The sequence below is a fragment of the Schistocerca gregaria genome, chromosome 7 (genome assembly GCF_023897955.1).
Source record: "Schistocerca gregaria isolate iqSchGreg1 chromosome 7, iqSchGreg1.2, whole genome shotgun sequence".
NCBI classification, from domain to species: Eukaryota; Metazoa; Arthropoda; class Insecta; order Orthoptera; family Acrididae; genus Schistocerca; species Schistocerca gregaria.
In genome coordinates this window covers 96,246,390-96,318,478 of record NC_064926.1, presented here as the reverse complement: position 1 = coordinate 96,318,478, position 72,089 = coordinate 96,246,390, and the positions used below count along the sequence as shown (strand labels likewise).

The 72,089-nt window shown below is 42.4% G+C and overlaps 1 protein-coding gene across 1 annotated transcript; it reads left to right on the top strand.

Moving 5' to 3' along the window:
• The first annotated feature begins 12,784 nt into the window (after window positions 1-12,784).
• On the top strand, window positions 12,785-56,726 carry LOC126281563 (leucine-rich repeat-containing protein 55-like). The gene is made up of 3 exons (XM_049980637.1): window positions 12,785-12,933; window positions 25,787-26,072; window positions 48,450-56,726. The coding sequence occupies exons 1-3, from the start codon at window positions 12,866-12,868 to the stop codon at window positions 49,152-49,154; spliced, it is 1,059 nt and encodes a 352-aa protein (XP_049836594.1). The 5' UTR covers window positions 12,785-12,865; the 3' UTR covers window positions 49,155-56,726.
• Window positions 56,727-72,089: the final 15,363 nt, after the last annotated feature.

Below are 72,089 nucleotides of genomic sequence, written 5' to 3'. Positions count from 1 at the left end.
TGGTGGAAGATACTTTGTACACCACTGCTGTTTCCCCCTTTTGCTGTACCAGTCACGCTAAGAACAATTGCTGATAGGTCTCCATGAGGGCTAGAATCTCTAATCTTTTACCTTCATGGTCTATTCGTGAGATATACGTAGGAGAAAGCTATCAGGTAGAGAAACGGAAATAAACCTTAAATTTTCTACGTGTCTGTGTTGTAATCTCTTGCAAATGTGTCAGTCGATTCAGAAATTTCAATAACACATACACACACAAAACTAAAAAAAAAATATTTAAATAAAAAACTTTTTAATGTAACACCTTTTTAAAACCTCCTAGCCACATACAGATTGCTACCACCACGTAGTCCTCAAAATTTGTCCTTGTGAGTTTTTAATACCTGTAAAACGATTTGTGAAATATGAAAAGAAAAACGTGGGGTGCATGCCCCAGATAAACGATGCATGAGTTATTCACTAACAATTTTAATCTCACCATAAAAAAATGTACTGTTGTGTGATTTTTCTCAACGACAGCTCTCTCTATACTCATTACTATTATTTTTTGATTTTTAAATTTTACAATTATTGTCATACCTATAAGGAATTCACAAGCATAGAGTTTCAGGATATATGCATGGGGTTTCGGATTTCTAGGAGAAATTATTTTATACTTTTTAGTCAGCTTTAAAACCAAGTTACATTAAAACTTCATTTTTATTTAAATATCTTTTTTTCTTTTTCCTTCATTGCCACAGACTTATGTTTAGATTTCAGAATGCTAAGATCACCGAAATCAAGCTTGCACCCTTGCACACGAAACTTACAACAGTCCAAAGATAGTAGATAATTGATAGTCGGATATTGACAATATAACTGCATTCTGGGAGTTCCCCCGTACTGGGCGCTGTTGACAGGTAACAGGCGTTCGCGACGACGGTAATCTTTATGAATAGCGAGGGGAATCCCAGAGCCGGCATAGTTGCATTAATTCTTTAGTTCGGCATTGGCGGATGCTATCTCCCATGAACCATGGACCTTGCCGATGGTGGGGAGGCTTGCGTGCCTCAGCGATACAGATGGCCGTACCGTAGATGCAACCACAACGGAGGGGTATCTGTTCAGAGGCCAGACAAACGTGTGGTTCCTGAAGAGGGGCAGTAGCCTTTTTAGTAGTTGCAGGGGCAACAGTCTGGGTGATTGACTGATCTGGCCTTGCAACAATAACCAAAACGACCTTGCTGTGCTGGTACTGCGAACGGCTGAAAGCAAAGGGAAACTACAGCCGTAATTTTTCCCGTGGGCATGCAGCTTTACTGAAATAGTCCCCCATTCGGATCTCCGGGCGGGGACTACTCAAGAGGACGTTGTTATCAGGAGAAAGAAAACTGGCTTTCTACGGATCGGAGCGTGGAATGTCAGATCCCTTAATCGAGCAGGTAGGTTAGAAAATTTAAAAAGGGACATCGATAGGGTATAGTTAGATATAGAGGGAATTAGTAAAGTTCGGTGGCAGGAGGAACAAGACTTTTGGTCAGGTGAATACAGCGTTATAAATTCAAAATCAAATATGGGTAATGCAGGAGTAGATTTAATAATGAATAAAAAAAATAGGAGTGCGGGTAAGCTACTACAAACAGCATAGTGAACGCATTACTGTGGCCAAGATAGACACAAAGCCCACGTCTACTACAGTGGTACAAGTTTATATGCCAACTAGCTCTGCAGATGATGAAATTGATGAAATGTGTAATGAAATAAATGAAATTATTCAGATAGTGAAGGGAGACGAACGTTTAATAGTCATGGGTGACTGGAATTCGAGTGTAGGATAAGGGAGAGAACGAAACATAGTAGGTGAATATGGGTTGGGGGTAAGAAATGAAAGAGGAAGCCGGCTGTTAGAATTTTGCACAGAGCATAAATTAATCATAGGTAACACTTGGTTGAAGAATCATAAAAGAAGGTTGTATACATGGAAGAATCCCGGAGATACTAAAAGGTATCAGAGAGATTATATAATGGTATGACAGAGATTTAGGAACCAGGTTTTAAATTGTAAGACATTTCCAGGGGCAGATGTCGACTCTGACCGCAATATATTGTTTATGAACTGCATATTAAAATTGAAGAAACTGCAAAAAGGTGGGAATTTAAGGAGATGGGACCTGGATAAACTGACTAAACCAGAGTTTCAGGGAGAGAATAAGGGAACAATTGACAGCAGTGGGGGAAAGAAGTACACTAGAAGAAGAATGGGTAGCTCTGAGGGATGAAGTAGTGAAGGCAGCAGAAGATCATGTAGGTAAAAAGATGAGGGCTAGTAGAAATTCTTGGGTAACAGAAGAAATGTTGTTGTTGTTGTGGTCTTCAGTCCTGAGACTGGTTTCATGCAGCTCTCCATGCTACTCTATCCAGTGCAAGCTTCTTCATCTCCCAGAACCCACTGCAACACACATCCTTCTGAATCTGCTTAGTGTAGTCATCTCGTGGTCTCCCTCTACGATTTTTACCCTCTACGCTGCACTCCAATTCTAAATTAGTGATCCCTTGATGCCTCAGAACATGTCCTACCAGCCGATCCCTTCTTCTGGTCAAGTTGTGCCACAAACGTCTCTTCGCCTCAATCCTATTCAATACTTCCTCATTAGTTATGTGATCTACCCATCTAATCTTCAGCATTCTTCTGTAGCACCACATTTTGAAAGCTTCTATTCTCTTCTTGTCCAAACTATTTATCGTACATGTTTTACTTCCATACATGGCAACACTCCATACAAATACTTTAAGATATGACTTCCTGATACTTAAATCTGTACTCGATGTTAACAAACTTCTCTTATTCAGAAACGCTTTCCTTGCCATTGCCAGTCTACATTTTATATCCTCTCAACTTCGACCATCATGTTATTTTGCTCCCCAAATAGCAAAACTCCTTTACTACTTTAAGTGTGTCATTTCCTAATCTAATTCCCTCAGCATCACCCGACTTAATTCGACTACAAGCCATTATCCTCGTTTTGCTTTTGTTGATGTTCATCTTATATCCTCCTTTCAAGACACTTTCCATTCCGTTCAGCTGCTCTTCCAAGTTCTTTGCTGTCTCTGACAGAATTACAATGTCATCGGCGAACCTCAAAGTTTTTATTTCTTCTCCATGGATTTTAATGCCTGCTCCAAATTTCTCTTTTGTTTCCTTTACTGCTTGCTCAACATACAGATTGAATAACATCGGGGAGAGACCACTACCCCGTCTCACTCCCTTCCCAACCACTGCTTCCCTTTCATGTCCCTCGACTCTTATAACTGCCATCTGGTTTCTGTACAAATAGTAAATAGCCTTTCGCTCCCTATATTTTACCCCTGCCACCTTCAGAATTTTAAAGAGAGTATTCCAGTGAACATTGTCAAAAGCTATCTCTAAGTCTACAAATGCTAGAAACGTAGGTTTGCCCTTCCTTAATCTAGCTTCTAAGATAAGTCGTAGGGTCAGTATTGCTGCACGTGTTCCAACATTTCTATGGAATCCAAACTGATCTTCCCCCAGGTCGGCTTCTACTAGTTTCTCCATTCGTCTGTAAAGAATTCGCGTTAGTATTTTGCAGCTGTGACTTATTAAACTAATAGTTCGGTAATTTTCACATCTGTCAACAGCTGCTTTCTTTGGGATTGGAATTATTATATTCTTCTTGAAGTCTGAGGGTATTTCGCCTGTCTCATACATCTTGCTCAGCAGATGGTACAGTTTTGTCAGGACTGGCTCCCCAAGGCCGTCAGTAGTTCCAATGGAATGTTGTCTACTCCGGGGGCCTTGTTTCGACTCAGGTCTTTCAGTGCTCTGTCAAACTCTACACGCAGTATCGTATCTCCCATTTCATCTTCATCTACATCCTCTTCCATTTCCATAATATTGTCCTCAAGTACATTGCCCTTGTATGGACCCTCTATATACTCCTTCCATCTTTCTGCTTTCCCTTCTTTGCTTAGAACTGGGTTTCCATCTGACGTCTTGATGTTCATACAAGTGGTTCTGTTATCTCCAAAGGTCTCTTTAATTTTCGTGTAGGCAATATCTATCTTACCCCTAGTGAGTTAAGCCTCTACATCCTTACATTTGTCCTCTAGCCATTCCTGCTTAACCATTTTGCACTTCCTGTCGATCTCATTTTTGAGACGTTTGTATTCCTTTTTGCCAGCTTCATTTACTGCATTTTTATATTTTCTCCTTTCATCAATTAAATTCAATATTTCTTCTGTTACCCAAGGATTTCTAGTAGCCCTCGTCTTTTTACGTACATGATCCTCTGCTGCCTTCACAACTTCATCCCTCAAAGCTACCCATTCTTCTTCTACTGTATTTCTTTCCCCCATTCCTGTCAATTGCTCCCTTATGCTCTTCCTGAAACTCTGTACAACCTCTGGTTTAGTCAGTTTATCCATGCCCCATCTCCTTAAATTCGCACCTTTTTACAGTTTCTTCAGCTTTAATCTACAGTTCATAACCAATAGATTGTGGTCAGAGTTCACATCTGCCCCTGGAAATGTCTTACAATTTAAAACCTGGTCTGTCTTACCATTATATAATCTATCTGATAACTTTTAGTATCTCCAGGCTTCTTCCATGTATATAGCCTTCTTTTATGATTCTTGAACCAAGTGTTACCTACGATTAAGTTGTGCTCTGTGCAAAATTCTACCAGGCGTCTTCCTCTTTCATTTCTTTGCCCCAGTCCATATTCACCTACTACGTTTCCTTCTCTCCCTTTTCCTACTACCGAATTCCAGTCACCCATGACTTAAATTTTCATCTCCCTTCACTATCTGAATAATTTTTTTTGTTTGATCATATATTTCTTCAATTTCTTCGTCATCTGCAGAGCTAGTTGGCATATAAACTTGTACTACTGTAGTAGGTGTGGGCTTGGTATCTATCTTGGCCACAATAATGCGTTCACTATGCTGTTTGTAGTAGCTTACCCTCATTCCTATTTTCCGATTCATTATTAAACCTACTCCTGCATTACCCCTAGTTGATTTTGAATTTATAACCCTGCAGTCACCTGACCAGAAGTCTTTTTCCTCCTGCCACCGAACTTCACTAATTCCTACTATATCTAACTTTAACCTATCCATTTCCCTTTATAAATTTTCTAACCTACCTGTCCGATTAAGGGATCTGACATTCCACGCTCCGATCCGTAGAGCGCCAGCTTTCTCCTGATAACAACATCCTCTTGAGTAGTCCCCGCCCAGAGATCCGAATAGGGGACTATTTTACCTCCGGAATATTTTACCCAAGAGGACGCCATATCATTTAATCATACAGTAAAGCTGCATGCCCTCGGGAAAAATTACAGCTGTAGTTTCCCCTTGCTTTCAGCCGTACCAGCACAGCAAGACTGTTTTGGTTATTGTTACAAGGCCAGATCAGTCAATCACACAGACTGTTGCCCCTGCAACCACTGATAAGGCTGCTGCCCCTCTTCAGGAACCACACGTTTGTCTGGCCTCTCAACAGATACCCCTCCGTTGTGGTTGCACCTACGGTATGGTTATCTGTATCGCTGAGGTACGCAGGCCTCCCCGCCAACGGCATTGTCCATGGTTCATGGGGGGGGGGGGGGGGGGGGAGCACAGAAGAAATAGTGAATTTAATTGATGAAAGGAGGACACATAAATACGCACTAAATGAAGCAGGCAAAAAGGAATACAAACGTCTCAAAAATGAAATCGACAGGAAGTGCAAAATGGCTAAGCAGGGATGGCTTGAAGACAAATGTAAGGATGTATAGGCTTATCTCACTAGGGTTAAGATAGATACTGCCTACACGAAAATTAAAGAGACCTTTGGAGATAACAGAACCACTTGTATGAATATCGAGAGGTCAGATGGAAATCCAGTCCTAACCAAAGAAGAGAAAGCGGAAAGGTGGAAGGAGTATATAGAGGGTCTATACAAGGGCGATGTACTTGAGGACAATATTATAGAAATGGATGAGAATGTAGATGAAGATGAAATGGGAGATACGATACTGCGTGAAGATTTTGACAGAGCACTCAAAGACCTGAGTCGAAACAAGGCCCCCGGAGTAGACAACATTCCATTGGAACTACTGACGGCCTTGGGGAGCCAGTCCTAACTAAACACTACCATCTGGTGAGCAAGATGTATGAAACAGGGGAAATACCCTCAGACTTCAAGAAGAATATAATAATTCCAATCCCAAAGAAAGCAGCTGTTGACAGATATGAAAATTACCGAACAATCAGTTTAATAAGTCACAGCTGCAAAATACTAACGCGAATTCTTTACAGCCGAGTGGAAAAGCTTGTAGAAGCCGACCTCGGGGAAAGACAGTTTGGATTCCGTAGAAATACTGGAACACTTAGACGAAAGATTAAGGAAAGGCAAATCTACGTTTCTAGCATTTTTAGTCTTAGAGAAAGCTTTTGACAATGTTGACTGGAATACTCTCTTTCAAATTCTGTAGGTGGCATGGGTAAAATACAGGGAGCGAAAGGCTATTTGCAATTTGTACAGAAACCAGATGGCAGTTATAAGAGTCGAGAGGAATGAAAGGGAAGCACTGGTTGGGACGGGAGTGAGACACGGTTGTAGTCTCTCCCCGATGTTATTCAATCTGTATATTGAGCAAGCAGTAAAGGAAACAAAAGAAAAATTCGGAGTAGGTATTAAAATCCATGGAGAAGAAATAAAAACTTTGAGGTTTGCCGATGACATTGTTATTCTGTCAGAGACAGCAAAGGACTTGGAAGAGCAGTTGAACGGAATGGATAGTGTCTTGAAAGGAGGATATAAGATGAACATCAACAAAAGCAAAACGAGGATAATGGAATGTAGTCGAATTAAGTCGGGTGATGCTGAGGGAATTAGATTAGGAAATGAACCACTTAAAGTAGTAAAGAAGTGTTGCTATTTGGGGAGCAAAATAACTGATGATGGTCGAAGTAGAGAAGATATAAATGTAGACTTGCAATGGACTGGCAATGGAAAGCGTTTCTCACCAAGAGACATTTGTTAACATCGAGTATTGATTTAAGGGTCAGGAAGTCGTTTCTGAAAGTATTTGTATGGAGTGTAGCCATGTATGGAAGTGAAACGTGGACGATATGCAGTTTAGACAAGAAGAGAATAGAATCTTTCGAAATGTGGTGCTACAGAAGAATGCTCAAGGTTAGATGGGTAGATTACAAAACTAATGAGGATGTATTGAACAGAAATGGGGAGAAGAGAAATTTGTAGCACAACTTGACTAGAAGAATGGATCGGTTGGTAGGACATATTCTGAGGCATCAAGGGATCATCAATTTAATATTGGAGGACAGCGTGGAGGGTAAAAATCATAGAGGGAGACCAAGAGATGAATAGACTAAGCAGATTCAGAAGGATGTAGGTTGCAGTAGGTACTGGGAAATGAAGAAACTTACACAGGATAGGGTAGCATGGATAGCTGCATGAAACCAGTCTCAGGACTGAAGACCACAACAACAACATCTCCCATTCACAGGAAGAGATCTGAGGAACAGGGATGGGTTGAATTTAAAGGTTTCTTTAATGTCGTTAACAAGTTTTTCCATTTGTTTATTGGTCTCAGTTATAATCACTTTTTTAAAAAGAAAACGAACTGATAATTGGTGAAGGGAAAGCAGACAAAACTTCAACTCGCCGTCGTAGGGTGTCAAAATTTACAGTTTCTAAATTGAATCAATTTATTTGATAAAATTTCCATTGTTTTCAAATACTGGCTTATTATAAACAAAGTAAAGCAAGCACTGGTCCTTTAATAAGAATTCCGAATAACAGTCATGTGACACCAGAAGCGGTATAGCATTCCTGTGCGATGTACCTTTCACCATTTCGCGTCCATGTAATTGGACTAGCGTTTTACACGCTACTCGTTGCACGATTCTTTTTTTCCGTTCGTCGAACAGTCACTGTAAAAGTGGCCACTTCAACCTTCTGTTGGTGGAGATTTAACAATAATATTGAGGACTAGGTGGCGCTGAACTCTGTCATCAATCGTTGACTTTCGAACGTTGCCATCTTTGGACATGTTCTGAAACCTAATATGACAGCAAAACTTATCTTACAAGAGCAGTCTGATATTAGCCAGCTGAGCACCCTTGGGGATCCGGACTCTTGAAAGACTTAGGTCCCACATGAGACTTGGGTCGCAGGGATTTGCCGCATCCCGTCAACTTAACGACCCCCCCCCCCCCTCCCCTGTATGATTATTTTGAAAGTTCTCATTACTGACATGGATTATGTGATCATTTTGGCTGATCACGTCCATACGCACTGTACAATGTTTGTATCCAAATGGTGGTGCTGTATTCCACGGCGACAGGTCCCCTGTTCACACAGCTTGCATCGTCCAGGACTGGTTTTGCGACCACGAGGATGTTATTGTCGCATCTACCCTGGCCCCTACAGTCATAAAACCACAATATTACTGAGCCTTTGTCTCCTACTTAGGAGAAAAGCGTTGTGATCGCTATCCATCGTCATCATCGATACCTCAGCTTGCCGCTTTTTTAAGGGAAAATGGTATCAGATACTCTTGAAAACTGTACTCCGGATGTATTCTGAGACGCCTGAAAGTTGTTTTCCGTTCCAACGGATTTTCTACACCGTACTAGACATCGTTTTCTTTTTTTCCTTGTTTTGCCCACTCCTTGTTTGCCTTACTCCACGCTCTAGTACCCACAAAACTCAACTATTCAAGGATGTACACAGAACCAATAAAGTGCTTCTGGGTTTGAGGCACGGTTGTCGTCTGTAAAATACCGACGTTTCGGCGACTGTTGCAAGGCGCCGTCCTCAGGTTGTATTGCTAACTGCTGAATGAGCAATAGTTTGGATACTTATATACTAAGGAGGAGTTTTGTCATTGGAGGTGAGGGTGTCGAGGAAGGGTATTAGTTCATTTTATTGGTCGTTGCATTGCGTACTGTCATTGGCGGAAATGGGCGTTTGCCATTGGTGGTTCCTTTACTGCTTGCCACGGGTGGAAATCGGCGAATAGGATAACTGGCTAGTATCGGCTAGGCCGCGTCAGCGCTCTGTGTACCCTCCACCGCTGTGGCCTGCGGCACGCCTGTTGCACTGCGAGAGCTGTCCTTCCGCAAAGCTGTCACTGCTGGCAGGCAAGACGCCGGAAGGCGGTACCCTATTTCTATAGCCACTCTAATCTTCCTCCTCAAGGTAAACTGTTGTTTCGCCAGTACGCGGGCCTCTCGAAATTCCATCTTCATCTTGCACTGTTCCTGATGACCTGCCACCGCTGTTTTGTTGTATTGTTTGAGGCCGATGTCTCTCTCGTGTTCAGTTAGCCTTGTGCTCATTGGCCGGCTAGTCTCACCGGCATACACCAGTGCACATTAGCACCTGATTTCATAAACTCCAGCGGAATGAAACTTGTCAATTGTATCTTTCGTCCAGCCCAGAAGGTCTTTTATTTTCTTGTTGCTACGAAAAATCGGTTTAATCCCGGCCCGACGCAGAATTTTGCCCAGACGTTCACTAACCCCTTGTACATATGGTAGCATGACGGTATTCTGTGATTCGTTCTGTATTTCCCTGTTGCCCTTCTCCTTCAGCGCTATGTTTTTGTGTTATCATCCTCATCTCGTAGCCATTAGCTCCAAAAATGGATCTGAGGTTCTGTAGCTCAGCTTGTAGGTTGTGTTCATCACTGATCCTGTAGGCTGTCTTAGTTAAAGTTTGCAGGGCCGAATTCTTTTGCGTAGGATGGTGGTGGGAGGATGCATGCAGGTACCTGTCCGTGTTGGTGGGTTCCCTATAAACTCTGGGTCCAAGTTTCCCCTCTGGCTTACGGTAAACTCCCACGTCGAGAAAGCAGTAAAGCAAACTTCAATGGCAAACGCCCATTTCCGCCAATGATAACACACAATGAAAAGAGCAATAAAATGAACTGATACCCTTCCTCCACACCCTCACATCCAATGACAGCACTCCTCCTTAGTATATAAGTATCCAAACTAGTATTCAGCAGTTAGCAATACACCCTGAGGACGCGCGCGCCTTGCAACAGTCGCCGAAACGTCGGAATTTTACAGGCGACAATGCTGCGTGAAACCCAGAATAATTTTATTGGCTGTGACAACGGCCGTGAAAGCCTACGTTTACATGTACACATAATCTTAAAAAAAAACACTCCCTGTTTGAGAGGTAGCTGCATGGACCAAAAACAAGACAAACATGTCCAGTAAAGTTGGGCTCTAAAATGCATATTTTAAGACAGGGACGGCTAGAAATTCTACACGCGTGCGGTGCTCCTGCACATGTGCAACTTCCGGGCCACAGCGTGCACGCTGCAGCCGTCAGCGGACTTGTAGTGCATGTTTCTACGCACAGATGTCGCTCCTCTGTTACACAAAGTGCGTTATCGACACCTCGTATGTATATCACAACCTGGGCTGTATCTGTAAGATCTGTTGCTTCATCGAGCACAACAGAGAAAGCAACAAAGTATTTAGTCTCATTTATTAGCTGCCTGTGCAGATCGCAGCCATAGCACTGATACGTCTTGTGACTGTTTGTTTGGATAGACTGATTTCTTGAAACCTACTAACGTTCGTGGGACACACAAGTTCTGCAGCATCAATCAGACACCCTTTCACAAACTCCCCTTTGGAAAAGGGTTTCCCAGATTGTGCAATTCTTAATGCGATTTTAAAACTCGCTCGCTGTGAAGATTTAGTGTGGTTGTCATTCTGGAAAATGGAAAACAGTACGTTGTACAGCGTACAGTAAAACAGACGTAAATGTAACACAAAAAACTAAGAGCTCAAGAAGTATCAGTTACTTTGACGTACAGTAAAATCGAGATGATGTGTCTCATCCATTTTCTGAAGGACATTTAATTTTGCTTGCCGTTCTTCACTGTTGAGTACGCTACACTCGTGTTTGTGATATGTATTGTAATGTCTTTCAATTGAAAACTTACGCTGGACGCCTATTATTCGGCGGCACAGCAAACACTGTGTTTTCACCAACGGCTACAAAAAAGAATTGCAGATCCCAGTCATTTTTAAACGACTGAGAGCATAGATCTCCCGTCCTTTGCTTTTTCATAGTACTTGCCATTTCTCAGTACTTCTTTGTTAAGGTTACAGTCACAAGGGATAAACGAGACTGGATATGTTGCGCTCTTGCTTGTACCAAAGGGAAGTGGAGCCGCCGCCGTTCATTTAGGACACACGTCTAATAACAGATGTCGCTATCGCTCGCTGTCGCACACGTGCGCACATGTGCAGCGCTTCCGCACGTCTGCACGCTGTGCAGCGTTTGGCCGGCCCTGTTTTGAGAGTTATGCTCATCTTCGCTACTGTGAAGAACATCTCTTCTATTGCATGCTCTTTGCTGTTACAATAAACCTAGAAGTGAGGACTTGCCGCCTGTTATTGTCACGAATGCGGGATGGCAACCCTGCTTGAGGAGGTACCATTTCACCATCGTAAAAAATTTTGGCCAAAATTTGTGTTGGGTATTTTCTGTACTATGAGATCCTAGAGAATATATTTGCAGGATAATAATATATGTACATACTACGTAACATAAAACAAAATTATGGTATTCTTGCTAGATTCGTATTATTCCGGTGATGCCTTCCAGTCTTGTTCATCTGAGCAGTCTGTTTCTATTGGGTACTCCTCTTCATCATCATTTTCAGCTTGAAAGACCTGCCTCATCCATTCTTCGCTCGAGAGCAGTAGATCTAACGCCTTTTCTAGGAAAGGTTTACTGGTTTCCTTTGGCTGCGGTCTCATACGTGTCACTTATGGATCAAATGTCAGTAGTAGCCTGTTTATTATATCCAAACCGTATTCATATCGTGAGAATTTCCTGAAACAGACGAAAGTGCTTAGTGCGAGTCTCGGCGGCTTCTTCTAATAAACTGTGGGTTCAACGACAGTTGGGCATACACGAAAATCTTGTATACAGGGGAAGACAAGACAAAGGATTCCGTTGATGTAAATCAACATACAGTCCTGGTGTTTCAAAAGTATAAGCAGCAAATCAGTCTATGTCTATCTGATGCCCACCGGAAATAGCCTCTAGAATATCCCTGAATAGAAGAGTTGCAGAACTATATCTGTTATTTCTGCTGATGTTTCAGCGTCTGCAAAATGTCTTGTGCTCCTATTCCCATCTATTTCCCTAGTCTTTCATCTACAGCTAACCCCAAGTGACTTCTAAACATCTCTTGTGTGACTTTTTTTCGTCTCTTGAATAAGTTCGTTTTACTCTTTTGAACGGATTTGCATCTTCTTGATGTTTGCTCTATACAACAAATGATACAAAAATTCGAAACATCTAATTTTGGCATGGAGTGTAAGCAGGCTGACCTGAAGATCTTGCATCACCCTGGTCCCCAGAACTCCTGAAGATAGACGTTAACTGTGGATATTTTATCACAGACACTGTCCCTTTGACTGTTTAGAGATGCCACTAAACCTTTCCAAAGACACACACACACACACACACACACACATACACACGCGCGCGCGCGCGCGCGCTTGCGCGCGCTCGCGCCCACACAAGCACAACACAAGAGAAAGTGAGAGACAGAAAGAGAGAGAGTGAAAAGAGTTGTTGCTTTGTGTAAATCTTAGAGTATGCACCGAGTAACGATAAGATCTCAACCTACGTGTAACGCTACCCGGATAATAGCTCCGAAACGTATCGCCAACGATAGATAAGAAAATCCCTTTGCGATAACTGAAGCTTTGAGAAACACTTTTAGCGAATCTTACCATCCTGAGCGTGACTGCCCTTCTGTCAAGCGGGAGCTGCTGTCGGACTCCGTGAACCTGAGGACCACCTAAGAAGGCAGCGATGGAAACCAGGGCGCTTCCCACCATAGCTCGTGGATTGGTGGGAGGTCTGTTTGGCAAGGCCAGCAGGTAAGAACAGCACTCTTCTTTTCGTCACATCATTTCTGACAACCAAAGCAGAAACCTAACTAAACTTCGGTATCGCGTATTTACTGCAAGAAGTACACAATATGTGGGGTGTATCAAATCAGCTACATAATGAACCCATTAACGCACTACCAGTACTGAGAAGCCCTTGAAAATACTTAGAAGCGCATGTTAAACCGGTTGTTTGCGAACACTGGAAACAAAAGTAGTGTCCATAAATGCGAAATGAATAACTGTAAGTAGGCTGTTTAGGTTTTTATGTTGGTAACGCCACGTAGCGCTCTGTATGATAATCACTGACTGTGCTGTGTGCGATCTGAGGGTGGTCGGCATTGTTGCAATATTTGCCATTGTAGTGTTTGGCAGTTGGATGTGAACAGCGCGTAGCGTTGCGCAGTTGGAGGTGAGCCGCCAGCAGTGGTGGACGTGGGGAGAAAGATGGCAGAGTTTTGACAGCGGATGATCTGGACATGTGTCCATAACAGAGAGTAAATTTGTAAGGGTGGATGTCATGAACTGATATATATATATATATATATATATATATATATATATATATATATATATATATATATAACTTTGGAACATTATTAAGGTATATACATTGTTTGTTCTCCATCAAAATCTTTCATTTGCTAACTATGCCTATCAGTAGTTAGTGCCTTCTGTAGTTTGAAACCTTTATTCAGCTCGCAGTATTTGCGCTCGCTGTATTGCAATAGTTCGCGTAACGAAGATTTTTGTGAGGTAAGTGATTCATGAAATTTATAGGTTACTGTCAGTCAGGGCCATTCTTTTGTAGGGATTATTGAAAGTAAGATTGCGTTGAGCTATTTATTGTGTGTCAGTTTAGTGATGATCAGAATAAGTAAAGAGAGTAATGTCTGAGTGCGTAGAGTTTTACTCAGCTGTTTGAAAATCTAATAACGTAAGGGGTTTATCAGCACAGTCATTCATAAATTTTTCTAAGGGGAGGTTTCATATAACAAATGGGATTTCGACTGTTCACTAGGTAAACCATTGAAGGCGTACAATACACAGACTTTAACGGTGCTAATGGAAACCAGACAATTCAAAAAGAAAAACTGAAACTGATAAGCTGTGCAGGTGTCTCATTATTGATGAAGTCTGTTTTGTCAGGATTTTGTTAGAGGCCTAAACCTCAATTTTCTGCCCAAAATTTCGTTTTCTTTGGCATGAGACTTCATCAGAGGATACTGGCACGGGGATTAGATATTTCGACGTGTGCTGCTTTTTTTAATGTAAAAGCTTAAACGCTTAAATGATACACGCAGAGGAAACCAAAGAATCGCTTGTCGGCAACAGTGCAACATCGTCGTGGTATCTTAGCATACTGTCACCCGAACCGAGTCGAAATTAGCAGAGTCGTGCAGAAGTTTGTCTCACAGATCCTTCTAAGAAAGAAAGGCAGATTACGGTTTAACGTAATTTCGCTTATGGTATCATTACAACGGCAGCAGCACATCAAATGGGACAACGATGGGGCAGGAAAACACTTCTTCTAATTAGCTATCTCTCTATTTGATTTAAACCTTTCAGGAAGCACATGGAAAACCTACATCTTACCGGCGGGACTGGTGTCTGAACTCCATTGCTCCGAGATCTGTGTGCAGTGTTTTGATCTCCTTGTCTCTTCGCTGCGTTAATGTCGTTCAACGGATGCGGTAGTTCTGTAACTTTTATTTAAGAGAGAGATCAACAGTTTGTTTCACTTAAATCCTATACTATCACTGTTGAAGCTGCTCTGGTATTTTCGAATTTCGTTGTCTTCTCTATAAATCATAGTATGCCAGTCTTTTTCGATCTGATTAAGCATTTACTTTGAGAGAATAGTATTGCTCCTTGGTACGATCCGATGTTTGTCTCCAAACTTTCTTGTGAATTACTTAGTATAGACAGTAATTAAATACAATGTACCCGTAAACCGGACACAGTCTTGTAATCGATCAATATATGGCCATTAAAAATGGTTCAAATGGCGCTGAGCACTATGAGACTCAACGGCTGTGGTAATTAGTCCCCTAGAACTTAGAACTACTTAAACCTAACTAACCTAAGGACATCACACACATCCATGCCCGAGGCAGGATTCGAACCTGCGACCGTAGCAGTCGCACGGTTCCGGACTGCGCGCCTAGAACCGCGAGACCACCGCGGCCGTCATATATGGTCATAGTTTTTAATATCAGCCACTTTGTTCCACAAGAGTTGATGCAGAATATTAGCATATGACAATGACAAATTAAGTAACTAACTGCGCTAAGTGGAGTTTACACAGTACTGGTCTGATGAGAGACTTATCAGCCCATTGCAGTACGCGTGGAGTTTGCGCAGTACTGGTTTGATTAGACACTTATCAGTCCATTACAGTACGCGTGCGATTGTGTGTGTGTGTGTGTGTGTGTGTGTGTGTGTGTTGCGGCATTAGGGATCCACTTAGGGATAGCAGAAATTCAGTTTTCGGTTAATCAGCCTTCCACTCAACAATACATCTGATTCAGTCTTTCTTGACCGTGTTCGGATTTCTATTATCCAGTGCGTAAGCCATAACGAAATCTCTGAAGTTTCTTGATGAGTAATTAGCAAATTCGAATGTAGACTGACTTGATCTTGAGCGAAAACATTTGTTCTTGTTAAATGTTATCTTCGTCGAAAATTGTCAGTGAGGAAAACATTGTCTTGAATGGGCAGAACCTTGAATAATCTGAAGCTCAACTGTAAATCATAATCTCAGACTATTTTCGCTTTCTGCTGTAAGAATCAGTCAAAACAGGAAAACAAATAATAATAATGGGTCTTGATTGAGAAGATGAACAAAATAATTTTCACTTCTTGTGGACTCTACTTCATCGTACCAAATACACGACTAGCTTTGACAAAAAGATGTCAACAAGCATTCATAATCTCATTATGTGTTATTTAATTAAGACAACGATATCCATTTGATTTTCAGTTACAATTTTTTTCGTAAGTTATTCGACTGAGGGCAAATAGTGGCAAGCATTGGCTGGCAGTATCTCCGCGCTGGCGTCGGTTAGTGTGTGGCTGTGGTCGGCGGCAGTGACGAAAATTATGAATCAAGATATTTAAATTAGAAAATAAATGCTTGATTCAATAACATAACACCATAGCACCATTATCTTATTTCTCACCCGCACACGCTGTGGCGGTAAGAATCATGATGTAACTACCACTAACTTCCGTTGCACCACAGTGTGTGCAGTCGAGTTTTCCAGTGTACAGGGCGGAGCAAATAAAGGTGGCCTGTAGCACAGAGTTCCAGGGTACAGAGAAACACAGCAGAGGAAATGAAACACAGTACTAATCTATAGCAGGTGCTGAAAGTGACCACTACTCAGCTCGTGGCACTTTTGGACCCTAGTTAGCAAGCTGCTGAAGGCGGATCGAAGCTGGACTACTGGAATTGCTACAATCTCATACGAAATGTTCTGTTGCAGTTCTTGAAGACTACGAGGGTTTTTGCGATGCACCTTAGACATGAGGGCTCCCCAAACAAAGTAATCACACTGACAGATCAGTTGACCTGGGTGGCCAGCTTGGGCAGCGACCAGAGTGACCTCTGCTAACAGCTCTGTCAGGCGTGAATGTTGTGCGAATCTGCTCCAAAGTTCGGCCAGCTGTATAGGCAGTTGCTCTATCCAGTTGCAAATAACTGTAGGTCTTTTCCTTCTCCGTTAATGCTGCCACAAATGGTTACCAAATGTTAGCAATGTAACGCGCCGAAGTCAGCGTCTGATGAAAGAAGATGGGAGCAATAACGTGGCGTGCAAACACTGCCAAATTCCAACCTTATGATCACGCATAGGTGTTTCGTGGAATTTACGCGGATTCTCCGCTGCCCAGAACCTGTGATTCTAATAAGAGATGTCCAAGCCATTCATTGTCATCTCACTGGAAAGCCACCCACAAAACTGGAGGCGCGGAGCAGCAGCTGATGGGAACAACACAACTCCGTTGGATGGATATGCAGGTCCAGGTGGTGTATTCGTCCGCAAGATCGACGTGATAACGTGATACGTAGGTCTCTTGCGACATGTATCTCTTTGATATGGCAACACTCTGAAGTACTTTGCGGTGAACTGCAGCCACATTTTCTGGTATGCGGGAATGTTTCAGAATGCTTTTTGACGTGTTCGAAACAATTCTTGTCTGACGCAAATTCCAGATTAAGCGTTGGACGGCACTCTTAGCTGGCAAGTTGACGCTATTAGCAAGCAACTGACCACACCGTTTCCACGGCTTTGTTCTCACGTAACTTTCCACAACGAACACCCGCTGCTCCACTTGGCATTGCTCCAGTCACACTGGCATCGCGCACACTATCTAAACCGGTCCGGATCACGTAGCACACGAACACGTGGTGAGCGCGTCACGTGGTGTGGTTATATGCATTCATTCATCTGCAGTCGTATCCACTCGTCCGGCCTACTTTTATTTTTCCCACTCTGTATATTCGTATCCTATTGTAAAGCCCCGAAATACAGCTGATTTGGTACCTGCTGGAAGTGAAAACGGATGGAAGAAACACTCCGCGTGGTGATCTCGTATTAAGTCAACACGACGTTGATTCTATTGACGTAATGAAAGCGAAACTAGCACACTAGGACATCGCGTTTCGGTTAATAAATTCGTTAATAGAACACGCTTCCATAAATAGAGAATGTTCTAGTATATTGTTACATTAAAAAAAATCGTTGCGCAAAATATGTGTTGAATCCTAAATATAAGCGATAATTCGGTGCACTAACAAATAAAAAATAGCTTTTTCAGTATTCTTAGCATTCCTTTTCCGTTATTAAGCCTAAAATCACTATGGCACTAAATATTAGACAATAATACTTCTTACTGGATCAGAAAGTCTCTTCAAAGTCAATCCTAACTTGCAAAATAAATTATTTCGTAGCCTTAAATAATAAAAAGGAAAAAACCCCAGAACAAATGAAAATATTTTCTTCACCTCTCAGGCTGACCCTAAGGCTCCCATTTCCATTAAAAATAAACAAAAAACTCTTCCGAAACAAAACGAAAATTAGTTTTCTTGGTGTTTCAACTCAGCAAAAATTTTCCTCTCAAAGCTGATCATTCTAAGTTAAAAGTTTATGTCATCTTCCCAATCTCTTCCCTTAGAGAAAATATCTCACTGATATTTGATCAACCCTGACTAATCGGAAACTTGCTCCCACACAAATGATGAAAAGACATAGTTCAAGAAAAGAAGAGAAGTGACTGTCAGTTACCCAAGACTATTTGTGTAGTTTATGTTGTTTATTCCACTTTTACAGTGTTCAAATGGCTCTGAGCACTATGGGACTTAACATCTCAGGTCATCAGTCCCCTAGAACTAAGAACTACTGAAACCTAACTAACCTAAGGACATCACACACATCCATTCCCGAGGCAGGATTCGAAACTGCGACTGTAGTGGTCGCGCGGTTCCAGACTGAAGCGCCTAGAACCCGTCGGCCACCAATGGCCGGCTTTTACAGTGGCTTTATGTTAGTATTTTCTCTTTTCAAATGATATTATCCCTAAACATTCGAGCAAGATACTTAGGGAAAGTACAGGAAACATCACAGAAAATATCTTCCAGATGTTTAGTCCCTCAGATTTAAGGTCGCCGTTTTGTATCGATCCAGGATGTAAAATTTAGAGATTTGTCTGTCTCTGCTACGTAGAAATAATCCGCAGGGAGAACATACCAACAATTAATCCAACTCGCTCCTAAGCATTCTACAGCAATCACATATCCTCACAGAATCTGGTCACACGTTTCAAGAAATGTCCACGCAAAGATTTACCCACAAATATTAGAGCTACGTGGCTAGGTTTCATAACCAAAACCCACGCAGATCTTGCTAAGAAACATAAAATGAGACGACCCCCTAAGCCTTATACGAAGTGTGTAGTGTTGAAGTCAACATGGAACACAAATACCTATACAATAAAACGATTAACGTTTGAAACTGAGTTAGAAATGCCTTGACTTAAAACAAAATGTATTTGCCTGGCGTTTGGACACTTGGCATATTTTACTCGCCATACGTAAGAACTCTACTGTACAGGACTTCCGAGTATTTGTCATTGCAACCCTGTAGTCTCAAATCTCATCCATGGGCGAGGTAGGGACCGTCAGTGCGCAGTTATCGGCATTGATACTCGAGACGGGCTAAGAAAGGAAAATAACGATGAAGAGCTCACATTACAGAACAAAAACAGACCTGATGGAATAAGACGTCTGAGGAAATCATTTTAAGCTAGGTGAAGCTTACTCCTGCTTCTGGGGTCAAAAACCGATGCCAGAGTGTCACTACGGCAGCTGGCACCTGACTTGCACGTGTAAACATGTTTGGTTCCTTTTACTTGCTTTGAGTCATGTCCTGTACTGTCTGTTCGCTGTGTTGGGCGTCGTATCAACGGTGGCCCCACCTGTTGCCAGTGTGGGGCGACTGTTTGGCCACGTGCGTGTGCTTGTCGTCCCACACTGGGAACACCTACAGTGGAGGGGCGCCGTATCCACTGCCACGCTGCCTCGTCTGCGATGAGCACTGTCAAACACTCTGCCATCAGGTCTGCAGCTTGAGGAAACTTCTGGTGCGGATACTGGTGTTTCCACTGCCACAGCGACCACTGAGCGCTTTGGTATCCGCATTGCTGTCCTGCAGCGCTTCAATCATTGCCAGTGTACTGGTCATGAGATCCGTCATCAGGTCGGGGCACAGATCTATCTACTAGTGCTCCTCCCCTTCACCCTCCCTCCCTCCACCCACCCACTCGAATTCCTCAGCCATAGTCCTACTCTTCCAGTTCACAAACTCTCCCTGCATGAAGGACTCCACTAACTCATCTGCTTCATCAATTGCAATCACCTGTTTTATTATAACACTTAACACTCGTCCCCAGCTCCACACACTCCTGCTCCCGTCTGTGCCATCACTAGTGCACCCTGCCTGTATTCATCTTATTAGTTTGCCCTCAGTTCCTATTTATTTCTTCGTATTTTCGCTTGGAATATGATTTCAGTGAATCTTGAATGGTTCCTCTTCAAAGACGAGATTTTGCCTAGTTTGTGTCAGCCAGTGGGCACACAGAATTGCAGGGTAGGAATTTCCCTTAATGCTAGACGAACTACGTCCAGTTTACACTTGACAATAGAATTGCTCCACAATTCTGGCAATTTTCTTTCTCAATACCTTTATTACACCGGTTTTTGCTATACGGGAAGTCTTGATACGCCCCTTTCCTCATCCCTTTTTTAATTACTTTCCATCCATCACCTGCAGTCGAAATCCTGACTTGAGATTTCTATTTTTTGAGTACTGTATTGGTCTACCAGACTTTCCTAGTAGCTCTTCCAGTGGATTATCCCGAAACAGAGTTTCAGCATAACACTGTTTATTTACTGGCCTCATATTTTCCCAGAAATACTTTTTCCTCATTTCCTACTCACCTAGAGTTTCCTATGTTCCCATTATTTTCAAAGTAATTTGCTCTCATTCTAAGTTCTCATTTTCCTTAGAGTTACGCTCTACCACAGCTACAGTTCGGTAGTAAATGGTGGGATTGCTGGTAGTATTGGTATCATTCGTAGGCAAAGAAATGTCAATGAATGCGGGAGAGAGAAACTAGGAGCTGACCACTTCTTTTTGTTTTTATTTGTCTGTTTGTTTTGCGCGTTATTACAACTGCACATCATTCATTGTTAGTCCATGGTCTATTTCATTTCCTTACAAAACGCAAATTCCATTTTGTAAGTAATAAAAATTGTTTGATCACGTAACTTCTGCGCTTTTGTGTAACCAAAGCAATTACTTCCGACGCAGGTGCAGTTTACATGCACAAACATGATAAAATCTACAAAATTATTGTTATTATTTTGTTCTCAGTAGAAAGTTCTTCATCACAGTGAAAGGCAACAGCTTCTCTTTACTATCGATAAAGCCGAAAGTTGTTTATGAATATCAGACATATGTTTTATGTAAACTCGACGGTGGATCACATGTTTACTTTGCGTTTGTTTATTAATTTTCCATTTTCTTTCTTTGAGGAAATTGTGTTTCCTAGAACTATATGATAAATCTGTATTATTTTCTATTTGTTCCACAGCATCCCTCTGTTTCACATTGTCAATCAACAATATTCGAATAAAATCTGAACTTACTAATGAGAATTTCAAATTTGCAATAAACACTGTTTATTTTTAAGTAGCTGACTGGAGGATAACTATGTAGAACAAATGTGTTTCATAGGTTGCACAGCCCTTCATACATCCTCAATCAGTTTCTACAAGGTTCACGGCTTCCGGTTTCTAAGGGACCCTAGCAAGACACTGTTTACATGTGCAAACAAAGTGATCGAAATAAGGTACCGCCCGATAGGTAAGCAGAACACATAACAAATAGGTAATGTGGCTACGATTTTAACTGACGGCGCGCGGAGCGGACGCGCGGTTTGAGGCGCAATATCACGGATTGCGCTGCCCCTCCCGCCGGTGGTTTGAGTCCTCCCTCGGGCGTGGGTGTGTTCTACGGTACTGTAGACCATCAAGGCTGAACGCAGACTACTGTATGAAACTTCCTGGCAGATTAAAACTATGTCCCGGACCGAGACCCGAGCTCGGTCCCGAGTTCGAGTCTCGGTCGGGCACACAATTTTAATCTGACAGGAAGTTTCATATCAGCGCACACTCTCATTCCAGACTGCTGTAGTTTTACAACTGTCCCTCAGAGTATATATCGTCAAGCAAAAGTAATGGACATTATACTGTCCTCACTTAAAATATCAGGATCTCTCTGTCGGTATTTTCATTTTAGCGACGGGGAATGGGCGGATAAATCCTTTCTGTCACTCGACTTCCTGTCATTTACGTGTACTACCTGTAGACTCTCCAACGGCGTGTGTTACTCTGAGCAGCCGGTCCGCTCAGCCTGTTAATGGCTGCTTTTGAGAGCACTGCAGGCCGCTGCCCAAACTGCGTGTTCAGCTGCGGCGCGCAGGAGCGGAGCCGAATTAACTTCGCGCATCTCAGCAGAAGTTTGCGGAGACGGCCGACACTTCTCCACGTAATGATACAGCCACCTGCACGGGTTACGTAGCCATGTGCAATTCAAACGGATATACACAGTCTGCAAAACCGCAGTGTGGGCGGGCTCCATACTCTTGCGCTAAGGTTTGCCCTGCCCTAAGACGTTGCCAAGTGCCACGTTTCCTTAGCCACTTAGAAGGGGCCGAGCGCCTGCTGGGATACAGTCGGCGAGCGGTCGCCCCCGTGAAACCGCGTGAGACAGAAGAGCGCCGATAGCAAGTGGCGTGGGACGGCCGTCGCTCTCTCAGCTCAACACACCGATGCCGTCCTCTAGCGCTGTCACCGGGCTAGAATGTTCTCCACAGGTGGTCAGCACACAACCCCATCGACGAGGGAAAGAAAGAGAAAAGTATCGTGTATTAAACGTACCACGGCTCTCAACTTTCTAGAACTCCTTGGAGTTTTCGAGACTTTTAGATTTCAGGTTACTTTATTCTCCAAAAGTTACCTTAGTGAGTATTATTTATCGCGTAGACGGAAAGGTTACAGAATTACTACATGTCAACAGTTAACCACAGCTACCCAGCATAGAATAACACAAATGAAAACAGCTATATGTGGATATCTACATCTACATCTATATCTACATCCATACTCCGGAAGCCAGTGTGGCGGAGGGTACCTTGAGTATCTCTACCGGTTCTCCCTTCTATTCCAGTTCTCGTATTGTTCGTGGAAAGAAGGATTGTCGATATGCTTCTGTGTGGGCTCTAATCTCTCTGATTTTATCCTCATGGTCTCTTCGCGAGATATACGTAGGAGGGAGCAATATACTGCTTGACTTTTCGGTGAAGGTATGTTCTCGAAACTTTAACAAAAGCCCGTACCGAGCTACTGAGCGTCTCTGCTACAGAGTCCTCCACTGGAGTTTATCTATCATCTCCGTAGCGCTTTCGCTATTACCAAATGATCCTGTAACGAAGCGCGCTGCTCTCCGTTGGATCTTCTCTATCTCTTCTATCAACTCTATCTGGTACGGATCCCACACTGCTGGGCAGTACTCGAGCAGTGGGCGAACAAGCGTGCTGTAACCTACTTCCTTTGTTTTCGGATTGCATTTCCTTAGGATTCTGCCAATGAATCTCAGTCTGGCATCTCCTTTACCAACGATGAACTTTATACGATGATTCCATTTTAAATCACTCCTAATGCGTACTCCCAGATAATTTATGGAATTAACTGTTTCCAGTTGCTGGCCTGCTACTTTATAGCTAAATGATAAGGGATCTATCTTTCTATGTATACGCAGCACATTACACTTGTCTACATTGAGATTCAGTTGCCATTCCGTGCACCAAGCGTCAATTCGCTGCAGATCCTCCTGCACTTCAGTACAATTTTCCATTGTTACAACCTCTCGATACACCACAGCATAATCTGCCAAAAGCCTCAGTGAACTTCCGATGTCATCCACCAGGTCTTTTATGTACTCTGTCCCACCACTCGTCACTTTTAGGATGTCTTTGAAAGAAACGTTTTAGGCGCTGTGGGACATGTTTATATGGCATAAGTTCTGCCTATTGTTCTACTTCACACTTACTCGATGGTAATGAAGATTTGCCGCAGAGTGTCTGAACATCTTCTATGGTCTGTTCGGGTGCAGTTAGTCAGAATTGTCCGAGGCTAGTGAAACCCAGGAGGATTCTTGAGGCATTGTGGAGAACAGTTTTGTTACCAGCAGCGTTTCCACTCATCGATGGGTTTTTTTAATTTTAGTCTTTTTCGTTCAGCAGGGAATGTTGTTGTTGTTGTTGTTGTTGTTGTCTTCAGTCCTGAGACTGGTTTGATGCAGCTCTCCATGCTACTCTATCCTGTGCAAGCCTCTTCATCTCCCAGTACCTTCTGCAACCTACATCCTTCTGTATCTGCTTAGTGTATTCATCTCTTGGTCTCCCTCTACGATTTTTACCCTCCACGCTGTCCTCCAATACTAAATTGGTGATCCCTTGATGCCTCAAAACATGTCCCACCAACCGATCACTTCTTCTAGTCAAGTTGTGCCTCAAACTTCTCTTCCCCCCAATCCTATTCAATACCTCCTCCTTGGTCTCCCTGTACGATTTTTACCCTCCACGCTGCCCTCCAATACTAAATTGGTGATCCCTTGATGCCTCAAAACATGTCCCACCAACCGATCACTTCTTCTAGTCAAGTGTGCCTCAAACTTCTCTTCTCCCCAATCCTATTCAATACCTCCTCATTAGTTACGTGATCTATTCACCTTATCTTCAGCATTCTTCTGTAGCGCCACTTTTCGAAAGCTTCTATTCTCTTCTTGTCCAAACTAGTTATCGTCCATGGTTCACTTCCATACATGGCTACACTCCACTTTCAGAAACGACTTCCTGATACATAAATCTATATTCGATGTTAACAAATTTCTCTTCTTCAGAAACGCTTTCCTTGCCATTGCCAGTCTACATTTTATATCGTCTCTACTTCGACCATCATCAGTTATTTTACTTCCTAAATAGCAAAACTCCTTTACTACTTTAAGTGTCTCATTTCCTAGGGAATATGTCATTCAAAACTGGATGCAATCTCCTGGTATTCACGCAGTAGCGCACTCGTCCGTCTGATATCAGGAGATGGACAGTGGCTCAAGATAAATAAGTAGTGTGTGAGAATAGATCGTGTTGACCCATTGACGATGCGTATGGCTTCGTTAATTTGTATGTCAATCACCGTTATGTGTGGGCTATTGATCCAGAGAGGCGCACAGTGCTCTGCTTTTGAGTGTCACAATCCGAGTGCTGATACCCGAAGAGCGTCTTCTGATGATCCCCAACCATCGCCCCAGAGTTTATGGAGAATGTTGTTTCTGCTTTTGAGCTTTGCAGATGTTCAAGTGCTTCTTAAAAGAAAGTGTCCTCTCTAACGCGATTCCAATGTATTATGGATGCATGCTGTGATGTAGTTTGGCCCCCTGAAAATAGACTTCAAGGGCTCTATGTGCCAATCTACAGGACAGGTGATAACATGTAACTTTCGCCTTATTTGAGTTGTAGCATCCATTTACGGAAATATTGGCTTGAGATGTCTGTATCAGAAGTTACGATTTCCTCAGTTATTTCAGAGATCTTGTGTTGGGTGGCTGTTGCCCAGTCGGTCACATGGCCAAAGCTTCTGGACTGTCTACGAGGTGTATCAGGTAAGCATAAATTAAACAAGAGAAGGGCGAAGATGGATCACTTTGGTAAGCCATTATTCAACACTTTTGGAGAGCTAGTATTTTTCGCCGTAGGTTTTGTAAATGTTCTTCCAGCTCACATGTTTTCACTTACTTTTGTCATCTCTCTCCATGCAACAACTTCTAATAATTTACAAAGCAGTCCATGACTCAAAACAGCGTCATATGTTGCTCTTAGAGCAGTGAAAGGAGCCTTTCTGCATCTTTGGTATCCTGCTTCAGTAAATGCCGATAAAGTTAAGGCTCGATCAGCGCAGTTCCGTCCTAGTCGGAATCCATCTTGCTCAATAGGAAGGTTCTGAAAGATCGCTGGAACGAAATATAATTTTTTGTATAAAAACAGTTACTCAAATACTTTTTAGGCGGGTCCTGACCTTGTGCCACCCCTTCTCCGACTGAAGCATCGACCTCTTACTGATGTCACAATAAGTGAAAACGGTCAGCAAGTGAAGCACGTTATAGACTGCACGGCGCCGTACGGTGAGCGACTGACGGCAGCGTTGCTGATCTGGACTTTTCAGGGACTTGGTGCTGTCGCAGCCAATCGCCGCGCTACTCGTGGTTCTCGCCCTGGTTTTCCTGTCGGTCTGCGCCGACGCTGCCACAGCCTGCCCTGCAGGCTGTACGTGCCAGCACAGTGTCGAGCGGGTATCCTGCGTCGGGCTCACCAGGGTGCCCAGGTTCCTCGGCCACTCCCCCAGGATGCTGAGCATCACTCAGCACCGGATAACCACACTCGACAGCTGGTCCTTCAGAGGACTGGAGCAACTGGAAGTATTGGAAATCACCGAGGGTCGCCTGTCTGAGGTAAAACATAGTGCTGAATAATTTACGTTTGCAATCACCGCACGTCGAATGCTGACTTCAGTCGTGCTGGTGTTGGTGCCGATGTGTGAAATGAATCCAAAAAATGGTTCAAATGGCTCTGAGCACTATGGGACTTAACTGCTGGGGTCATCAGTCCCCTAGAACTTAAACCTAACTAACCTAAGGACATCACACACACCCATGCCCGAGGCAGGATTCGAACCTGCGACCGTAGCGGTCACGCGGCTCCAGACTGTAGCACCTAGAACCGCTCGGCCACTTCGGCCGGCGAAATGAATCCGACATGGTCTCAAACTGTCAGAAGGGACCAGAATACAATGCCTCGCTTATGTCGATAGCATGAATGCCGTTGTCAGTAACAGAATATCATCACTGTTGTGAGGTCTGTAAGTCCAGCAAACCCCTATCAGGAACCCCGTTCTGACTGGCTCACTTGTACATTTATTTGGGTCGATACTCATAGTGACTACCACTAGTAACTGCAAAAATGTGTTTATTACCTTTCCCTAGCTGCTATATCTTTCGATTAAACTTATTTAAACAATGTTTTTTGTTACACTTACACTTCATTTTCCAGTTGAAGATACAGACCGTGAAGGCCATATGTTTTTACGACAGTTACATTCCGCAGATATTCTGTGGACCCCTCCCTTCAGTTCCTTAACGGAAAATTATCCGACACATCTTACGACGCATTCTCCCCTACAAGCCTTCACACTACCTCATACCAGAGTAAAATAAAATTAGTTTTTCTTGTTTTATTGGGATTGTCACTTTAATTTAAATTGTCATACAGGAATTTTGTTTTCAGTTTAGTGTTAATATTTTTCCTAGTTTCCCCCACTTACAACTTTTAACATATTAATCGCGTTATCACTGCACTGTCGGTACGACATTTACTTCGTGTTTGTACCTCGCTCTAGATGAGTAACATTTTCTCCAGCGCTTTTTACGAATATAGTAACTTCTTTGACGATGAGAGTTAAAGTCCGTTGATGGCTTTGTAAGACCTCTCGGCTAATTCCGCGCGGCGCCACAGCCCGTTTCTCGCACCTTGCGACTTCCATCTGTTAGGTCCAATGAAGGATGCACCCCGAAGGAAGCAATGCGTGCATGGTGGGGAAGTTATTGATGCAGCAAGACGCTGGCTCTGGCGTGTACCAGTAGAGTGGTACCATCAGGGCATCCAACACCTCCCAGTAACGTGGCTTAAGGTCAGCACAGTGAAAGGGGGTTGTGGTCAAAACTAGGTTTCCGTAGAGATAAGAGTGAATAGTAACTGTGTGTACAGGCATCCTGGACAAAACGGAGCTGTTGACTGCCACTTGTAATTTGTTCAGCCAGTATTTAGTAATGCATATTTCCTTTTACCACTTCTATATCATCATCTTGATTGATTTCAAATCCCTTTCCATGTCAGAACATTTGAATCTCTAATGTTGATTTTCTCAAACAACGCTTCAGCTTCCATCTTTTCCCTTTCACATTGCTTTAGCATCTGTTGTAAATCAATTGTAAAAATATTAATCTCACCTTAAAGTTTCGATACTTCTTCCAAATCACAGTAGGTACCTCGTTCCTTCTCCTCATCCTCAACTTCCTATAAATTCCTTTCTTCCCTACTGTATGCTAAACCAATAGTCCTTTTACCCTCTGCCCGACTCACAAGCTTCATATTTTTATATACCATTGTTGGCGAACAGCGATCTTATTGTGATAAAATTATTTAAAACAGTGTTGATCGCAGCCAACGTTAACTTCTGACAGGTTTCCGCCATTTAATTACGGGCCATCAGCAAAGTTTCCACCATCTCGATGATGACAATTCTGCTTTATCATGAATCACTGCATGATCCCTTTCTTCCTGTGAGTCTTCCAGGCTTATTTCAATAACTCACAAACACAATGATTCCACTTTCTTCTTCTATTTTTCTTCAAGACATAATACTCTTTGCTTCCCGTATATTGTTGAGTCCATACATCCATTACATAAATCTATTCTTCCTTTATTCTTCCATAAATAATCACTGCCTATTATAACATTCACATTCTGTCCTTCCACTATCAGTGACTTGAGCTTCCGTTCCTTTCTTTCACATCCCACGACTGTATTGGCCTCCTCATTTCCTTCAATACATTTCTTTAGAATTGTCCTTTTCAGTTTCAGTTTCGGAATGGGTAATAACGTACATGATGTAATAGCTTTACAGTTCTTCAAAACCTCTCTTGACATTACCACAGCATCATTTGCAATGTCTACAATCATTACCATACCACCTTGCCATAATTCACACAAGTCTTCACATACAGGTTTCCTTTGCGGCTCCTTCTCTCTGAACAAACCTTCACAAATATCGTGTCTGTACAGCATATTTATAAACGAGGTTTCTTCCTTTTCTTATCTTTTATCCAAAGCTCCATTAATATTATTTAAATGTTTGTCCCTAAATCCACTCATCTCCAGGCACCTGTCGTCTTCCAAATTTATTTTTTCATTACTCACTGGCTCATGACATAAGCTGTCATCGCCAAGGCCTCCCAGTTTACTATAATTTATTGTCCCACTGTTTTGCGTTTGTTCGCCTAACATATTCTGTTCGCGTCTTTATGCACCTTCGGTAACTTTCATATTTTCATTACCAATTTCTTGTAAACTGTTGAATTACTCCATTTCCTGTTTGCATGAATGGATAGAATCCCTACACACGCTCACAGCACTTTCCCTACAGCTGAAGCAGATGGTCGCATTTCTATGTTATTATTTTATAAGTCTCTCCTTGCCCATTGCCGAGGTCGGTTGTTAGTGTACCTGTTATCTAACTGAAAACAATTTCCATTCCTTGGCCAGTCATTACTACATTTATTCCACCGATTTCTCTAATCCTTATTCTCTTGATTCCTTGTTTGGAAACTCCTTTCATGCTGCTCAAAATGTCTTTCTAGCGGAAAACATCTCTATTGCCACTGTAATTCATGTCATTACGAGAATCATTGCCCAGATTTTCCAGAGTCGAAATTAACTGCTTCATGGTATATCTCCTCTCATCATAATAATCACTTGTACCTGCTGTGACAACTTTCGTACTAGCATGAGAATTAAATTGGCTGTGCTAGGCATAAATACTTATGTTGATAGTGTTTCATTTTATATGTCTCGCATCTGGATAATTATGAGAGTTGAAAATTTCAGCCTTTTCTTTGAGCTGACGACATTGGCACGAAAGTGTTTTTAAAAATTTGTTCCTAAATTCTTCTGCAGTTCAGAAGACTTAAGCAATAGACACTGTCTGAAGTTCTGTGTACCAATCCAGGCAGTTTCGTACAAAACCTGTCTTCCTATCTTCTGCCCAGTTTGGCGACAGTGAACTGCCGAACCGATTCGTACCCATCACCGACAGCACCCTTCCGTCGCTGCTGTCTGTTACAAATCATTAGTGTTTCCAAAAATGCTCTTTTTCTGCATATAATTTTCTTACTTTTGGGTTGTTCTCTCTAGATGTCTGACCTACATTCCTTTATGCATGAACAGTATTTGGCTCATAACGTTTCCTCCCATGGTGGAGTCTTTCTGAACGTCATTAATACACTCCTGGAAATGGAAAAGAGAACACACTGACACCGGTGTGTCAGACCCACCATACTTGCTCCGGACACTGCGAGAGGGCTGTACAAGCAATGATCACACGCACGGCACAGCTGACACACCAGGAACCGCGGTGTTGGCCGTCGAATGGCGCTAGCTGCGCAGCATTTGTGCACCGCCGCCGTCAGTGTCAGCCAGTTTGCCGTGGCATACGGAGCTCCATCGCAGTGTTTAACACTGGTAGCATGCCGCGACAGCGTGGACATGAACCGTATGTGCAGTTGACGGACTTTGAGCGAGGGCGTATAGTGGGCTTGCGGGAGGCCGGGTGGACATACCGCCGAATTGCTCAACGCGTGGGGCGTGAGGTCTCCACAGTACATCGATGTTGTCGCCAGTGGTCGGCGGAAGGTGCACGTGCCCGTCGACCTGGGACTGGACCGCAGCGACCGCAGGAGCGACCTCCTACACTGGCCGTACACCTCTGGTGATCGTCGAGGGGACACTGAATAGTGCATGGTACATCCAAACCGTCATCGAACCCATCGTTCTACCATTCCTAGACCGGCAAGGGAACTTGCTGTTCCAACAGGACAATGCACGTCCGCATGTATCCCGTGCCACCCAACGTGCTCTAGAAGGTGTAAGTCAACTACCCTGGCCAGCAAGATCTCCGGATCTGTCCCCCATTGAGCATGTTCGGGACTGGATGAAGCGTCGTCTCACGCGGTCTGCACGTCCAGCACGAACGCTGGTCCATCTGAGGCGCCAGGTGGAAATGGAATGGCAAGCCGTTCCACAGGACTACATCCAGCATCTCTACGATCGTCTCCATGGGAGAATAGCAGCCTGCATTGCTGCGAAAGGTGGATATACACTGTACTAGTGCCGACATTGTGCGTGCTCTGTTGCCTGTGTCTATGTGCCTGTGATTCTGTCAGTGTGATCATGTGATGTATCTGACCTTAGGAATGTGTCAATAAAGTTTCCCCAACCTGGGACAATGAATTCACGGTGTTCTTATTTCAATTTCCAGGAGTGTATTTGTACCCAGTGAACATTTGGTATCAGCATGTGCCAGTCGGTGTTATTGCTACTTCTCACTAATTTTTCTGTCCTTTGTCTCGCTTAACTTCACAAGCTTTTCGAACCATAGGTAAAGTACAATTGAACTCTGCTCTCAGGCTTACTATTTTATATTTCGGTGTCCAGAATTTTTTAGTCTGTCTGAATCTAATTTTGACTTTGATGCACTAATTCTCATGTTCGATCAAAGTCGACTGTTATTTTTATTGTGGTCTTCAGTCCTGAGACTGGTTTCATGCAGCTCTCTATGCTACTCTATCCTGTGCAAGCTTCTTCATCTCCCAATACTTACTGCAACCTACATCCTTCTGAATCTGCTTAGTGTATTCATCTCTTGGTCTCTCTCTACGATTTTACCCTCCACGCTGCCTTCTAATAATAAATTGGTGTTCCCTCGATGTTTCAGAACATGTCCTACCAACCGATCCCTTCTTCTAGTTAAATTGTGCCACAAACTCCTCTTCTCCCCAATTCTATTCAATACCTCCTCATTAGTTATGTTACCTACCCATCTAATCTTCAGCATTCTTCTGTAGCACCACATTTCGAAAGCTTCTATTATCTTCTTGTCTAAACTATTTATCGTCCACTTTTCACTTCCATACATCGATACACTCCATACAAATACTTTCAGAAACGACTTCCTGACATTTAAATCAATACTCGATGTTAACAAATTTCTCTTCTTCAGAAACGCTGTCCTTGCCATTGCCAGTCTACATTTCATATCCTCTCCACTCTATCTTTCTCAGGGACTACTGAGTTTGTATATTTTGCTTATTTTTTTCCATAGTTCCACACAACTTCTTCCTGTTTTCTCGATTGATCTGTCTTCAGTTTTTCAAGGCCTGTCCACTGTGCCAACTTATTAATATATCTGAGGGGGGTGTGATGGGGAGGTTCCCTTGTGAGTTTCTGACGTCATAGTGTGGAATAACAGGCTCGGGAGCCTTTACGAACGTGCAGAGCAACATCTGGCATGTCAGATATTCTGAGCGTGCGTCTGAGCGTTGACCAACGAGACAGCACAACGCCACCTGCGTCACACGCACGCCATCCCCCTTCAGTACAGAGTTGTGAGGCGCCATCTTGGCATTCATTTCATGCCTATACGTATACATGCCGTTTCTGGGCACCAGGAAATTGAGAATCACTGGATAACCCGTCGTTAACTGTGTGATTCGTTCCAATAAAATAATGAGAAACATCATATTCGTGGCAAAAGAATTATTGTAATTTACGTATTATGAGAGTATGCTATTTGAAGGCAGCGACACACTGAAGATCTACCCAAAACGCCTTGTTCTTGGTACAATTTGTTATAATTAAATTTCAATTTGTAAGATAGCTACGATTACGGTTTTCAGCAAGTGGTAACATGCTTTGATTGAGTGTGAAACAGCGAGTTGTTGGTTTAGCGAAGTCAGTAGTGTCACTAACCTATAAATGCCGGCACGGTAGCTCAGTATGTTCGGTCTGAGGGTTAGCTGCTCTTTGTAATAAAAAAAATATGTAAATATAAGTTCACCTTTCTTTGAAGGGTAACTTTGTCGCTTGGCTTTATCTATAGGACAGCTTTCGCTACTTGCATAAAGATATTTTGCTCTTTTTTCTTTTACGCTTCGTAATTCAGATGCTACAAAGATTCTGCTACTGGGTAGGAACAGTGATCAAGTAAGGGGTTTTACTTAAATGTTGGAATGAGGAAATAATGTTTATCTTATGTGGAGAAGAATTGCAAATTTGCAACCCACTGTTTGTAATGGAACTTTTATAAGCCTGTGTCCTTATTGACTGAACATGGTACTTTCCTTTTCGTAGACGGTGCGCGAAATGTGCGTTTTAATGGAGCTAATGTGGGTATTTTACACGCCCTCGATTCGTAAACAGTGGGATTTGCGAACTAGAAACATCCCGCAACTGCCGATGGAGGGCATTGTGATAGCGTATACCACGTTGGGGCCCACGTACCGTATGCACAAGTCGCATCATTTCTGAGCGTTCAGCAGCACGTTGAACTTAGCACGCTCAACGTTGACGTTCGACAGCACGGTCCATGTGCCGTCACTGGTAAAGCAACACGTTTCTACACACGATGCAACAAGGCGCGCGCTGCACTTTCAACAGTGACGTTTTGTGATTGTTGCTTTGTCCTAATCAAACTATTCGATATTCTGGGGTTTGTGAACAGGGCTGGATCATCTGTTATCTTCGGCTGTTAATTCTAATTGTCAGTCGCTCAATCAAATGGTGACATTGGAGGTAACCATGGATACTGTCATCTTACAAAACATCATCTGTTTCCTCCAGGCACTGTTCCCACCTCAGTTTATCTTACACTGGTATACATTATTAAATACATTGTCAGGTGGTATTTGTGCATTCCCTTGTATAGTCTTCCCATCTCACACAGATTTGCTACTACTGTACAGTGAGGCAGAATCACAAGTAATTCATTATTTTTCAAAACTTCCACATCTAACAACTCAGCATTAGCTAGGCCGACTCTGACAAGTCGAATTCTCTCAGCTTTACTAGAACCCACGTCTCATCTTCCGTTACGTCCATGACCATTTTTTTGTATAATGATTTTAGTCCATGTTTCACTAAGGCTACCTGCTATTTTGACATGTTGGACATGGTTTGCTGTGTTCCACTTCCATCACCCATTTGTTGTTCTTCCACTACAGCTGAGCCAGGGAACCATTCAAAGTTGTTACAGTCTCTTCCCCTCTATTTAAGAGTAAATAAAATATGCTACGAATTTCAACTGAAAAATGATTTACATGTTATTCCACTTAGTACCAATTCCTTTCATAAAATTTTCTAGTAAATTCAGGTCTCCTTCTCTTTTTTTTATTTCTAAGTTCTCTCTACTTGTTTCTCTCTCCCTCCTAACAGACTATAAAGTTAATAAAATGCGAGTGTACATTATATTCCTCACTCACTTCGACTGGTTTATAAAATTTTCGCTTGATGTATTAACACGAGAAGAAAGAAAAAATTTCCACCAAAGGCCACAAAGCAGATTTCTGGGATTAAAAAAATTAATTATTTTTGCTGTTTTTACATGAAAGAGCAACCATGTATTAACTTTAAACAAATCACAATTCTATGCTAGTTCTATCGAATACTTGCCACCGTAGTCACTGCCATAGCTCCTATCAAATAAGTCCCTGCCCGTGTGCCATGCTCTATGCACCATCCTTTTGTTACTTAAACACCCGAGTTGACGAATTTCAACGTGTCAACTACTCGTAAACATACACCCAAATTTTGCAGATAATTATCTTGGCCTGTCCACCTTCGTCTCTCCTGCATTTAATCGTATTGTCGAGCTCGTATTTTACTGGAAAACACAAACTCAGGTCGCATCTTCACTTACCCGTTTAAAACTACTCCCTCAATACAACTGTATGTCCCAAGCTGTTTATAGTGAGCAAATTGTGTGGAATTTTCTCACAGGCTACGGCTACAACAACTAAACTGATTGTTGTTGTGCTATCTTGGGACGATCAGAATCTCAATTATTAGCGCCCACAAATATGTTTTCACATTAGTGAGCTTCAAACGTTTATCTGAGGTTGAATGTGTTGTTTCTTAACTTGTCCTTACCTCATTTACCATTATAACGAGATATATTTTACGAAAATTTGGTAACATGGTCAGACCACGCCCTGAAATGATATTTGCTTGTACACCACACCAGCGGCGTGAAAGTTACCTTTGTTCGCGTACACCCTTGCTAGGCGTCATTACCCGGCAACATGAAGCAATATTATTTAAAAGCTATAACAAATAAATTTTTCTTCAGTGAATTAATTTTTAACGTAAGCACCATCCTTTACCTTAAGCGTGCAATGTGAAAAGGTGCTCCATTAACTTTCCATTTGTTTACCAGTCGAAATGAAATATGTCAACCGAGAAAAACTGTGCAGTTTCGAAACGACTGAGCAGGGAACCGTGAAAACTGGCCCCAGGGCCGTGGCCAGTATTTTGTTTTGGAGAGAGTTGGGTCTCAGACAACAAACCCTCAATTGTAAATTGTAACATTATTCTAACTCATAAATGCGCACATATATTTCAGTAGATAGGTTCAAACGGCTCTGAGCACTATGGGACTGAACATCGGCGGTCATCAGTCCCCTAGAACTTAGTACTACTTCAACCTAACTAACCTAGGGACATCACACACATTCATGCCCGAGGCAGAATTCGAACCTGCGACCGTAGCGGTCACGCGGTTCCAGACTGAAGCGCCTAGAACCGCACGGCCACACCTCCTGGCTATTTCAGTAGACAAGATATTACGTTTTAATACGTGGCAAGTCTCTGAGAACCAAATTCAGCATACTTTTTAATTATTTCATCAGGATGTAGCCCAATGTTGAGGCCCTATGAAGAAACAACAGTGCTAAGACAGAGAGTCTGGTACTTCCAATGCTGCCGCACAAATAGTTCTCCTGTCTTCTTGATGATGAGAAGATTCGTGCAGGTATTACTATGGGTAGTGGAATGGTAGCCAAAGCTTTCACGGTTCGTATTAACGAAAAAAATCTTATTGCAGTGACATGAAGCTGGGAGAGCACAATTAGGTCGATTAGCATTTTGGTATCTTATTCCATTTGCGCTTCTGCAATTGAATTTCTGACTTGAACCCACATTCAACAATGTGGCTTGTAGCAATGGATTCTCTGTCAGCAAAATGTTCGTCAGTGCATTGTTTCCGTAAAACTGAAGTTAAAGCGGTAACCGATGACTTATGATTCACAAATATTTAATGAAGCTGCGCCGTTACGTTGTCCAATATGAAGCAGTCCTCTGGAGTAGTGACATCACATGGTAATGCCACATTTTATATCTACCTCTGTTGTGAATTAATACGATGAGGAAGTAGTTCGGTTCCATCTTCTTCTGCTACCAGCTTTATTTCAGAGAACACTTCTTTGAATCTGCAATCTTGCACATTTACGTATGTCACTCAAGAAGTGGACTTTCAGAAGTGATTATTAATGAAAACAACTCAAGAAGTCGCAAATATGCTGTATATTTTCAGTTGCCTTTGAGAGATAACACTGGACTTTCAGAAGTGATTATTAATGAAAACATTTCTTTAATTGTACAAAGTGAGACCAGGAATTCGCTCTTCTCCAAAGCACAAAGAGCGTGACTGGCCTTATCCGAGGTATTCAATTTGCGGCTCTGTTAACAGCACTTCCAGGGGGTACAAGATTCGAATGTAAATGTTCCCCACTCTTATGAGTGAATTGTGTCTTTCAACCCATCTCGTTTCACACATAGACAAAAGACTGGTCCTTGTGATACGCTCATCGCAATATTCCGTGACTTTTACTTTCAGAACATTTGTGCTTTGTGAACAATCAGCCGCGCGGGATTAGCCGAACGGTTTCGGGCGCTGCATTCATGGACTGTGCGGCTGGTCCCGGCGGAGGATCGAGTCCTCCCTCGGGCATGGGTGCGTGTGTTTGTCCTTAGGATAATTTAGGTTAAGTAGTGTGTAAGCTTAGGGACTGATGACCTTAGCAGATTTCACACACATCTGAACATTTGTGAACAATCCGCAGTGAAATTTATAGCTGAGGATACGTGTCTGTGCAGTTTCGAAACGGCTGAGCAGAGTCAGACCGGGGCCGTGAAAACTACAGTGTACATATTTAGGTTGAGGAAACTTTTCAGGTATTACAGCTTGCACCCATCGAAGATATCCAGTCATTGCGGCATAGCTTGCCGACACAGATCCGGCATATCAAGTTCATAGTTTTCTAGATTGTGCACGATCACTGTCAATAACCCTGACCTGTTAACTCACGTACTAGAACAGTATCAAGGACACCTCAAACGATCTTTCAACTTAGCCTAGACGCAGTGAGATCCTGTCTGTCCCTCACATATCGCAGGTGTCACCTGTCAAAATAATAAAAAAACTGTGACCCATTCGCTTTATTGGTGATATTTTAGTGAATTAAAAAGCCATAAACGGATATTAGTTCATTGCTCCGACTTGAGTAAAGTGCATTTAATGGCGCGGTTTCTACGTGATTTCTGACAGGCACATCCCCATATTTCACACGCATCCTCAGTGTAGCTGTGAAGTTGCCGTCATCCCAGTATGGACCGGTGATGTCCAGCAGTGTAGATACTGAATAATGCAGTCATTTTTTATCCGAAATAGTATATCCAGTATTCCCAACAGCAGCATGGCTGCTGCTCTGAGCACGGCTGTTGCACTGTATTTTTATTTTAAGTGCGAAATTCATATGAATGATGACATTTTCTTGTTTGCGAGTAAAGTTGGCAACAGTATTATCAGAACAAAATTATCAGATATTCGTTTTGTTGCCAAGAATTTGTTCGTGTTTCTTAAACACGTAAGGTTTATCTTTCCATTGCACCAAAGTTTTAAGCATTTCACATAGCTTGTTCTTTACTAGACATAATACAATATTTACATAGCACACAATCTACTTTCAGTGAGTACATCAACAAAGTTTAGTCTTTTTAGCCACTGATGCTATAAACACAATTTACTTTTTGGCTCCGAGGCAGGAAAAGCAAACTCTTTAGATGACATCCAAGACTCATTAATACACTTAATTGTTATATCACGGCCAATAAATCTGTGATTTATCTAAGCACCAACGCCAAATTTGTCGAAAGTTAAATCAAGAGAGGCCGACGTACCTGGAACTTCAACAGATTCTTCATTTCCCTAGACCTTGTAACTAAGGTTCTTCGTCGTTAATTCTGAAGCAGTAGTCTCCCTATGTTCAGTTGCTGGGGTGACTGATTCATCAGCGTAATATAGATGCGTACGTTTTCTTGTAACGAATTTCAATACTGAGCACTATCGTCGTTTCATTAAAAAAAAAAAAAAAAAAAAAAAGGTCCAAACGGCTCTGAGCGCTATGGGACTTAACATTTTAGGTCATCAGTCCCCTAGAACATAAACTACTTAAACGTAACTAGCCTAAGAACATCACACACATCCATGCCCGCGGCAGGATTCGAACCTGCGACCGTAGCAGTCCCGCGGTTCCGTACTGTAGCGCCTAGAACCGCAAGACCACCGCGGCCGGCTTTCATTTTACAACTTCCTGCGGGAAACACTTGCAGCTCAGTAGGTAGCCAACTGGCTACTTTCTGCATTGGAGACAAAACAATCCGCTACGTCAGCAATAATGAAGCACAACGCGACAAGAGAGTCCGGTTCCGCGGAAATTCCCTGTGCTACCAAAATAAACAACTGTCGCTTAAACAGTTATCTTCTTTTAGTTAGAATTGATTTGGCTTTCATACTAATCAATTTCCGAAACATGAGTGTGTGTCTGGGAATATAATTACGGTAAGTTTCGTAATTAACGGCAAACGCATAGAGAAATTAGTCAATTATTATTCAGTTCACGAATTATGACAGGGCTATACTTATACTACAGCGGTGTACTCAGATGCATAATTACCTAAGTCCGCTTAGATAATTTGACGGTACGAAAAGAAAATCCGATTATTCTATAAAATAACCAGTTGCGCACAATGAAGTATATTCCCGTTGCTTACCTCACTTACAATTAGATCAGCGTGGGATCAAAAAGGAATGTGAAAACTACATGGAAACATTAAAACGTGATACTCACAGAGGTCTGAGAGGTCTTCGGGGGCAACCTCGGAACTAGAGGCATGGACTTGCAGCTAGCAACATGACTTAAAACCTCTCTACTCCCTCTTCAGCTGAATGAACTTCTATAGTCTATAATTACGAGCGGATGTTTGCGCCTACTAAACTGCCTGAACCTGCTTCAAACCCTGAGTGGTTCTCGTAACATCGAATAACGAACTCGCAAAGATTATTAAAATTTGTAATTATAATTAAATATTGCGTTTTCTTCACCTGAACTCTTTTGTGAAACGTAATCGCTGGCTATTATTAAGGCAATGGTAATAACACAAATTAGTGGAATTTGAGGGTGTGACAGGGGTTCATTCCCTCTAGAATCAACATTCCTCACTGCACTTCACTCGTACTTATCGCCATGATAACTGAGGTTTCCCACTAAAGCACGGTGTCAATACTTGCAACTGTGGTTAGGAACCAGTGCAAACTCACCTTCAGTATTTGCCTTCTGAAAGTAATAATGCATACTGTCTATTAAAAGTTGGTAGCCATCACTGAGAGAACAAATCTTGAAAAGAGTTTCAAAAAATGGTTCGAATGGCTCTGAGAACTATTGGACTTAACATCTATGGTCATCAGTCCCCTAGAACGTAGAACTACTTAAACCTAACTAACCTAAGGACATCACACAACACCCAGTCATCACGTGAAAAGAGTTTCATTGAACTTTAAACTGTTAATGATATTATCTCTGAAGGTATGCAACTTTAATTTTCAGTAATAGAATGAAATTCACAATAGATATAGCGTCAGTGTTTTAGCAATCAGTTTTACGAAACTTTTGAAATAGAAGAACTTACTTACTATAACGAAGATGGATTTACTTTTGTCTTGAGAAACTAGGCATGTTAAATTAATCAAGTACTGTTACAACAAGGTCTATCAAATTTGTTCAACATTATTGTCTTATGAAAATTTACCACACCAATTGTTGCGTTAACAGCAACCTCCTCTTTGGTCAACAAAAGAAAACACAGACATATTGCGTCAAAGTCTGTAATTTTCACAAATAACATCAAAACGGCAGTCACGCCGAAATATGCCGAAGTAACAACAAATCACACATAACAGCGCCTTTTGTCTAATTGCATAACAAATAGCAGTTTGATAGTATTTAAACAAAAATGGTTGTAAGGTACTTGCAAAAGAATCTGGCATAAACTAAAAAAGTCACTACTACAATATCCGTTTATGCGGCAACAATAATGGTTGTGAAATAATACGCGACAGCTTGCCTTTTAGAGATACTGCACTGGAGAGTATGGTGTAAATATGCACTAGCAGTATCTTCATACCTCATATTATATGTATACACCAAACACGCCATATTGCCTGCTTTTGGTACAGGTCTTGATGTATTGAAGGTGCTGTTCTTGCAGCACCAAATTTAGCCTGGACATATCTTGCGTCCGCGGATACATAATAGATAGAGCGTCTTGCAACTGCAGAAAACACTAATCGCCAACTTCCTCCATAAATTTCAAGATCTCAAGCACAAATATTGATTCTTGCAGAGCGCACTCTTACACGAATTTACCGCTGCTTGTTAGCTACTAACGTCTAACAGCTGTGTGCCAGCCGCGTAGCAAAAAACAGAGAAGGCATGGCCACTGGAGAACCCTATAACAACAGTGTTTGCTGGCGTCAGCGTACTGCTCATTTTCCCGAAGAAAAAGAGTTCCAAAAATGGGAACGACAAGAGGAAAAGCTTGGGAGTCTAAAGGCGCAATGGTTTCCCTGTCTGAGGTATATAGATGATATTGTGGGGAAAGCGAGCCAAAGGTTGCGTTTCATTGGCAGGACACTTGGAAGATGCAACAGGTCCACTAAAGAGACAGCTTACACTATACTCGTTCATCCTCTGTTAGAATATTGCTGCGCGGTGTGGGATCCTTAGCAGGTGGGATTGACGGAGGACATCGAAAGGGTGCAAAAAAGGGCAGCTCGTTTTGTATTATCACCTAATAGGGGACAGAGTGTGGCAGATATGATACGCGAGTTGGGATGGAAGTCATTAAAGCAAAGACGTTTTTCGTCGCGGCGAGATCTGTTTACGAAATTTCAGTCACCAACTTTCTCTTCCGAATAGAAAATATTTTGTTAAGCTCAACCTTCATAGGTAGGAATGATCATCAAAATAAAATAAGAGAAATCAGAGCTGGAACAGAAAGGTTTAGTTGTTCGTTTTTCCCGCGCGATATTCGGGAGTGGAATGGTAGGGAGATAGTATGATTGTGGTTCGATGAACCCTCTGCCAAGCACTTAAATATGAATTACAGAGTAATCATGTAGACGTAGACGTAGATGTAGATGTAGATGTGGAGTAGTTGACTAATAATCTTTTCTTTACAATAAATTATTATTTCCACGGGAAGCGAGCAGACGTTCACATACGTGCATAATACTTCGACTTTGAGTTGTGATTCATTCTGGTCTATGCAGCACTGCGAATACACGTGTGGCGTGCCCCTAAGCCTGGATCGTTGTCCTCCACTGAGGGAGGCATTCTGGTAGACCTAATATTGAAGAGGATATTCTCTTTCGGGCCATTTACCAGAGATGCACTTGCTAACTTATTCTAATCTATTTAAACCTTTGTCCTTCTTGGACTACTAAGATGATCTAAAACATGGAACATATGTCCAGAAACAGGACATTTAGAAAAAAAATAATTTTTGCAACTGTAGCGGATTTTATCATTCAGACGATGAGAAACAGTTGTGGACGCCTATCAAGAGAAAGGCGGAATGACGTAATAATTTGATGAATGTTAATTACAAAACATATATACAGCAACGTTTTGACGTCTCCTCTACAATATCAAAAACACTGAAGTAATCATTAAGAAGTTACGAGCTTCAAAAACAAGACATTACGGAAAAGTGCACAGATGAGACACGCCATTACGACCACCTGCTTAGTCGCTTGTTTGTTCGTCTTCGGAACGGAATACATAAGTGATTCTGCATATCAGGCATCCAACAGTTTGTTGGTGGGTTTGTAGACGTATGTGGCATTACATGTCCACGCACATGTCGTGTGATTCACCCATATAACGGGTCGCCGATTTCCGTACACGGTGATGGCGCCCGATAGCGACTAATACGGACGCTATAGCCTATAGGATTTGCATCAGGCGAATTTGTTAATCGAGACATCAATGTGAGTTCACTATAATGCTCCTCAAATCACTGTAGCACGGTTTTAGCTCCAAGACACAGAGAACTATACTGCTGAGAGACGACATCGCCGTCGGGGAAGATATAAGCATGAAGAGATGCACGTGGTCCGCACCTGTGAGCTGGTAGCTGCAAGTGCAACAGATTGTCTCCGATAGCGTAATTCAGCTCCCACCATCGTGTGTCGGCGGCGCGCCGCCGTTCACATAACCGACGGCGTCTGTGGAGACCACCATCCATCTAGTGTAGCAAAATGTGATTCACCAGAAGAGCCGGCTTGTTTCCGTTGATCGTCCGTCGAATCCCGATGGTCCGGCGCTCACTGCAATCGTAACTGATGATGTCGTTGGGTTAACGAATCAAATGGCTCCAAATACTATGGGATTTAACATCTGAGGAGCTTGTGAAGGATCCAGGCTTCAGGACACAAAGACACCCAAAATCACCCCTCTTCTTCAATGTTTATTCATCGGAAATGTGAGTAGAAGCTTTATTTTTTGGGTTGGCTTTTGGTGTTTCCAGGTTTCTCGCATTTGCGAGGAGCAGTAGACTGTCAGTTTCACTGTGTCTGTAAACTGTGGAATTAACCAGCCAGGAAGAAAGAAAATATAAAGGGTGAGTCACCTAACATTACCGCTGGATATATTTCGTAAACCACATCAAATACTGACGAATCGATTCCACAGACCGAACGTGAGGAGAGGGGCTAGTGTAACTGCTTAATACGAACCATAAAAAAATGCACGGAAGTATGTTTTTTATCACAAACCTACGTTTTTTTAAATGGAAAAGGGTTAGTTTTGTTAGCACATCTGAACATATAAACAGATGCGTAATCAGTGCCGTTTGTTGCACTGTAAAATGTTAATTACATCCGGAGATATTGTAACCTAAAGTTGACGCTTGAGTACCACTCTTCCGCTGTTCGATCGTGTGTATCGGAGAGCACCGAATTACGTCGAGATCCAAAGGGAACGGTGATGGACCTTAGGTACAGAAGACACTGGAACAGCACATTACGTCCACATGCTAACGCCTTTTTATTGGTCTTTTTCACTGACGCACATGTACATTACCATGAGGGGTGAGGTTCACGTACACACGTAGTTTCTGTTTTCAATTACGGAGTGGAATAGAATGTGTCCCGACATATCAGGCCAATATATGTTCAATGTGGTGGCCATCATTTGCAGCACACAATTGCAATCTCTGGCGTAATGAATGTCGTACACGCCGCAGTACATCTGGTGTAATGTCGCCGCAGGCTGCCACAATACGTTGTTTCATATCCTTTGGGGTTGTAGGCACATCACGGTACACATTCTCCTTTAACGTACCCCACACAAAGAAGTCCAGAGGTGTAAGATCAGGAGAACGGGCTGGCCAATTTATGCGTTCTCCACGTCCTATGAAACGTCCGTCGAACATCCTGTCATGGGTCAGCCTAGTGTTAATTGCGGAATGTGCAGGTGCACCATCATGCTGATACCACACACGTCGAGTTCCCAGTGGTACATTTTTGAGCAACGTTGGCAGATCATTCTGTAGAAACGCGATGTATGTTGCAGATGTTTGGGCCCCTGCAATGAAGTGAGGACCAATGAGGTGGTCCCCAATGATTCCGCACCATACTTTTACAGTCCACGGTCGCTGTCGCTCTACCTGTCTGAGCCAGCGAGGATTGTCCACGGATCAGTAATGCATGTTCCGTAGATTCACTGCCCCGTCGTTTGTGAAACCCGCTTCATTAGTAAACAGGTAGAATTGCAACTCATTTTCTGTTAATGCCCATTGACAGAATTGCAATCGATTATTAAAGTCATAACCATATAATTGCTGATGTAGCGACACATGAAACGGGTGAAAGCGGCGACGATGCAGTATGCGCATGACACTACTTTGACTCAGTCCACCGGCTCTCGCAATGTCCCGTGTACTCATATGTGGGTTCATGGCAACAGCAGCTAAAACATCAACTGCACCCGCTTCTCCTGTGATGGGCCTGGGTTTGCGTGCTACGACCATACCTGTTGCATACAGTTGGCCGTAGATGTTTTACACTGCGCGGCACGTTGGATGCTCTCTGTCCGGTACCGTTATGCATACACCCTGCAGGCTGCAGCTGCATTTCGCCGACACTCGCCATAGATGAGTATCATCTCCGCCTTTTCAGAGTTCGAATACACCATGATCACAGTTCCTACAACACTACACTATCACAGACGTCTGGTAACACGGTGTACTACAGCTGGTCTGCGTGCGGAGACGAATGCAGAATAACAATAGCAGCAAGCGCTACATGCGGGCACTGCGACAGTAGACCAAACCACAACAGTGCTCTACAGCCACACTCGCAAAACACAGTCGTCATCGTAAACATATCCCTGCAGATGCTGCTCGCCGACCGTGGTCCGTGTTTGTTACAATACGCAACTGAACGTCGGAGGTTTCAAGCGTCAACTTATCTTACAATGCAACAAACGGCACTGATTACGTATCTGTTTATATGCTCAGATGTGCTAACAAAACTAACGTGGTTCCATTAAAAAAACGTAGGTTTGTGTTAAAAAAAACATACTTCCATGAATTTTTGTATGGTTTGTATTAAACAATTACACTAGCCCCTCTCTTCACGTTCGATTTGTGGAATCGGTTCGTCAGTATTTGATGTGGTTTACGAAATATATCCAGCGGTAACGTTAGGTGACTCACCCTGTATGATAATACACTTCAACCTCCATATGTTTGTCACTAGACCACTTGACCAGAGTGCTAGCATAAAGGCATTCATAATCAGATGATCCTACATCTGAATGTTACTCATAGTCCTCAGGGTCTTTGGCTGGAGGTTGTTTTCCTATCACAAGGGTGAGATAGTATCATCGTCCCAATGTTTCACCCATGCAAAAATCCAACATCAGTCGACAACTACTTTCTGATGATCCTGGAAGATTATGTTGAGTCCTGAATTGGAAGGCCTTTTGTTGCCCTATCAATGTGAATCAGTGTGGCTTCTCAGTGGGATGATTCACAATCAACCATTTGTTTAGGTAGGAAACAGCAATCTGACAATTTTTTTTAGAGACCAGCACCTCTTTCGCGTCTTTTTTACCTACATTACACGCTACCACTGGTAACATTAGACTTTTTATGTCCTGAACTGAGGCTTTTGAGGCCCCTTTCTGATTATTATTCATCAGTTTTTGTTTGCCAATTGTTTCGGTTTAGAGTTGTTACATCACTTAGTGCCTCATGAGTCCAAGAAAATGGCATCCTTCGCTGCTCTATGCTGAGTGTTTCTTTTCCTCACAACCATCAAAGATTCGTGATCTCCATCAGACCTTTGGTCATGCAATGTTGCTTGGCAGTGACTTTTACATTTGGTACAGCTCCCGGTCTGTAGCGTTCGGCTGAATGCAAGCTCCGAGGTGCCATCCAAAAGGTGTCTGCTTAGGCCAGTTTCCCATGGCTTATTATTACGCAGTGTGTGGATATCATTGTACAGTCCCAGTTTTTCAGACTCCTATTCGATAAGAAGCTGACTCTGGTCATCTAAAGTCTACTGCCGCCAACTTACATTTCGCGGAAAGGCCACAAAGATAAGATAAGAGAGATTAGGGCTCGTACAGAGGCACATAGGCAGTCATTTTTCCCTCGCTCTGTTTGGGAGTGGAACAGGGAGAGAATATGCTAGTTGTGGTACGAGGTACCCTGCGCCAAGCACCATACTGTAGATTGCAGAGTATGTATGTAGATGTAGATGTAGATGAGGTCATCAGTCCCCTATACTTAGAACTACTTAAACCTAACTAACCTGAGGACATCACACCCATCCATGTCCGAGGCAGCATTCGAATCCGCGACCGTAGCAGCGGCGCGGTTCCGGACTGAAGCGCCCAGAACCGCTCGGCCACAGCGGCTGACCGTTTGGTCAACATGTGGACACGTAAGGATGGTCTGCCGCGGGGATCTATGTTCAACAATGTACGATGAACGGTGTTCTCAGAAACGTATGTGCTCTTTCGGCAGAGATGCCGCAGATCACCATCTATCCTACTTTACAGAGGAGGCAAACCTCCGAACGTCAACTTCTGTGAAAAAACGTGGACGTCCAACCATTTAGCACCTAGAGGTAGTTTCACTTTCCTTTTACCTCTTTCCGTTGACGCTCACGAGAGTAGCAAGTCAACATTCGACCAGCTTCGCCGCTTTCAAGATGTTCACGGGCTCTGCGTAATAATAATTTGCTGTTTGGCAAAGTTGTTTATGTGAATGGCGTTCACCATTTGCAGCCCGTATCTTCACTAGGGTGATCCCCCTTCCGTGTCTGCTCCGCTAACATTCTTTCAATAGCGCGTCACGTGCTTGGCACCAAACGTCGCGTTGGGTAGTGGTCATAATGATGTGGCTTATCAGTGTACATTTAACAGCGGCACATAGACACCTCCTCGTTCAAAGACATCGATTTTGCAGATGCTGGAGGACGTAACGGCATTCATGGTGTCGTCACAACACGTCAGCAAGCTACATTAGCCCTGATCGGCTCCTACATCACGCCACTCATGTCCAGTTCAGTGTACACGCTGTCTTGTTCTCTGCAGCCTTCTCCCGTGATGATCAGCGATCGGTATCCACGTGGTCTGAGGCGTCACACAGCACACTCGGATGGCCTGTGTAGAACTTCACCATGGCTGCGGCAAGGACAGTCTACCTCTGAGAGTGAGTAACCACCGTTCGTCCCTGGCTGGTCATTGCCGATGTCGAATCAGTGATTCAGAGTTACTGACAATTAGCAATAGGGGCTGGAACAGCGTTAGCCACCTGACATCCACTGACTTCGATTCACCATCAGTTTGTTAATATGCTCCATTAGACTGGAAGCCTGAAACGATTTTACCAATTTTGGTGTGGCGCCCCACATTTTCCCACTACCAAATGTCATCCTGCTGTCTCAGAATGTAGTAGGGGTTTATGTACTAATGACTGAAGCAGGTTGTGACACTGTGTATGGTATTTTGTGGCTGCGCTGTGGGAACAAGACGCACAACTTCCGTCGCTATTGCTTTATGTTCCTTTGTTTTTGAAACCTCCTCACGCAGCTGCATAATTTAAATGGTGGTTATTAAGGATCCACTCTCCTCGGTCGGCCTATAATATAAGAGAGTTTTTATATTTTTTTGGAAAAATTGATGAAGCAATCGACGAGTCATTATTAAGCGTCGCATCCAAAGAGTTAATGTTGATCCTTCCAAAATTAGATGTGTCTTATGACGGAAAGCCTGCAGGGGTTCTTATCCAAAATCAAAAAACAAACAATTTAACTAACCTGCAGGATATTGCGCACAGAGTAATAGCACTGTAAGTAGGCTGTTTAGGTTTTTATGTTGGTAACATCATGTAGCGCTCTGTATGAAAATCACTGACTGTGCTGTGTGCAGTCGGTGGCTAGTTTGCATTGTTGGAATATTTGCCATTGTAGTGTTGGGCAGTTGGCTGTTAACAGCGCGTAGCGTTGCGCAGTTGGAGGTGAGCCGCCAGCAGTGGTGGATGTGGGGAGAGAGATGGCGGAGTTTTGTGGGCGGATGATCTGGACGTGTGTCCATCAGAGAGAGTGACTTTGTAAGACTTTTGAACACTATTAAGGTAAATACATTGTTTGTTCTCTATCAAAATCTTCCATTTGTTATCTATGCCTATCAATAGTTAGTGACTTCAGTAGTTGGAATCTTTTATCTGGCAGTAGTGACGCTAGCTGTATTGCAGTAGTTAGAGTAACGAAGATTTTTGTGAGGTAAGTGATTCATGAACGGTATTGGTTATTGTTAGTCAGGGCCATTCTTTTGTAGGGATTTTTTAAAGTCAGATTGCGTTGCGCTAAAAATATTGTGTGTCAGTTTCGTGATGATCATAATAAGTAAAGAGAGAAATGTCTGAGTACGTTCAGTTTTTCTCAGCTGCTTGAAAATCGAATAACGTAAGAGGTTTACCAGCACAATCATTCATAAATTTTCTAATGGTACGTTTCATTACAGTTTTTATTAAATTTGATGAAACAATAATTCCTTTATTAAACACAGTCGTGGCCACGTGTAAGTTGTTACTTTTTGTTTGTGGATGACCGCTTTCGAAGTACTACAGAGATCGTCATCAGATCTACACTCATTGGCGATGCAGGTAACGCTGGCATGGAGCAGGCCCATCCACGCTGGTGTGGAGGACACTGTCCTCAGTAGTAACAACTTATATGCGACCACGATATGGTAACATCATTAAATGGTTGTTTCCTGGACCAAAGTTCCAAAAAATTACAAAATAGCAAAATGTCGTACGTTCGAAACTAAGATATAGTTTTGTAGTTTTGTCGTGTGTCTTTCATCACGTTTTTTGCCATAAGTGGTGAATAAATTAACATAAAAATTATGATATCATAGCTTGAGGACATGCCTGCGGAGTAATTCAGGCAAATTTCAGAAACATCTCTTAATTAATGTGCCACAATTCGTTCTTTCACTTGAGATACTGTATGATGATGTTTGCTTTGTGAGATGCTCAACTGCGTGGTCATCAGCGCCCGTACAATTCCCAATTTTTACACAGTCAATTTCCTTTTCACACACCAATCTAGTCTCACAACTGAGGATGATGATGAAGTGATGGGAACAACACAAACACCCAGTCACCGGGCAGAGAAAATCCCCAACCCAGCTGGGAATCGAACCCGGGAACCCGTGATCCAGAGACAGTAACGCTGACTCCTAGACCACGAGATGCGGACGAGAGACAGCGTGTAACGTCACTTCTGGTACCTTTCCTTGCAGATATCCCCCGACGCATTCTACGCGCTGAGAGACCTCAAGGAGGTCAACATCTCACACAACGAGCTGAACGTGCTGCCCCGCGACGCGTTCGCAGAGTGCCGCCGGCTGGAGCTTCTGGACCTGTCCTGGAACCCGCTGGTGCTTCCTGGCCGGGGCCCCATGCTGGTCTCCAGCTCGCTGTCCGCCCTCGACATGTCCTTCTGCAGCCTCGGCAAACTACCGGACCAGGTTTTCTCCAAGGTGCCGGCTCTCAGCGAATTACGACTGCGGGGTAACAACCTCCAGCTCGTCCCCGAGTGCATTCTTGAACCGATCCCCCATCTGATACTGCTGGACGCCGATCTGACGTTCCAGTGGACGGAGTGCTCTTCCCAGGAGACGACGACGACGAGAGGCACTCGGCAGGTGAATAAGGTGGGAGACCCTGGGAGCGGGCGGGACCCCGCCGAGCAGCAGGCAACAGGCGAAGTTCTCACATACACAGAGGTGACCTTCATCCCCACCCTGGCACAGTGGGTCTTTCTCGTCGTTACAGCACTACTTACAGCGTTGCTGCTCACCTACATTCGCAAAGCGTGTGAAAGAGGTCAACGTCAAGAGGAACACATATACGAGATTCTAGGTGGTAGTCAGACAGTTCGCATACCAATTACAAACACGAATTCGGGACAAGCAGCAAGTCGACCAGCTCCTGCGAGCATTTAAGCTATCTGGCAACCATTTCCTCAGGTGACGGGGAGAGCCGTTATGTTATTCCAGTACCGGGGTACGTTTTGCTTGCAAAAAAGATTTCATATTTTTATGTCGTGTGTATAGTTGTCAGTACATTTAATCCACGTTTTCGATCTCGAAAACCCTCGGGACAACTTTTTGCAGCCAAAAGCCCAAGAAATTTTGGCACTTTTTTTAAAGCTTTCGCCAATTATTCGGAAATTATCCATCCTACTTTAAATGTTACCCTAACCAAACTCAAAGAGCATTAAATGTTGACCTGAATGACCTATGTAAATGAGAAAATCGGTGCAGCCATTTGGCCGCAATCTGTTGTCGAACTTCATTCATTTTTATCAGTTCAGCTAAAAAGTCGGCTCGAACGCCTGTAACTCAGAAGCGACTACTCCAAAGGAAAAATGTCACGTTATCAAAGTTATAAAGTAAGGAATTTCGTACTACAAAACCATCTAGTTTTTCAGTTTTAGGCGCTATTAAACGTTTGTGCACCTAAAAGCCAAAGTAATTACATTCTATTGTTTTTCTTTGAAGTTGCAGTTATTCAATGAAATGAAATCTCCAGTGAGGAGATGTTCTGCGTGTGTATCATTTTTAATTTTCTCCGTTCAATTATGTTTTTATTCGTTTTTACACATGTCTTAATTGGTATGATTCGGTGGCTAAAATGAAAACGAAGTAAATAGTAATGGACGTATGAGTCACATAAAAATTTGTACTAATGAAGAAATTAAATGGTATGACAACATTTAAAAAAACAATAATATATCAGAAATTAACATTTCATCAAGTTTCAATTCCATCGCCATCGTTTGGGAGACTCCGGCATGTCCCGCTCCCAGCATCCGATCTCCTGTGTGACCAGCTTCCTCGACCTGGAACATGTCTTCTACCTTCTCTACATCCTTGCCGGGTCCAGTTTCTGAGCGTTCTCGCAAGATAAGCCATAAGAGTGTTTGTACACCATTGAGCACTTCAGTCCAAATTTGGGACATCCACATGCTGCTGTCCACCTCGTTCTGCGTGCACAGAAAACCATGTTCAGTAGCGTGTCTGGAGCCGCATATTTCGTCATCGTCATGGGAAACTAGGCAGATATCTTCCAGCCGCACTGGAACGGATCAGTTTTCTGCCCGTGCCAAACTTACAGTTCATGGTAGGATCACAGTGAGTGCCACCTCGCTGCGTGCGATGTTGGCGGTAGCCTTTCGTGTTTGAAAGATTTTCTCGGAGCAGACTTTACGAAAAGCTCGTACCTGAGGTCGTCCAAAGCCGCGCAGCTGTAGTTCCCATACATTGCAAACATCAGCTGTTCTACTGCCTGTGCTGTTAAGTCTTGAGAGGCTGACGGTTTAACAAATTCAGCAGCTTGCACTTTAAGATGTGGCTGTTGCTCCATATGGTTTAGTGATTTCCTTTTTCCATAGCCAAGAAAAAAGAGGATTGTTATCATGTACTGTGAAGGCAAGGCAGAAAAGTGCAGATCCAGAATCGAAACTGATATAATTACTAGAGTACCACACTCTCTCTTCCCAGTTTATGAAACTATGGGTTGTTCTACAAGTCTTCTCTACCGGCTAGGAGAACAAGCACGCCTATGTCCTCGCTTATGATTGCCACATTGTCAGACTCACTAACTTGGGAAAGAGCTGTTCCACAATTAATGAATCGGCATACTCTTCTCCCTGTAACACTTGAATACCTACATCCTCAAATTTCCTCATGAACATTAAAAGCAAGTCGTTCTCGTTGCTCTTATGCTCTTGTGCGACTGGAGCATTTGTGTGTTCATCGAAAATGATGTCTGATGAAGAACGCGGTGTCCCTAAACGGCCAGTTCTTTCACAATAGTTTCTTCCCCTTTGCGTAGCACCTCTTACATAGGCAAAAATTTAAGAGTTGAACGATTTAATTTCCCGATCCATTGTTATTGTCAGACTCTACAGCGGTGCAGGGAGAGACTGCCATGATTCCTCCCGTGGAAAGGAAAGCATTCAACCCGTCAATCTTGCAGATGTTAAAATCGGCGTTGTCAGAGATGCGCTGGAAGAATCCTTCGCTGGTTATGGTTAGGTTGCTCAAGTCGCGCAGTCAAGGACGTCTCAAATAGGGAAGCTTCTATTATTGGAGCTGCGCATCCAATTGCACTAAAAGCGTCGACAATAAGTCTTGATCCGGATCTGTTGTATATGACTGTACTGAGCCCATTCAATAGTGAAGATAGAAATGACCGTGACCTTTCTTCGGAAATCAATGAATGTGACAAAGCAACTCTTTTCTTATTTACCTAGAGTTTATTTTAAACTTAAAAAGAAACAACAAACTGAAATTCCTTTGACTTTCAAGTGTGCAAACGCTTAATAGTGCCAAAAACAGAAAAAGTAGATGCCTTGTAACAGGAAATTTCACACTCTACAATTTTGATAACTCAACATTTTTGAACTGCAGTAGCAGTTTTTGAATTACAGGCGTTGGAACCGACTTTTTAGCTAAGCTGGTAAAAATGAACGAAACTTGACAACTCATTCCGGCCAAACGACTGCTCCTATTTTGGTATTTCAGTAGCTCATTCGGCGAAAATTTAATTCGGTTTCTTTGAGGTAAGGGCAACATTTTCAGTACGCTGCTTTGTTTCCGAGTAATAGACGAAAACCTGAAAAAAGTGCCAATATTTTTTGGTTTTTTTGGCCACAAAAAGTTGTACCGAGGGTTTCTGAGGTCGAAAACTTGGACTCAACGTAGCGTTAACTCCGTACACAAGATAAAATTGAATCTTCTACCTCATTTTTTGCAAGCAAAATGCCTTTTTTGTGACGCCGTTACTAGGCTATATGCCGAATCACTTTCACCTGGCACCCGCCTTACAGTCCTAAATTACACCCGTCTATCGTTCGGTACGTCAGCCGATGGTGCAAAATTTTCCTTTGTTATGAATCTAGCAAAATGTTTTAACACAGTTATGCAGTCCCTAAATGTTCCTTTCGAGCTATCAGATGTAAGTGGGGCCTGTATCTACAAAACGTCGGAGGTTTCGCAAAAGGATCGTGGCCAGTTGAATGTACATCGTAAGATCCATATACGACACAAGTATTAATTATTAACACCAATTCCACTCCATACAGTGTCAAAAATTATAAAAGCTGCACGTTATAAGTTTGGGTCGAAGGGCTCTGAGCACTTTCTATCGTAACGCAGATTAATAATCGATGTACAGAAAATTAATCTGGTGCAGCTATTCCATTGCAGAAATAACTAAATTACTATTAAGAATACGGTACTGAAAATTCTATGCTATCGATAAATCAGTCAACGTCAGACTGGGTACAGCACACCACAAAGATACAGACAACTCCTTCTTCGGTTCTTGACCCTTAGTAGTTTATAAGATATCTCCTTCTCCTCTCCCCTAAATTCTGTCCTTCCTCGAGTGCCAAAGATGTAGAGGAGAAGTGCGATTATCGCAGTTGCAAAAGGCCGCAGTCTGAAGGGACCTTCCGTAACACTTGTTGTAACCGCTCTGTGACGGGTGTTGACAAATGCACAGTGCCAGTGAAAGAAGTGGTGGCATATATACTTGTCCTGGTTGGATACAGTGTGACAAGAGCTCGATTCTTGTCATGTACCCATGTGTGAAACTCGCCTCATACTGAAGCGTGCTGCTATCTTGGACCACTGAGCTCTAGAATGGGACAACAGCGTACTGCAGTGCCCAACGGCCAGATTAACAGACATGGCTGGCCCGTAAATATCCTGTGGGTGACTGCTGTGGCCAGCATGACACCAATGCAGCACCACACTGAATATAGAAATTATTAATTGAAAGTGGCAAGTGGTCAGAGATAAATTTCGGAATTCCACCTGAATGCTGGTGAGCTCGTCTGCCATGAGACCGCAATTAAATGAAGTCAGATATTGTTGAGGTCTTCAGTGCTTTTACGTCCCAAGTAGAATACTGGCTGCAATGGTGCCAGCCTTCTGCCTGAGATGTTGCGCACACGAAAGCCTCAAACGTCCACCTACTACAAGCACATCCATCAAACATTACATTTACGAGCCCACCATGCCCTGCCACAGAGACAGCTGTCTTCCTCTACGCGCCTGTGTAATTCTTGCAGGCGAGGGAACGAATTTAGAATTAAAAAGAAAACAAAATAAAAGTTGTACAGTAAAATTGCGTGATTCACAAAAGACTTGGCTAATATGAGACAATAAAATATTAAAACCTGACCATACTGCCAGGCTGCTCGAAAGCGGCCACAGTAATACAAAAAATCGTCTTAACCTTGGGAAAAATTTAAAACTAATGAGCTGCAAACAGCTACTGCTGTAAATATAAAATTAGTGCAGATTTCATACCATTATCATTATTTTTGTGTTCTTCTCGCTGCTCCACTTCCCCTTGAGCAGCAGTGGCATACAGTATGGAACCTTCACAATGCAGTGGCTTTGTGAGAAGTCCATGTACGGACACGATAAGCCTGTTTAGCTACAGCGCGAACAGTCCTCGTATGATCGAGTGTTCTAATAAAGAAGAAAAAAAGTAAAACCGAAAATAAGAAAAGAGCACCAAATAATGAGTTTCTCGAAAGAGAAGCCGACATCTAATTTGTAATGTTGAATACACAGCCGTGAAAGCTGTGTGTTGACCTCGTGATCAAATCGTATTACTGTCCTGCAACATCTTAGGGCAGACGATGAAACCAGCCGAGCCTCACAGCGAAACCAGTTAGGCCGACGTCGTCTGACAGCTTGCGGTCAAGTATGGCAGCGTCCGAAATTCCGGCCCTGTTACGGGATGAAGCACGTGCTGGTATCACTGCCATTTAGAGCTCCTGCTGTTTCTGCCATAAGCGCCAGAAGTGACTGTGATGCTCCGTGCAATGTCCTCCGACATTGCCCATGTGCTGAATGTGCGACGCCCACTCAGAAACTGAAGATTCTTTGCTCGTACATAGATAACAATTAAGCGTTTTAAGAAACAGAACGCATGAAACGCAATGCTTGATATATATTTTGCTAATGCGACACGACAGTCTTGAGGCATATATGTAGTTCAAAACCAGTTTTCCCAATTTCCAAATGTCTTTGGCAGACACATAACAGCTTCATCTCTTTAAATGGAAAAAACAACAAATAAAATATTTTCATCTTTATTTCCTAATTCGGCGACAAAGTTTTGAACATTTATTTAAGTATTGATTTTATGTAGCTTTATGGTTAACATTTTTTTTCTGAAACACTTACGTGTTTTGTTACTGCTGAAAGTAAGTTCCTTATTGCTAGATACTGAAGATAAAATCTCACTTGGACTAATACAAAAGCAAAATCTCTTCTTACGATTATATAATAGTAATGCTGACCATATTCGATAAATGACGTCTACGTCTATGCTAAACATGTCAAATTATTTATCAGAAAAATTAAATTGGAAAGGTATTTTTTTCTAAGCTTTCTTACCAATTTTCTGTTGACGAACGCTCGCTGTAACGTATTGCAAAAATAGCGCTAACATCACACATCCCTCAACAAACATTCACCTACTCTCAGAGAGATGCGTGCTCCACTGTAGGCTGTTCCAGCGGTGCCCCCGTGCTGTAAGGCCGCTGAGGGAGAGGCCGTAAGGTGACTGGCAAGCATGCGCAGCGAGGTCAGGTTACCCGCAGGGTAGCCACATTGCACTAGTCTTGCGCATGCGCAAACCACTGGGTCACTCCAGCCCGAGGGCACGCGACCAGGGCAGTGCTGAAGAGCACACTGCAGCCCGGGTGCCCGCGAGTCAACTGTTTCCCCACCCACGCCCACTGTTAACTGCGGGTCGGCACACGACCTGGAGCAGCCTACTACAGTGACAAAGAAAACAAAAAAATAATTTTAATTACAGTCCTGTATCGTATTTCAAGACAGATTTTTACACAAAGTTCAGTCCAGCATTTTCGAATATCAGTATATCTCATTTTTCACTTGATCGTAAGAAGATTTGTTACTTCTAACAATACTGAATGACAAAGTATTTAATTATCTGTGTACGAACTCTGTAGCTTGACATAATAAAGTCAATCTGCAATCTGTAGCTTAGAAAAGAAGTTTTCAGTAAGAGAAATCTTGTTCAGATGTATTCTTATTCGTAACATTTCTGTAACATATGTATTTTTTTTCAATAGGAAAACGCGTTAGACTGGCTCATGTAGCTTTGAGTAGACTACGTTCCTTGTATTTACAACCGTCGAAAATCTGTGTATTTGTGCTGAATTTACGTAAAACTTGTGTTACCGTATAGTACAGGAACACTAAAAGGTAAAAGGAATTTATTATCCAGATGAACCTACAGCTCTAGAACTGGACAACATAGTTTTGGAAACGAACTGTTGTCCCTGCACTTATTTCGTGGTTTTTGTTGGACATTCGAATCCTGAGCTCTTGAGTGAAACGCTGTTAAAAATTTACATTTAACCTTCATTATAATGCAGCAAAATGGCGACATCTAAATACATCACCACTGTCAGTGGTTCAGACAATTTCTGATGATGTACAAAGTACGTGACAATACACAGTTTTATATCTGTGAAACTAAATGCTCTATGTATATATTTGATTAATTTTGTAGGTACTGTTGTAAAACTTGTGAGTTGAAACTTCCCTGCTATTTCAAATGGACTCTTAACACCAAAGTATTCAATTTTTACATGTCAGTGGAGTCTTAACCAGCAGTATCTATTTTGATATGTGTAAATAGTATTTCTTGGGAAATATATATCAAAGTTCTTTGATATAGTTATACATGTGATATTTATTTGATGGAATTCCTCAAGTTATCTGAATGAAATTAACAAGATATGCCACTGTGGAGAGTTAACATTTTTGGTTGTGAAATAACCTCGGACATTACCGATTGAAGACAACAGACGTAGACTGATGTACATTGTCCCAATACTAACACTACACACAGTAGTGCTCAACGTGCAACTCATACGGCCAGTTTTCAACGTCTGATTTCTATGGCGGTAACTGTAATAATAATAATGAAGTAAGGATTATATTCACAAAATTCAACTGATTCTTTAATGTGAAACTAATCTAGTGAATGTCCCAAAACTCCCTGGAAAAAACTCTTCAGTGGTTGAAACTGTGATAATTTAAGTCAATAACAAATATTTGCTTGGTATCGAGTTGTTTAACTTGTTTTACTTGCATAAAAACTACAAATTAGTTAAAGAACAGGCTATTATATTTAAAATTTAGTTTTGTTCTTGTTTACATCTCATGAAGACTGAATAGACAAAGTTCTATAAATATGAAACTGTAGTAAGTTATTGTATTTTTCTATATATGATGTTGAAGATATTGTCAGTTACCAAAGTCACAAGTGCTGGTTCAAAGAACAGCAAAATGAATTTAATTAGCAATTTTATATTGGTGTTTGGGCTATTGAAACTGTTATATAGACATAAATTTCATAGCTTAATTATATTTTAATTTTTTTTTTCTTGGGATATCTCATCAAATGTAAATCCAATAATATGTAATAAATTTGTACCTGAATACATGTTATCCCCATCTCACTGCTCAAACTCATAATATTCGTTCGTTCATTAACAGTGTACAGTCCTAGTTGAAAATAAATTACTCCTTTTGGGCACAACTCACTGCAACAAACTAGATCAACCATTCACACTATACGAGTATGTACAGGATGAACTAGTAAAAGTGTGCCAGGGTTGAACAAGTGATATGAGTATCTATATTCTACACCAGGGGTGGCCAAGAACTCGGCTCGCGGCCCATGCCCTGGCACGAGTGCCATAGCGCCCAACATGGCTGGCATGTTCTCCCCACCCCAAAGCCCCACTGTCAGAGGGTGAGGAGGGAAAAACCCAGTATGCGCCATGTTTAAATGGCAATTCAGTCTTATAGTGTACGACTTGGTTTTATATTTCATTTCTCTCGACGACATAGATCACAAAAAAAAACTAATTTCAGTATTATTTAATTATTTTTTGTGCACTGAAGACATAATTTTTATCTCGTACAAGCTGTCAGAATACGAACAGACCCAGGGAATTTCATAGGTTTTCGAGCTCAGGTTTCCACGTTATTTAGTTTAATAATTGAAAAAATGCCTTTCGCCCACATGTCTTGGTCGAAGTATTATAGAAATTTTGCAACCTCGTTATAGAGATGTGGAAACTACTGGAGAGTATTAACGTTAAAGGGATTTATCTATAAAAAAAGAACTACTTTATCTTGTAGGTCAATCAGTTACATCTGCACATGCACACGGGCGCTGTCAACTGAAACGGTCTCGGAAACAACTCTAAAACAAGTGTGATATTGGCATCGTCGTTGTGATTCTTTTAAGGTCACAATATATTCTTCAAACCTCGTGGTTTCTTTAATGTCAGTTTGATTACGCAACTGGACTGTGGGTCACAATGTGTCTCTTCACCTGACCTCGACACAAGTCCGCCGGGCGGATTCGCGCCGGGGACCAGGCGCTCCTTCCCACTCCGGAAAGCTGTGCGTTAGATCGATCGGCTAACCGGGCGGGTTTAACCAATGTACTTTGCAGCAATATACGAAGTCTCCATGCCTTTCGTTCAGTTCCATCGGAAACCGTTGCAACCGACAGCGGAATCGTGCGAGTGACATGAGAAATTATACTATTCATACCAAGAATATCTTCGTGTCCTCCATGCCTACGAATTTGGCACCAAGTTCATTTGACACATGAATAAAGTATCCCGTCTGTCGACCGCTGTAATTTTTCGCTCTTTCATTACCAACAAAATCATTAAATTCTATCTGCATGATATTGTAATGTCGTTTCATAGCAAATTTGCAAAGATGCGGGTACATAATATATAGTGAGAATTCTCATGCTTCTTTCCTGTCATTGCCATTCATCTTTAAAAGCTTGTGACTTACAGGTCAATAACTTCGTTTATTTCACTCTAGGTGTTAACAACTTAAAGATTTTTGTAAATATTTTCTAGTATTCGTCTTTGTACTGAATTCGTTTCCCTTTCATTTAGCTCCCTTATCAGTTACACTGATGTTCGATTATTGTTTACATTAACGTTCGAAATGTGTTTGGCCCAAGTTGCAGTGTGTTCCGTCGGTCGTCGGTATCTACCTGTCTGGTAGAACTCTGCATAATCGACTGAAGAGAGTCGTTCGATTAAGTGTTGTTACACGTAGAAGTCCTCATGCAGCTTTTGACTTGTCGTCCAATTTTTCCCCCGATATTTTTCTACTCTTCTTTTCTGAATATATATCTCATTTCGCTGATGACTTTATTTGCGCTAATATTAATTTCATAGGACAAATAAAATTTCCCATATTTCTTTATTTTAGCTACTTCAGTGACATTACATTAACTTCAAATACAACAATACCTAATAAAATAGTAATTGAACAACTTGTATTTCCATTGCTCATTGCGTAAAACTGTAACATTTATTAATTATTAGTGTACAGTGTTGGTGATCTTACAGAAAATAAATGAGCCGTTTCGGCTTCGATTCACTAGGTCAAATTACATAATACACTCACATAACATGGATAGCACGGGTAAGTAAAATCGTACCAGAGTTGAACGAAGGATGTGAGTAGCTTCAATGCACACATAATTACAGGTCATTAAATTAGTTCATTTCACTTAAGGTGTTATCAACTTAACCATTTTTGTAAATATTTTCTAGCATTGGTTCTCATATTGAACTCGTTTTCATTCTATTTCGCCCCATCATCGCCAAATTGATATTCAGGTATACGTTAGATTTTATTTTGTAATATGTTTGACCCAAGTTGAAGTGTATTTCTGGTAGAATTCCATATGATCGCCGGAAGAGTGGCATTCGGTTAAACGTTGTTCGAAATCGAAGTCGTCATGCAGTTCTTGACATTTGAAACCATTTTGCCTTCGTAATTTTTCTATTTTTCTTTTCTGGGTATAAATACTATTTCAGTGATGTAATACCTATTGATTTGAAATCTTGGGAGACACTCACTGTCGCAGAAGGTGGCGTTGAGGAGAAAATTGTATTTCTCCGAAATAGATCGCACTGTCAACAAACTACAGCATTTCCTACAGAGTGCAACTGAGGACACATGAAGTTGTTACTATACGAAACGTTCCAATAGCTTTGGGATTTATGTGTGAATTTACTTGTTTATTTCACTTTTGCGAGTAAGATTACTCACCAATTAGTGTAAACTTCTTATAAATATGTTTCGGGAAAGGATTGTGCCTTGAGTAAACACACTTCTCCGCTTTTTTTTTTTTTAAATTTCTCTCGTGTAAGGGGTGAAAGGTTGGATGATGTGTATTGTCCAACGAGTCAGTCAGCGTCAGCTACTGCCCATACGTTCCTCGTTCACCTCCATGATAGCCGATGAACTGCACGTGCCCACGCATGCGTATGATGGTAATTTACTGTGCCATCTCTTTTGAAAAATATACAGGATGTTTTTGAAAAAGTGTCACATATTTCTACAGGAGGTAGTACTGGTCAAAACCATAAGAAAAAGGAGAAAAGTTTCTGTATTGGTAGCCCAGAAACGAGTCCCTGGTGAGATGTGCGCCAATCTGTCCTGCCATTCCCGACTGTCTGCTACGAAGAGTTAGACACTATAGGCAGTGCCACATGAGGTTACCACGCATCCAGACACATCCTTCAGCCCCATCCAGACACATCCTTCAGCCCTTCTGTACAGTCAATCACGCGCTCTCTCAAATGCATACTGTCATCCATGCAACCGTCACACGATTCTGGAAAATCTGTAAATTGCCGATGGGTTGGGAATACACCAACGCCTTTGGATGTACCCATAGACAGGAATCCAACAGATTCAGATCCGGTGAAGAGGGAGGCCATGCTGCAGGATCACCTCGACCAATCCATCGCCTGTGGAACGTTGTGGTGAGATACTTTCACACGATCCGGGGAAAAGGTGGCGGCTGAACCATTGTGTACGAGGATAAACTACAGTCGTAGCCTTTTCGCACCAGCGATCGTGATTCATTCATCGAGCAGAAATCGGTGATATGCAGCAGCTGTTAAAGTCGTTTGGTGACCTGTATTATCCTACGAGTCCGTCACCGTCAGCTCCTGCCCATACATTCCCGCCTCACCTCATGATTGTCGATGAACTGCATGTGCGCGGACATGCCTATTATGGAGATTTACTGTGCCATCTCTTGTGATTCCAGACAATAAACTTTAGTCGTCACAAGCAGAATGGCGCCATATCTAAACAGATATTGGTTCAAATGGCTCTGAGCACAATGGGACTCAACTGCTGTGGTCATTAGTCCCCTAGAACTTAGAACTACTTAAACCTAACTAACCTAAGGACATCACACACATCCATGCCCGAGGCAGGATTCGAACCTGCGACCGTAGCAGTCGCACGGTTCCGGACTGCGCGCCTAGAACAGCGAGACTACCGCGGCCGGCTACAGATATTGGTTTGTAAACGATAATTACGGGAATTTTTCCTATAGTTTTCACCAACAGCATCTCATGTAGAAATATGAGACGCTTTTTTAAACGACCTTTGCGTTTCAATGCAATTCTGTACCCGTTATTCGAGAGAAAACTGAGGAGAACCCACTGACGCTGGCGAAACTTCACTGTAACTTGTCTAGGTGACAAGGGAAGAAAGGTGTGTTTGCTCAAGGCAGAATTCTTCTCCAAAACAATGTATGACAAAGTACGGATGGACACAAAAAGTGAGTTTTAATGTATTAGGTTCTTAGACAAATTCCTAGAAACAAATTGCTACTACTATTTGAGAATTTATTAGTCTCTGAATTGCAAACGCCCTGCTTTTAAAGTTTCGTTGATACTAATATAAACATTTAAAAGTAGTATTTCTCGTTAAACTATGATGAAACTGTGACCTTATCCACATGATGGTTTAATAACCAGAAGAAAGAAGTTTTATAGCCAGAGGAATGTAAACCACAAAAACGGTAATGTGATTCTATTAACGATCAGTATCTCATTTTTTCTGAGTCCATCGTCAGTGTATCATATGTATTAGCAGACGTCTAAATCTTTTGATCGCAACACTTGTCCTGTTCCTTTGTTATTGTGCATCGGTAACTTGTTAAACTGCTTATCTTTATTGACTGTAGTGACTGTTAAGTGGGAATGTTGTCTTCCGAAAGGCACACGTAGAACTGAGCTCTGTAGCTCAGTTTGATGCACTGTGCTGGCCTATCTGCAGGGCCAGACCTGTATCGTCTAACTCTAGAATCACAACTGTGAGAGAGTACGCAGCACGCCGTGTTTTGCGCCTGCTGGCGGCAGGTTTCCACCTCCGCCAGTGGTGGAATCGCTGTAGTACACCTTCGGTAGCGCTTCCACTTGTGGCCGGCAACACTATGAGCGGACTAGAACGATGTGCATACCGGCGTGGTACGGAAGCGGGAAGTGATCCGAATTTGTGAGCGCCATCTGCTGCCTGCTGCTAGTAACTGAAAGGTGAGTGCCTATGTCTGTCTGGTGGCGTAAAATCTGTTATGTACCCTTAAGCCTGGTACACAACACCAAGATGAACAGCAGCTCCCCCTGGATCTAGCTGGGTACGTTAACTGAAAGAGTGAGGAAGTTAAGCGCATACTGTCCCCAACAGCACCATGACTTGTGAAGTATTAAAGTGTTCATACTAATATTTATAGTAACATTTTCTTCGCTCTTACAACACGCTCTAGTAGCAAGTTTAAGAAATGAACTCACGACCTCTTACTGGAAAGAATTCCACTTTTTATCAGTTAATAAGCAGTTCGTAAAAAAAATACAGAATTTAGTTTTTGAATTATCAGAATTAAAAATTTAAAAAGTTTAAATTTTTTTTAAAAAGTTGTATCGCTTTTAACTATTTATATTATCGTCTATGCTTTTAGGAGATCAGTTTTACACATTGTTTGCAACAAATACTCATGAATATTAACACACATAAAGAGCTCTGTTAACACCAGAGGAGCAGGGGAGGCTATGTAAGTAGCCTCTGTGTGTGTGTGTGTGTGTGTGTGTGTGTGTGTGTGTGTGTGTGTGTGTGTGTATGTGCCTGTGTGTGTGTGTGTGTGTGTGTGTGTGTGTGTGTGTGTGTGTGTGTGTGTGTTGGCAGCGCTGTAGACTATACCAAAATCTCTGACAGCGCTTTGCACACACTGTGGCTGGTCGGAATCGCACTGCGAGGTGAAAAGCCAGCAGTGATGTACGTTGAGAGTGAGACATCAGCAGTGATGGAGGTTAGAGGTTAATAATTACCAGTGTTGGAGGTTTGCAGTATTAATGCGAGTGGACGGTCTGCATGTGTATTGTTTGCTCAGCAACAAAATCTTTCCATTGCTAACCACATGCCTATTAGTAGTTAGAAACTTGTACACTCCTGGAAATTGAAATAAGAACACCGTGAATTCATTGTCCCAGGAAGGGGAAACTTTATTGACACATTCCTGGGGTCAGATGCATCACATGATCACACTGACAGAACCACAGGCACATAGACACAGGGAACAGAGCATGCACAATGTCGGCACTAGTACAGTGTATATCCACCTTTCGCAGCAATGCAGGCTGCTATTCTCCCACGGAGACGATCGTAGAGATGCTGGATGTAGTCCTGTGGAACGGCTTGCCATGCCATTTCCACCTGGCGCCTCAGTTGGCCCAGCGTTCGTGCTGGACGTGCAGACCGCGTGAGACGACGCTTCATCCAGTCCCAAACATGCTCAATGGGGTACAGATCCGGAGATCTTGCTGGCCAGTGTAGTTGACTTACACCTTGTAGAGCACGTTGGGTGGCACGGGATACATGCGGACGTGCATTGTCCTGTTGGAACAGCAAGTTCCCTTGCCGGTCTAGGAATGATAGAACGATGGGTTCGATGACGGTTTGGATGTACCGTGCACTATTCAGCGTCCCCACGACGATCACCAGAGGTGTACGGCCAGTGTAGGAGATCGCTCCCCACACCATGATGCCGGGTGTTGGCCCTGTGTGCCTCGGACGTATGCAGTCCTGATTGTGGCGCTCACCTGCACGGCGCCAAACACGCATACGACCATCATTGGCACCAAGGCAGAAGCGACTCTCATCGCTGAAGACGACACGTCTCCATTCGTCCCTCCATTTACGCCTGTCGCGACACTACTGGAGGCGTGCTGCACGATGTTGGGGCGTGAGCGGAAGACGGCCTAACGGTGTGCGGGCCCATAGCCCAGCTTCATGCAGGCGGTTGCGAATGGTCCTCGCCGGTACCCCAGGAGCAACAGTGTCCCTAATTTGCTGGGAAGTGGCGGTGCGGTCCCCTACAGCACTGCGTAGGATCCTACGGTCTTGGCGTGCATCCGTGCGTCGCTGCGGTCCGGTCCCAGGTCGACGGGCACGTGCACCTTCCGCCGACCACTGGCGACAACATCGACAACATCGATGTACTGTGGAGACCTCACGCACCACGTGTTGAGCAATTCGGCGGTACGTCCACCCGGCCTCCCGCATGCCCACTATACGCCCTCGCTCAAAGTCCGTCAACTGCACATACGGTTCACGTCCACGCTGTCGCGGCATGCTACCAGTGTTAAAGACTACGATGGAGCACCGTATGCCACGGCAAACTGGCTGACACTGACGGCGGCGGTGCACAAATGCTGCGCAGCTAGCGCCATTCGACGGCCAACACCGCGGTTCCTGGTGTGTCCGCTGTGCCGTGCGTGTGATCATTGCTTGTACAGCCCTCTCGCAGTGTCCGGAGCAAGTATGGTGGGTCTGACACACCGGTGTCAATGTGTTCTTTTTGTCCATTTCCAGGAGTGTATTTAGCTGGCTTTATTGGTGTTTGCTGCATTGTAGTAGTTCGTCATGTAGATTCTCTGTGATGTAAGTGACTTATGATACGTATGGGTTCTTGTTAGGATTTCTTCTAATTCAGGGGCATTCTTTTCAGTTAATTTTAAAATAGTCACATCACGTTATCGTTGAATATTGTGAGTAATTAATGAATAGGAACAGTTTGAGTTCTGTTTGTCAGGGCAAATTCTGTAGGACAGATATTAAATGATAAAGAGAGACAGTACTTCAGTTTCACTCAGCAGTTTCAGAATTAAATAACGTAGAAGTTTCATGCTCCCAGTTATTCAAGTCCAAGTAAAAATTAAATTAAGCACTTCAGTTATTTCAATTTAACTAAAAACACAATAAAGAAGTTTCAAGATATGAGACAGTGGAAACAGTGAATGAGTTTTGCTAACTGATGATGGCCAAAGTAGTGAGTAAATGAGAGCACTGAACCCGTCAGCATTGTTGCCATAGTTCTGGTGATGCAAGGTACATGGCCACTCCCCCCCCCCCCCCCCCCCACCACCACCCACACCTCTGATTTCACAGAAGATCCACGCCATTTGCCAAGCATATAATGTGATGGTAAATTCAGAAACTGGCAGAAAATTCATATACTCCAAGTTTATGGGCTAAGCCCAGTTGTACTAAGTGTAAAATTTCAAGAAATTAAAAATCCAAGTTGAGCCACTGTCCTGCTGGTGGTAAGTTCAAAAATCCAAGATACCCACTTGTCAATTCCAAGACGGAATAGGATACTGCAACAGCTGGTGTTGTTGACATGTAACTGGTGTTTAGCACAGAAACCAAGATGGCCCTTGTTCTGTGTTTAAAGCTGTGACATTACAGCTCTCTGGGACGGCCTGTAGAGTTGTTATGCTAAGTCTAGAATCCAAGATTGTCACTTGTCCTAAGTAGAAAATCACTGACATTACCAGTTTCAAATTCCGGATCATTAAACTTTTACAACATGTTTTTACTAGGACATAACAGAGATAACTGTATCTTTATTCAAACAAATACAGGACAAATCAAGAGAGACACTGTGGTCTCTTAAAAACCACAGGAAACTGCTGGCACTTAATCCCAGGTTCATTACCCAAGAGCTTACTTGTCCTACATTAAAAATTGCGAAAAATTCACTTCCAGGACGGCGAAATTAGCACAGCTGTCTTCCTTCTCCACGTCCACTCACCCTAGACGGCAGGTTACAAGCCCAACGACCAGTCGGTGCCACTGTGTGTGTGTGTGTGTAGCAGTATATGAATGGTTTCATTTATTTGTTTAAGCTGAAGGGTAGATTTGGAGGCCACAGTATATGTTGCTGCAAGCCATGCCAGGTCACAGTGATGCAATAGTTACGGACCATTATGGGACCCAGTAAAATCAGGTGGCCAATACCATTTTTGCAAGTTGTCCACCATGACGAGTCTGAACAGGTCCACACTAGTTTTTCTAGATATAAATTATATTAAGCAACTAAAATTCTTCCCATAAGTTTAAAATTCGGTTTTCTTTACGCCTGTAGCGTCACTGCTTACTAGTACAACCTACAGGGTTAGACAGGCCTACTTCACACCTGTGGTGTTGTCAGATTTCCTCCGATGTAACAATCCAAGATGACAGAACTAGCAAACTTTCTATAAGCAAATAATTATGGGATACTCGAAAACCTAAAACAATAGTTCCGATTTATCAGTGATGACATTACAATTGCAATCACCCACTCACTCTCAGGGTGTCATACCCCATTTCTCCTAATTTAAAGTTCTGTGAAATTCAAAAATTTCAGAAAAAAGTTCTTTTCTGTGGAGCTGGAAGGTTCTGCTTCTGTATCCATAAAAATTTAACACAAAATGTATATAGGGAAAGGACAAACATGTACTAAGAGGACTAGTTGCCTGAAAATGAGTCTGGCAGCAAGCAAACCTCCGCTGGCCCCTAGACCTGACAAACTGCATGAAGCTTACGTGAATTAGGCGTGTACCTTCTGCATTTGAGAGCTAAACATGTTTCATGAAGCGACAAGTCGAATAGGAACCATTAAATATGTTGCCAACACAGTGAACGAAAAAGTATGATATGGTAAAAGATTAATTGTCGACACCCTAGTTGTGGGGAGAATTTTGAGATAAGGAACGGCCTGCTGTGCTAGCTGTAGGATCCCAACTAGTGGATGAGAGCCCCGTTCATTATGATGATTCTCATCATGGGATGCCTATGCAACATCTCACACAAAAGCATGGAGCCCATCCTGTAACGACATGATACATCAGCAAATGCTGCGGAGTCTCTTCTCCTTGCCACATCATGAACTGATGTCATGAGCAGCAGAACTTACCTGGCTGCCAGCAGCCGTCCAATGAGCATAGATGTCTCCACCACACGGTGCAAACTGACAGCGCCACCCCTCACGGTCGCTGTGTTACACCCAGTTCATCAAGGCTACACACAAAAAGGATAATATCATTTGAATGTTTACATCCACATCACAGGATGTCCTACAACCCAGGTGGTGGTTCACCCAGCTTTAGTGCCCACGTCAATGTTCCTCAGACCCACAGCAATGTCCAATGACATGTCATGAAATCAGGTACGCATTGCTTCCAAACCTAAAGGAATCACTGAAGCTGCCCTCATAGCCGCTTTTGAGAATCACCGTTTATAGGTTGTCGAAGTATCCTGAAATAATCACACCAAGAAGTGTTGCACTTACATCTAGACGTGGCAGAGTAGCCCTTCTGGTTTATTGAAGACCTGCCTTGCTACATATTACATGACCGGTGACAACTGTCGCACGTTTGTGAACGAAGGTAGATAGCAGAGCCATACATCCGACTGGAGGCATTGCAGAAGACATAAAAATTGATCGCACATATCCATCGATCGACATTTATCTCATGGGATGTCTCAGGGTCAGAACACCACAGCAACCTGCGACATGTAATGTCAAAAGGCGAAGTCTCATTCCATACGCACCAAAATGGTCGATGCAGACATCTTAATTCTCTGGAAGGCTGTGGCCGAACAGGGGAAGAGGTACGACACATTTGCAACTAACCATAGTTGCTTTCTGTCATGAATGTGAGAGTAGTCGTCACACACGTCATTATAAAGGAATCTTGAATGGGTAAACCACCACCTGGGTTGTAGGACATCCTGCGATGTGGATTTAAACATTCAAATGATATTATCCTTTTGTGTGTAGCATACAGAATGAGTTTTAGGCTTTCTAAAACCATCCTACCTCATACGTTTTAAGTCTTTAATCTACGAACGTTAACTGACAGAAGAAAATGTAATGTACTGGATGGTAAATGTCTTGTATCTCAGTACATATAAACTATTTAGCAGGCAGTTTTAGCAGCACTATTAGTTTGTTCAGTCACAATGCTCTTGTATGGGAAAAAGTATCATCTCTATACAGTCACACGGTGCTGTGGAAAACTGAGACTTGATGATATCTGGGTATACTGAATAGCTGTAAAATAGAGAAAAAACGTGATAGTATCTAATTACAAGATAAGTGATGATTTGTTGTTGTGGTCTTCAGTCCTGAGACAGGTTTGATGCAGCTCTCCATGCTTCTCTATCCTGTACAAGCTTCTTCATCTCCCAGCACCTACTGCAACCTACATCCTTCTGAATCTGCTTAGTGTATTCATCTCTTTGTCTCCCTCTACGATTTTTACCCTCTATGCTGCCCTCCAATACTAAATTGGTGATTCATTGATACCTCAGAACATGTCCTACCAATCGATCCCTTCTTCTGGTCAAGTTGTGCCACAAACTTCTCCCCAATCCTATTCAATACTTTCTCATTAGTTATGTGATTAACCCATAAAATCTTCAGCATTCTTCTGTAGTACCACATTTCGAAAGCTTCTATTCTCTTCTTGTCTGAACTATTTATAATTCATATAATTCATATTTCACTTCCATACATGGCTACACTCCATACAAATACTTTCATAAACGACTTAATGACATTTAAATCTATATTCGATGTTAACAAATTTCTCTTCTTCAGAAACGCTTTCCTTGCCATTGACAATCTATATTTTATATCCTCTCTTACTTCGACCATCATCAGTTATTTTGCTCCCCAGATAGCAAAAGTCCTTTACTACTTTCAGTGGTTCATTTCCTAATCTAAATTCCTCAGCATCACCCGACTTAATTCGACTACATTCCATTATCCTAGTTTTGCTTTTGTTGATGTTCATCTTATATCCTCCTTTCAAGACACTGTCCATTCACTTCAACTGCTCTTCCAAATCCTTTGCTGTCTTTGACAGTATTACAATGTCATCGGTGAACCTCAATGTTTTTATTTCTTCTCCATGGATTTTAATACCTACTCCGAATTTTTCTTTTGTTTCCTTTACTGCTTGCTTAATAAACAGAGTGAATAACATTGGGGAGAGGCTGTAAACCTATCTCACTCCCTTCCCAACCAGTGCTTCCCTTTCATGTTCCTCGACTCTTATAACTACCATCTGGTTTCTGTACAAATTGTAAATAGCCTTTCGCTTCCTGTATTTTACCCATGCCACCTTCAGCGAAGACTATCAAATAAATACTTAGGGATAATAGTAATTAATGGAATGATCACATAAAGTAAGTATAAGGGAAGGCGCATAGATGTGTTCAGCGGAAATGCAATCTACCTGTAAAGGAAATCGCATACAAGCTGCTAGTTCCGCAGTTATTGAGTAGTTTTCACTGCTTGGAGTCCTTATCAAGAAGGTATGACAATAGATAACAAATTCAGTGGTGCACTGCTAGGGTATTAACAGGATGATACAACTCCATGTGGAAGGGTGCTCTGGGAAGTCAGATAAGATTCCCTAGAAGAACGGTGACATAGTTCTTGCGAAATCGTGGTGGTTAAAGCGGTGTGAACATCACCATGTATGAAAGACATCACCTGTATTAGTGATTACAACTATTTAAAACGAAACTATTGTACTGAGTATTGTGTACCGATATAAAGGATTTTATTACAAATTTATGAATTACTTCCCGTTTTTCCTCTGCAACTGCAATAGTGTTGTATAACTCTACCTATGGAACTGTAAAAACTTCCTACTACCAGTATCTATATGTAGTCACGAAATGAGACAGTTTTCCAAGCACAGTCGCTAGCAGCTTCATCCAACAGTTGCTCATAGTCGTCCTCTTCTGTGGAGCACAATTTCTGTTTACCTGTTACACACCGATTTGATTCTGCAGCCATTTGTAGCAATTTGTAGTTGTCAATGTATCAGCTACCATTGTGCTTGTGTTAATAGATCGTAAGATTGGACCTAACAGCATTTTAACGAGGGCAAATAAAAGACTATCATTTCTAATATGTTAGAGGCTTATAGTGATAACGCGTTATGTGTTACAGCAGCATACATGGTTCACAGAGGAAATCCATCTGCTAAGTGTAATATCAGAATAATAACTAAATTTTCTTAGAGAAGACTGTGATGAGCTATTCAGTGAAGGTGATGGCTATGCTTAAGATTCTATATATAAAGATGTCAACGAATACAGCAGAACAGGCATTTCAGGAGGCATACAACAATATGTTGGACAGTTTTCTACAATATCGTTTAACAGTGGTGATGTGTGCGGTAATGTGTTAGCATTTTGCTGTAATGTGTAAATGTATCTGGCAGTTTACCACAGTGTATGTGATGATTTGTTACAATTCTGCCACAACTTGATGTTACACGGCGCTATTTGTGAAATTTATAACGTCCCAGAATGCGACATCATCATAGCGCAGGCACATGTATGTACCTGATCAAAATATAGTGGAATTTGTATGTAGAAACCACTCAATTTAAATTAGGGCACATGTCCAGCCAGGAACGCGACTGTAGGCAAATAAATATAAACTGGTCAGAATGCAGCAGCTGTATTTTGACACAGTCACTAGAATTTCGCTTTAATTTATCAGGTAGTTTGTTACAATTCAGCGTGGGGATGGTTCAAATGGCTCTGAGCACTATGGAACTTAACTGCTGAGGTCATCAGTTCCCTAGAACTTAGAACTTTTTTTTTGTCATCAGTCTACTGACTGGTTTGATGCGGCCCGCCACGAATTCCTTTCCTGTGCTAACCTCTTCATCTCAGAGTAGGACTTGCAACCTACGTCCTCAATTATTTGCTTGACGTATTCCAAACTCTGTCTTCCTCTACAGTTTTTGTCCTCTATAGCTCCCTCTAGTACCATGGAAGTCATTCCCTCATGTCTTAGCAGATGTCCTATCATCCTGTCCCTTCTCCTTATCAGTGTTTTCCACATATTCCTTTCCTCTCCGATTCTGCGTAGAACCTCCTCATTCCTTATCTTATCAGTCCACCTAATTTTCAACATTCGTCTATAGCACCACATCTCAAATGCTTTGATTCTCTTCTGTTCCGGTTTTCCCACAGTCCATGTTTCACTACCATAGAGTGCTGTACTCCAGACGTACATCCTCAGAAATTTCTTCCTCAAATTAAGGCCGATATTTGATATTAGTAGACTTCTCTTGGCCAGAAATGCCTTTTTTGCCATAGCCAGTCTGCTTTTGATGTCCTCCTTGCTCCGTCCGTCATTGGTTATTTTACTGCCTAGGTAGCAGAATTCCTTAACTTCATTGACTTCGTGACCATCAATCCTGATGTTAAGTTTCTCGCTGTTCTCATTTCTACTACTTGTCATTACCTTCGTCTTTTTCCGATTTACTCTCAAACCATTCTGTGTACTCATTACACTGTTCATTCCGTTCAGTAGATCATTTAATTCTTCTTCACTTTCACTCAGAATAGCAATGTCATCAGCGAATCGTATCATTGATATCCTTTCACCTTGTATTTTAATTCCACTCCTGAACCTTTCTTGTATTTCCATCATTGCTTCCAAGATGTACAGATTGAAGAGTAGGGGCGAAAGGCTACAGCCTTGTCTTACACCCTTCTTAATACGAGCACTTCGTTCTTGATCGTCCACTCTTATTATTCCCTCTTGGTTGTTGTACATATTGTATATGACCCGTCTCTCCCTATAGCCTACCCCTACTTTTTTCAGAAGCTTGAACAGCTTGCACCATTTTATATTGTCGAACGCTTTTTCCAGGTCGACAAATCCTATGAACGTGTCTTGATTTTTCTTTAGCCTTGCTTCCATTATTAGCCAAACTGATCGTCACCTAGCGCATTCTCAATTTTCTTTTCCATTCTTCTGTATATTATTCTTGTAAGCAGCTTCGATGCATGAGCTGTTAAGCTGATTGTGCGATAATTCTCGCACTTGTCAGCTCTTATGTGGATGATGCTTTTCCGAAAGTCAGATGGTATGTCGCCAGACTCATATATTCTACAAACCAGCGTGAACAGTCGTTTTGTTGCCACTTCCCCTAATGATTTTAGAAATTCTGATGGAATGTTATCTATCCCTTCTGCCTTATTTGACCGTAAGTCCTCCAAAGCTCTTTTAAATTCCGATTGTAATACTGGATCCCCTATCTCTTCTAAATCGACTCCTGTTTCTTCTTCTATCAGATGTGACAAATATTCACCCTCATAGAGGCTTTCAATGTATTCTTTCCATCTATCTGCTCTCTCCTCTGCATTTAACAGTCGAATTCCCGTTGCACTCTTAATGTTACCACCGTTGCTTTTAATGTCACCAAAGGTTGTTTTGACTTTCCTGTATGCTGAGTCTGTCCTTTCCATAATCATGTCTTTTTCGATGTCTTCACATTTTTCCTGCAGCCATTTCGTCTTAGCTTCCCTGCACTTCCTATTTATTTCATTCCTCAGCGACTTGTATTTCTCTATTCCTGATTTTCCCGGAACATGTTTGTACTTCCTCCTTTCATCAATCAACTGAAGTATTTCTTCTGTTACCCATGGTTTCTACGCAGCTACCTTCTTCGTATCTATGTTTTCCTTCCCAACTTCTGTGATGGCCCTTTTTAGAGATCTCCATTCCTCTTCAACTGTGCTGCCTACTGCGCTATTCCTTATTGCTGTATCTATAGCGTTAGAGAACTTCAAACGTATCTCGTCATTCCTTAGAAC

What these genes read in the sequence shown, in the direction of transcription:
- LOC126281563 (XM_049980637.1), top strand. Translation starts at nt 12,866, where the DNA reads ATGGAAACCAGGGCGCTTCCCACCATAGCTCGTGGATTGGTGGGAGGT. An exon ending in CTGTTTGGCAAGGCCAGCAG is followed by an intron (nt 12,934 to 25,786) that starts GTAAGAACAGCA and finishes TGGACTTTTCAG; the next exon opens with GGACTTGGTGCTGTCGCAGC. An exon ending in CCGAGGGTCGCCTGTCTGAG is followed by an intron (nt 26,073 to 48,449) that starts GTAAAACATAGT and finishes CTTTCCTTGCAG; the next exon opens with ATATCCCCCGACGCATTCTA.